Below are 72,089 nucleotides of genomic sequence, written 5' to 3'. Positions count from 1 at the left end.
TGCGGAGCGGAGCTGGTGGGCGGGGTGTAGAGGCTGAGTCGTCTGTTGAGGTATGCTGGTCCAGTGTTGTGGAGTGCCTTGTGTGCGTGGGTGAGGAGCTTGGAGGTTATCCTCTTGTTGATGGGGAGCCAGTGCAGGTCTTTCAGGTGGGGTGTGATGTGGTTGCAGCGGGAGATATCGAGGATCTGGCGTGCTGAAGCGTTCTGGATGTGTTGGAGTCGTTTCAGGAGTTTTGCCGGGGCTCCTGCGTAGAGTTTGTTGCCGTAGTCCAGTCTGCTGCTGACGAGGGCCCGGGTGACCGTCCTTCTAGTTTCAGTGGGGATCCACTTGAAGATCCTGCGAAGAATGCGGAGGGTGTTGAAGCAGGAGGAGGAGACTGCGTTGACCTGCTGTGTCATGGAGAGTGTGGAGTCGAGGATGACCCTAGGTTTTGTGAGTGGTTGGTGGTGTAGGGGGTGCTCCTAGTGCCGTCGGCCACCAGGATTCGTCCCAGGCCGAGGGGTTGGAGCCGAGGATGAGGACCTCTGTCTTGTCCGAGTTCAGCTTCAGTCTGATAACACACAGCTTATCATCACGTTAGAACAGAAGGATGTAGAGGCTGCGCCTAAATTTAAAGTTTGCTTAATTGACTTGGCTAACTGGATGAATCTCAGTTGCCTGCAATTAAATGCAGGCAGGACTGACATCATGGTATTTGGTAAACAGCCTTTCATCTGGTCTCATACCCGATGGCCGCAAGAATTAGGGCAGACCCCGTTTCCTAAATCTAAGATCAAAATTTGGGAGTATAGTGTGATAAAATCCTTTCGTTCACGGAACAGATATCAGCTCTGTCTGGCACCCGTTTTGCCCTTTTAAGGATGATATGGAAAATCTTAGACCATCTACCTTGGAAGCAAAAAAGACCATTATTCAGGCGTTGATTACATCTTGATTAGATTACTGCGACATTCTCTACTTAGAGGCCACCAAAAGCAATATGAGAATGCTGCAGAAAGTCCAAAATGCTGCAGCCCGGATATTATTGAATATCCCAGGGCGAGCCCCTGTGGGAGTGGCCCTGAGGGAACTACGCCGGTTAACGGTGCAGGACAGAGTACCTTTTAGAGCTTTGTGCTTTTGCCGTAGGATTCTGAACGAGAAAGAGCCTAGATATCTTCTGCCCCTACTCACACCCCTTAGACCTATTTGGAATATTACGTCTGCGGGTACTGCAAAGCTGACAGTGCCAAAAATTCAAAAGGCATGCTTAGGAGCCAGATCCTTTAGCATTTTTGCAGCAAAAGCTTGGAACCAAGTGCCGTTGGAGCTAAGGATGCAGCCCTCAGTAGTGCTGTTTTGTAGAAACATGAAAACATGGTTCTTTAGATCATCGACAGTAGATTGGTGCTAAGTTAACCTTTAATTTGGATAGGGGCCCACTTCACAGAGAGGAGGAATTCTTAGCGCTGGGACACTTCGTTGGAGTAATCTAACTCAAAACATTTACATCAATTCCATGAATATTCACTTAAATAGACATATGATATTAAGTTTACTTACTGATAACGAAGTGACATTGGGTTGGTCTGAAAATCATTTCATGATGTCCCTGGGTGGGATAATCCTCGCCTCCTTGTCCTTAATAGAATTGAAATTTTTCATCTCATTAGCTAGGAAATGTTTAATTCTGTGAGGACCTGAGGCGAGGATTATGCATGTTCAAAGCTTACTTACGACCAGAGTGGCGCCTCCAAGATAGCTTGAAGTAAAACTTCTTGAAGGTTGACTCGGATGGCCATGAAATGCTCAAGTTTCCCACCTACCTGTATGGCTTTAGACGTCATGACCCCTCTTGTGGATTGGGCCCCAAATGTATGCACGTCCACACCGGCCTTGGCTATGATCCAACTTACCCACCTGGCAATAGAATGAATGGCTTTTGTGTGGCAATTAGAAGTTGCCTCTCACCTGCTGGTCTGATATCCTCTGTAATTTCTTCATATACCTTATTGCATCTGACTACACATAGTTTGGGGCGTTACAAAAAGGTAGGATAAGATACCGACATGGTATTTTTCTCAGTTCTCCTACATATGGCAAACGTGACTCCTCCTGGCGTGACAACCCTAGCGGGGGTATCCAAAGTCCTCCCATCGGACACCCTTTAACATGAAATGAGGTATAGGAATAAGGGCAGTTTTGCTGAGAGTTCCTTTTGTGACAAGCACTGGCTATCCTGCCAACTAAGGATTAGTCGTAAGACATCATTAACGTCCCATATGTCTGACTATCTGAGCTCCGAGGGGTTAGAGAGTCCGATACCCTTCATTAGTTTACAGACCTAAGGGTTTTCTCCAGGAGGTTTGTTAACAATAATGTTATGTCCAGATGATATGGCTGACCTAAAGGAATTGACTGTATGGTATGCCAGCCCTGACTGTGCCAATTCTGCCAAAAAATGTGATTGTGAGTAAGTTCTGCCCACAAGGGGTCCAGATGTCTGTCCAAACATCAATTATTCTATTGTCTCCAAGACGAACAATATCTCTTGATGGTGTCTGAAGCCCACACCTGCTGGATAAAGGTTTCAGCATCTGCTGAAAGTTGGTTGTCTTTTCAGGGTCCCTGGAAATCTTCCATGTCATGAGGGGGGAAAAAACCTTTACAACGCAACTTTTACAACACACTACCATTACAACGAAACTTTTACAACGCAACATCCATTACAATGCATGCCATTACAACGCAACCATTAGAACGCATGACACTACAACGCATACCACTACAACGCATGTCATTACAAAGCAGTCATTACAACGCATACCATTACAACGCATACCACCACAACACATAGTGCCCTTACACTATCCAACACTTACCCTAATGTTGCACCCCCTAGAAATAGAATAGTAATTTTTACCCCTACACTATCCAACACTTACCCTACTGGTACAACCCCTGGAGTTAGAATAGTAATTTTTACCCCTACACTAACCAACACTTACCCTACTGTTGCACCCCCTGGAGTTAGAATAGCAATTTTTACCCCTACACTATCCAACACTTACCCTACTGTTGCACCCCCCTGGAGTTAGAATGGTAATTTTTACCCCTACACTTTCCAATACTTACCATACATGCAATGTAATGGTATGCATTGTAAAGGTAGTATGCGTTGTAATGGAATGCGTTGTAAAGGTAGTTTTTAAAAATTCATTGTAATGGCATGTGATGTAATGGAATGCATTGTAATGGATGTTGCTTTGTAAAAAATGCGTTGTAAAGGTATGCTTTGTAAAAGTATGTGTTGTTACATCATACATTCCATGAGGGAGAGGTGTCCCTGTAGGACCAGAGGGTGCAGGCAACCCTGCGGGTCTCTGAGTACCAAGAGAATGAGGGCAGTTTTTTGGGTAGGTCCCACGACAGCTCTATCAGCGCTGGGAACCATGTCTGCGATTTCCAGATCAGTGTGACCAACACCAGAGATGGTGTCTGTCATCTGACTTGAGCCGCTACCCTGGGAGTCATCATGAATGGTGGGAAAGCTTAAGGAAGATCCTTTGCCCAGTCTTGGAGGAAGGCATCCACTGCTCTGCCTCTTCTGGTCTCCAGCTCACATATTGTGGAAGTTGATGGTATAACCCTTATGCAAAAATGTCCAATTGGCAAGGACCCAATCTGCCCATCAGTGATAGGAAGATCTTGTTATGCAGATGCCAGACGCTGCTGTCCGAGTAGTTCCTGGAATTCCAGACCGCCACCATATTCTGTACTCCTGGGAAGTACTCTGTCATCACCGAAATCTATTTCTATAGGCAGTAGTTCCAGAAATCCTTCGCCAAATTTGATAGTGTCTCTGTGCGGGTTCCCCCCAGCTGATTGATGTACTGGAGCGCTGAGATGTTGTCCATCCATAACAGAATGCAACAGGACTCTGTCTCTAGTAAGGGATTTGACCGCAAAGGATCCAGCAAGGAGTTCCAAGCAGTTGATGTGTATCTGCAGCTCCTCCTCCGACCATTATCCCCCCTTTGACACATCTCCACATCTGGCTCCCCAGCCAGCTGGCATCTGACTTCATGACTATGTCTGGTGTCGCCCAAAGGTTGCTCTCCTGTTCCAAGCATCCAGTGGCCGATTCACCACTGGAGTTCTGTTCTGGCTTCTTGTGTCAGGGATATTAGTTCCAAATAAGTTCATTCTCTTCATAGGTGTACCGTCTTTAGTCTCTGTAGAGCTCAGTATTGCAGGGGGCCGGGGATAATGATTGGCTTCTATGGATGACATTAGAAGTCCTACAATCTGGGCCAATTGCCGCAAGGAGGTCCTGTCCCATCTTAGGTCTTTTCTGAGTTCCTTCTGGATTATAGATCCCTTTGTGGATGGTAGGCTCAGCGAAGCCAAAGTCAATTTAAAGAGAAACCCCAAGAAGATCATCTGTTATGCGGGTATCAGATCAGACATCCGCTTGTTGATGACGAAGCATGGATCCGGAAGTGGCGCAATAGCCATGTTCAGATGGTGTCTGTGTAGCATCGGAGACTGGTCAATGAGTATGATGTTGCCCATGTAAATAATCATTTGTACTCCTTTTGTGCAGAGGGTTGCTGCCAAAGGCCGCATTAACTAGGTGTAGCACCAAGGGTCCGATGAGGAGCTGAATGGGCGAGCCCAAAACTCATAAATGTGTCCCTTCCATTTGAATTGTCAGTATCGCCGGTGTGGTGGGTAAATGGTAATGGAAAGGTAGTCATCCTTGATATCCAGCCTGACTATCCAGTCCTCTGTAAGGAGAATATCCCTGAGCAGATGGCTACCCTCCACTTTAAAGTGGTGATATACCAGCCACTCGTTAAACTCTTTCAAGTTAATGATGGTGATGGGCCTGAAGCCCTTTTCTGTTTTCTCCACGAGGAATACGTTGATCAGAAACTGGTTTGGGTGAAGTACTGACCTGCAAATGGCACCTTTTTGCAGAAGTTCTGCTACCTCAGAGTTTATTGTCTGCATGCCCTTGGTTGAGAAAATCAGTGATCCTGGACGTAGCTCTTGAACAGGGGATTCATAAACTTCTATGTGGAATCCTCTTATTGTTTGTAGGACCCAATGGTCCTTTGCAATCTTCACCCAATTCTGTGCATACTGCAGAAGTCTCCCCCATAGATCTTGAGGGGATGAAGGCATTATGCTTACCAGAGTTTCCTTCTGAGATGTCATTGGCTGCTCTCCCGGCTCGGTTGATCTTTCATCTTTTGGTGCCTCTGCTGGGGTAGAAGGTCCCCTGTCGGCCTCCATTCCAACAATTGTTTCTCTTGAGCATTCCTCTAGAGGGACCTCAGTAGTATAGTCAACCGGAGGAGCTGACTCTGTCACTTTCTGGCCCCTGCAGAAACCTTCCCGGAAAAAATATTTTTTATGGAGGCTTGCACTTTGTCGAGGGCAGAGAAGGTTGTTACAAAATTATATAGCTCCTTGATGAAAGGGTTCCCGAATAAGTTACCTTGTGCTATGGCCCTTGCCCCAGACTCAGCCAGTTTCCCCAGCTTCAGGTCGATCTTAATGAGAAGAGATCTCCTTCTTTCCACCGCCAGTGTTCAGTTTGCGCTACCGAGCAAACAGATAGCCCTCAGTGCCCAGCCAGCCACTATCTCTGTGGGCATAAAAATCCCTAATTGCTTAGAAAACTCTGCTATTTGAATGATTTGGGTGATAGGTCCAATTACATCTAAGAGTTTGTCCGGGCGGGCCCTCCAAGATCAATCAATGCCCTTCTTAGGGTCTCTCATATATTTACAAAAAAAGGTCCATAGTTTATCGTCTATGTCAGGGGAGGCCGCTACCTTCGCTTTCAGTGATAGTCTTGGACACTCTCCTCCTGAGTCTCGCCCTGACATCCTTCTCCAAAAGATGGTGGATTTCGCTGCCGACATACTCTGCAACATTTTGGTCTGGGGTCCACTCGGCTGACCTAGGATGATACATGTCAGATGGGTCAAACATGTCTGAATGACCGCTGTCCCCTTCTGGGGACTCAGAGGAATTGTATCCAGGGCACCATGGTCTGCACCACTTGTTTTAGGTGTTTATAAAACTTCACCGAAGCAGTGTTTTCCAGAAAGGCATTATGCAAATATGGGCTACATTTTTTTTGCGTGCCCGGGCCGATTTCTAAACTAATCTAACCCTGCATTAGGTCTCGCATTACTGAAAGTTTAAGCTATTGGAGTTGCATTATTATTTGCAGTACCAGTTGGTCAAACTTTCCATGATGCAAGACCTTTTGCACTGCAAATGCTTGTCTTTACTGGCACTGCTCCAGACACATCCTTGGCCATTGAGAAGAACGCCCAAAAAGAATTATGCAGTTCGAAATTAACACTTATCACTCCCATCACTTTTGTTGTCACATGTCAAGCTCATGTTTGCAGTGCGAGGATGTCCTTGTCCGTCCTCACAGGCCATTCGTTCAGCCCTAACCCCTCCCGCCCCTCACAAAAACAAAGGGGGATATTCTCAAGAACATGTGATAATTATCGCATAATTAGCTTAACGCAACTCTTCACATCGCAGTCTATCACAGGAAAATAACACAGTTTAAACGTTGTCTTCTCAACACGGCGGTACCAAGCGATAGTCTCACGATAACGCGTCAAACGTCTGTGATATGGTCACCGGGACGTCGATAAAAAGTAAACCCCAACACCAAAATAATTGCACTGGGCCCAACCGCGATAAAAAAATCTGCGATAATCTTCCCCAGGCATGAGATTCACACACGTCAGGTGGGAAAAATTACTATAAAAGTAGGGAAAAAAACATACAAAAAAAAGCCAAACAATAGCGAAGCACAATGGAGGAAGCCAGAGCAAGTACAGAGGAGAACCAGAACCCCACAAGCCCCAGCCTGGGACATTGGGGTCCGGGAAGGGCAAGGACAAGAAGAGTAGGAAGAAGCGGTTCAGTCCGCAGAAAAACAGGATCCTGATAATAGAGGTGGTAGAACACCATCAACTACTGTTCGTCACCTCCACTGTGTCATTGGCAACAAAAAATGGAATATGGCAGTCCATCGTGGACAAGGTGAATGCAGTCGGAGTGCTGAAGAGGTCAATGGAAGAGGTCAAGAGGCGCTGGAATGATGTGAAGCGCAAAACCAAGCAGAAACTCGCCAACAACCGGAACGCAGCAATGCAGACTGGATGTGGGAGTCCAGCACCACAGGAGGAGCTGGACGAGAGGGAGGAAATGGTTTCCACAGTCATCAGTAGGGAGACGGTGGCAGAAGTAGGGAGACCAGACTCTGCTCAACATGACCGGACACAACAGCACCAGGGCGAGTAACAACCAGGGACTGGGGGGACGGGGGGAGATGGGCACAATGGCACACGTGCACAATTAAGTAGCCCATATCTGTTGACAAACCATGCCCCAGACCACCAACTCCTACCAAGAGACCAATGTACCCAAGTATGCAACATCTTACCACTGTATAAGCACAGAAGTCAAAGGCACGTGCATGAAAGGGAGAAGGGGCAGCAAAATCAGAGCTGCAGGGGCGACTCCCCCAAAATGCAGCACACACATTACATGCAGAGCACATCAACATTGAGAACAATGTGGTGCAAACCGTAATACGTCCACAACAGAACAGAGGACATAAGTGGTGCCACTTGTGTGTAGAAACTGGCAAGTCACATTTGGTATTGTCGGGAAATGTGAGTTGCCAATATACAGTGCCTATAACTTGGCGATAAATCCTTGAGAATATGCCCCAAAGAATCAAACATTTTTCAAAGGTAAATTTTATTTTCAGCTGCCCAGTGTTATTTTTCATCCTCCTCATTTTACTCACAAAAAGGTGGGAAGGCAGGGGTATATTATCAAGGGGTTTATCTCCGCTTTTTTGGCTTTAAAAGCCAAGAAAGCGGAGATAAAATTATCTCCCTATTACCAAGCTGTCGCTAACACCAGTTAGTGACAGCTAATAGGAGATAGCAACCATCTTGGGCCCCGCTTTGCATGTCAGTGATATTTTTCACTAATGACATGCAAAGTGGGCGTGCCAAGATGTTAGCGACTGGAAACAGTCGCTAACATCGCTATCTCCTATTACCAACTTTTGGAGATATTCGCGCTAAGCGCGAATATCTCCAAAAGCTAACAACTGCCCTGAGCAGTTCTTCACCATGTTATCCAATGGGAGGTGGATAACATGGCTAAGAGCATTTGCTCGATAATGCATGAATATCGCTGACTTTTCAGCGATATTCATGCATTGCGGCCGTTTTTTATAAACCTTGCTAATAGCAAGGTTTATCTGCGATAAAAATCGCCGATGTGCGGCGATAATTTTTGTCTCTAAACAAGTTAGAGACAAAAATTATCGCTAGTTGTTGGTAATATACCCCGCAGCCCCCATTTCGGTCATTAACTCCAGCTCCCTTTCCTGGCACCCTGTGCATGGATGGGGGCAGGGGATCTTAGCAGCTGGCTCCCTGGGCTGGAGGTTTGGCCTCCCCTAGAGTGGGCGGGGCTCCAGAGGAGACGTCACAGCTGTGTAATAAGGCAACGTTCGAAGTTTGCCTGGGAGCAGGGATGACAATGTAAACCCGAGTGTGGCCCTCTGTCGGCAGTCAGTGGAATTGCAGTCTTTAGTCTGAAGGAAATCTCCAATGAGGCCATGGTATAGGAGAGATGGCAAATCCGGCATTCCCATAATGCATCTGTGTCAGCATTGAACTGTCGCCGCAGCAAAAGACCGTTATCAATATTTATTGGACGTTTATTTTCATACTATTTTGTAACATAAGAGCTGATTCTTTTAGTTATACTGAGGACTATGGGGTGATGCCGCCCTAATTGTATTATGTAAAAAATTATAAGAGTTAGTGTACCTATCTTATCACAGTGTTATTCTTTTAGGCTTAGTCTTGTTTCAGTTGCACTTCGGGTGGCTCTGACGAGAGACTTAAAAACTAATTTTTATAACATCGCTTGTCATTGAGATCTGATGACGTGTAGCAAAGGAATTAAATAGAATGTGAGGGGATATTACTCGATCCTGCAAGTTGCAGCAAACTGAACAATTTTGTTGAAATATATTTACGCGCTAACGTGACGATATAATCCCTCTGACCTCTGTTGGCCGTCAGTGGCATTGCACTCTTTATTTTATTTTTATTTTTTTCATATTTATATAGCGCAAACTCGACTTGAAGGTATTGTAGCGCTTTACAAGCAACGCATTTACAGTACACATTCAGGTACGGCGAAATTAAGGGGCAGAGTTACAAGCCTCTTGCGCCTCTTTTACGCCGGCATTGTGTCACTTTTGCGACGCAGCGGTGGCGCAAAAGATGCGCCATGCTGCGTGGTATTTACAACGTGACACATCTTGGAGATGCGTCACGTTGTAAAGACCTGGGCCAGAAGGAGGTGTTCCTGCGTGGGGGGGGGGGGAGGCGCGTTCCGTCTCGTTGGTGCAGCACTCACATTCCATTCCATGAGCTTCACTTTCCTGGCCCTTGGCTATCTCGTCAGGTCCCCTCTGTGACTCGGACCCCGCGGGGAGCATCTACTGATGCGTTAATCGCATGCCGCAAAGATGCTGCTTGAAATGTTCCAACCATTGAAAAGTAAAGAGTGGTAGAATGAAGAGTCAATAGTGTGGGCCTAATATGTGCAAAATAGAAAGGCAGTCAATATATCAAATTGCAAAATTCAAAGCAAAGTAATGAGGAATAACTGATTAGCTTGAGCCTCCACCCTATTTTCTTCTTCCTGTCACCTCCCCCCAAACCATGGCCTGCGCACCCGTGCCTGCACTGCAAACTTCTCTTTTGCAAGCTCAGCTTTTTATTTTATTGATCATAATGTGTCACTTTCTCCACAGCTGCATCACTAGCACTTACTACTGAAACAACCTAGGTAAACTTAATTTTTGGCGGCCAAAACTCTTTTCACATTGTGGGCCGAGCCCAGTTCCAGGCTAAAAATCTGAGGGGCAGATTTATGAAGGCCTTGCGCCACCGATGCGTCACTTTTTCCCATGTTAAAAGTGACGCACCGGTGGCGCAAGGCCTTCATAAATAAGGCCCTGAGTGCACTTATGAGGCATAATCGCCGAGGACAGATTGGCCATTTATATCGGCAGGCAGGCGGGGTGGAGTCTGGGTCACTGAAGGCCAGTTTATGAAGGGTGACGACCGGTGCCTCTGTCCACAGGTCCCCGTGGTATATGGCAGCCCGCAAAAAGAGAAAGCGCGGAAAAGACATAGGAAGAGAGAAAAAGAGACAGGAACAGAGAGAAAGGCATGAACAGAGGGGCATATTACCATGGAATAGCGATATTTATGGCAAAATGCGCTTAGAATACAGCGATATTCACGCATTAACGACGAAATGCTCTTAGCCATGTTATCCACCTCCCTTGGATAACATGGCTAAGAACTGGTCTAGGCAGGTGTTAGTATTTGGAGATATTCGCGCTTAGCGCAAATATTTCCACCGCTACGCCTGCCTTGCTAATAGGCGATAGCGATGTTAGCGACTGCTTTCAGTCGCTAACTAGTTGGGTACGCCCACTTTGCATGCCATTAGCGATAAACATCGCTGACATGCAAAGCGGGCCCCAAAACACTCGCTATCGCCTAAAAGCCGTCGCTAACATCAGTTAGCGACAGCTTGCTAATAGGGCGATAGAATTATCGCTGCTTAGTGGCCGACAATGTCCGCTAAAGCGGCGATAATTGCATATCGCCCTGATTGATAATATGCCCCAGAGTTAGAAAGACAGGAACAAAGAGAGAGAGAGAGAAAGAAAGGAACAGAGGGGCATATTACCAACGATAAGCGATATTTGTCGCTAACGATGCTTAGTAACAAATTTTTTAACGCTAATCATTGTCAGAAATTATCGCAGATAAACCTTGCTATTATCAAGGTTTACCGCAAAAGCGATAAAAATCGGCCGCAATGCATGAATATCGCTGAAAAGTCAGCGATATTCATGCATTACCGAGCTAATGCTCTTAGCCATGTTATCCACCTACCATTGGATAACATGGGTAAGAACTGCTCACGGGCAAGTGTTAGCTTTTGGAGATATTCGTGCTTAGCGCGAATATCTCCAAAAGTTGGTAATAGGAGATAGCGATGTTAGCGACTGTTTTCAGTCGCTAACATCTTGGCACGCCCACTTTGCATGTCATTAGTGATAAATTTCACTGACATGCAAAGCGGGGCCCAAGATGGTCACTATCTCCTACTAGCTGTCGCTAACTGGTGTTAGCGACAGCTAGGTAATAGGGAGATAATTTTATCTCCGCTTTCTTGGCTTTTGAAGCCAAAAAAGCGGAGATAAACCCCCTTGATAATATGCCCCAGAGAGAGAAAGACAGAAACAGAGAGAGAGAGAAAGACAGGAACAGAGAGAAAAAGACAGGAACAGAGAGAAAAAGACAGGAACAGAGAGAAAAAGACAGGTACAGAGAGAGAAAGACAGGGCAGATAGAGAGAGACGGGAACAGAGAGAGAAAGACAGAAACAGAGAGAGAAAGACAGAAACAGAGAGAGAAAGACTGGAACAGAGAGAGAAAGACTGGAACAGAGAGAGAAAGGCAGGGACAGAGAAGAGAGAAAGGCTGGAACAGAGAGAGAAATGCAGGACAGGAACAGAGAGAGCAGGACAGGAATAGAGAGAGAAAGACAGATACAAAGAGAGAAAGACAGGAAGAGAGAGAGAGACAGGAACAGAGAGAGAAAGGCAGGAACAGAGAGAGAGAGAGAAAGACAGGAACAGAGAGAGAAAGACAGAAACAGAGAGAAAAAGATAGGAACAGAGAGAGAAAGACAGGTACAGAGAGAGAAAAGCAAGAACAGAGAGAGAGAGAGAGAGAGAGAGAGAGAGAGATGTGAAGGAAGTGACAGAAAGTGCGGTAAACAGAAAGGAGCATATGTTGAGAGAGGGGACCCGATAAAGTCAGAAGGTGAGATAGTCGCTGATTGGGGGAGGGTACAGGGGAGAGGTGCAGGGAGAAAGAAAATAGATTGAAGGAGAGACGACTGGGGCAGGCAGAGCGAACACAGTGTGTCTCTCAAGAAGAAGGTGAGAGGAGAGGGAGGCAGAATGCCAGACAGGTATGGAGGGATGAGACAGGCCGGGCAAGGGGGTGAAAGATTGAGATAAAGGAGCAATATAGAGAAAGAGTGAGGTAGGGTAAAAATGAAAGGGAGTGGGGAGGGAGTGGGCCGGTGAGAAAGAGTGAGGTGAAATGCAAAGGCTGTAGAGGAAAACAAGCTTGTTTACCTCTGTTTGAGACCAAGGCGGATGGGGGTGGGGGGGCGGCGTAGCAGGGGAGTGAGCGAATGGGAGGGAACCAGCATATGGGGTGTGACGAGTGGGAGGGAAGGAGCATGGTGGTGTGCGAGGCGAATGGGGGTTAGAGGGGCGGGGGAGCAGGGGAGCGAGCGAGTGGGAGGGAACCAGCATATGGGGATGGGGTGTCAGGCCAAGCGCGCGCCTGGCGAAGCGTCACGCTTCAGTAGACAACATGCATTGGGAGGAATCCGCTTGTTCAAGAGTGTTGTTTCCCCTACAATAGTTCAGAGCTATAAATACCTCGACCTAAAAACGAATAGGAAACTTGCAGGAAGAGCTGCATAGAAAAAAACTTGTCACCCCATTTGTAACTGCGGGCGAGCCTGAGTTGGAAAGCTGTACTCTGGCAGCCGCTGCGACATAGAGTGGTGGCCTGACAGAGTGCCTTAGAGGCCAGTGCAAAGCAAGCTGAGGGAACTTGGTGCAAAGTCCAGGCTGCTGCTTTGCTAGCTCTCTGGCTGGCACCTAAAGGGAGGTCGGAGCCTGTGTGTGATTGGAAAAGAAGCAAGTGCAAGGCTGCTGGAAGAGAGGGCTGTGCTTGGCTATCTGTAGCAAGCTTGCAAAGGGAGGGCAGTTGTTGGAGGGAAGCGTGCAAGTGAGGTGCAGCGCAGCACGGTCCAGAGTGGAGGGGGTTGTCAGCGCAAGAAGCCTGCACCGGCAGCCTCTCGTGCCTACGGCCATACCACCCTGAATGCGTCCGATCTGGGAAGCTAAGCAGGGTCGGGCCTGGTTAGTACTTGGATGGGAGACCGCCTGGGAATATCAGGTGATGTAGGCATTTTGCCACTCGCTGACACCGTGCTCGGTCCTTGCACAATCACACCTAATTTTCCTCGCTAATAGCATTTTTTTTTTAAATCTATATATATATTCTGCTCACCTCATCTCTCCTCTCTTTTTTGTATGTATTTATTTATTTATTTATTTATATATAAAGAATCCGGCATGGAGTTTACAATATGCATGGCCCTTAACTGTAAATTCGAAAACTGAAAGAAAATGAAGAAAACCTTTGCCCTAAAACAGAACCAGTGGTCGAAGTGGGGGAAAAAAGCAAGCGAACTCTGGGCGTAGAATCAGAGGGCAGGAATAACCTAAGGATTGCGTCAGTGGACGGAGTCAGAGGTGTGGCCAGAAAGATCAAATCATTCTAATTTTTAGTATTTGTTTGGCATTTCACTACCCAGTTACAGCTTATTGTGTTATTTAATTCAACCAATGCATACACTTTTGTTTAAGGTTTAATATGAGTTATTGACATTAAAATACATTCACAAAGTGGGATATGTTTCCAATCACAGAATGTCCCAAATACACTTAAATGTAGAAGCACAAGCAATTTCTCTCTGAGCCACGCAGTTTCTGTCATCAGCACTTCTCCCTTTTTCCACAAGAACAGTTCAAACATCAATGGCAAAATATCCTAGTTTGCAAATGTTTTCTATACAATTATGTCTCTGCAATATTTGCCACATAATGCATCATCAGCTGCATATTTTGAAGATTTTAACTTATAAATTGTAGCTCGAATGGATCAAAAGTTACAAAAAATGTGACTTGTGTTTCTGTGAAGAGGACATCCCTGTGCAAATGTTTGCTGATGCCTTTCTCACTGCTGCATTTGTATGTTACACTGCTACTAATAAGGCAAACTCTTTGCAGAGACTGTTAGCAGGTGTAAAAATGTCAAAATAATAAAGTATCAGTAAATATAATGCATTATGCAGAAGCCTTTTTTTGCTGTATAATTTAGGCAACACTGCAGCATAATTCTGTCCTCTATTGCGACATAATTCCAATGGCCCCAAAGCAGACCGCACATGTTAAAAGTGCTTGTGCATGAAGCAGAGACCTTAAAGTTTGGTATGTGTGCAGATCCTGCATTGCCAATTCCTGGTGAGTTGCAACCACTACTGCTGAAACAAGGCCAATGGAGGTTCTGATGGGTGTGGCGGACTGGCCTCAAGGGCAGGACCGGCTTTAGTGCTGGTCACCCGCAGCCCATGCAGGTAAGAGCAGTCGGGCTGTGGGGCCGGTTGGGGGGGTGGAGATTTCAACAGACGATAACGAGGGACAAATAATTATTTATTTAATTTTCTCTCGTGGTCGTATGTCAAAAACTCCCCAACCCGGCCCCACCACTTTTACCTGCACAGGCCGCGGCTAGTGCTGGTGAAGCCCTGTGCAGCAATGTTTGTTGGTACCCCCAAATGACTCCCTCTGCCATGATTCCCTCAATACCAACCTTTAACAGTATCCCTCAAACCTCCATAACCACACTCTCGCTCAGATTCACTTAATTTGATTTACAGCACCAGCAGTGATACCAATGTAGGGTGTCAGAACACTTTACATCACACACATTACACATAAACAATCATACATGTGTAAATCACTGTATAAGAAATATTACATAAGACTAAGGACTACAAGGTGGAGGAGTCACAAGACAACCATACTAGTAGGCAGTATAATTTAATAGTGATTGGTCTGGAGAAACACAAACTTTGAATTTAGAACGTAATACCATGGTTGGGGGTTCTCTTTAATAAAAAGAATTGATTTCTATACAGATGAACCCTTTGTGCAACATTTGAATAATCAAAGACTAAAACAGGTGCACCTGAACAACCCGAGGTTGGGTGGAGGGAGGGGTGAGGCAGGGACCAGGCAAGGGACAGCCCCCGAACCCTTTAATGGGTACAACGTCTCCCACCAGCACGCCCAGGTCATGCGGTGGGAGGTGCTCGACAAGACAGGGCCAAGACTGGCGCGAGACCGGATTCTCAGCAAGGTGCTCAAACCAGAAGGGGTCCCAATGGCTGATGTGCTGAGCTGGCAGGCATCCGCCTCAGGCATGATATTCCTCCTTAGTTTTGTCACCCAGGCCCTCTTCAGGAAGTACTGGGACCTCTTCCAAGGGAAGAAGAAGGAGGCACCATACAGCAAATTAAGCCTGACGACAGGATTGGCACCGGAGACCACGGAGAAGAGGGTAACGGTTGAGACGACCAACCCCCACATCCCAGACAGAGACATCGCGTCGCTTCTCCAGAGGTACGGCACCATCCAGAATGGACCCACAAAGGTCAGAGATGACAACAGAGTTTGGAACACAACCTGGCAAGCTACCATCAACCTCCACAAGGACCCTAAAGGGTGAGACAGCCTGAACCACCCAACAGCAAGCTTCTACCTGGGAGCCGACGAAGGGAGGATCAGATACCCGGGACAACTCTTCACCTGCAGGAAGTGTGAGACTCTGGGACACGCCGGCAAGGACTGCCCAAAGAAGTTCTGCAGAATCTGCAAGCAGTCCGGACACAAAGCAAGCACATGCAGCGGGATCAGAAAGTGCAACCTCTGAGGAGGTGAGGGCCACACCTACTACCGATGCCCCATGTCTCACCTGCCGAAGAGCTAGGCAGTGGCCGTTGCATGGACCCCAGCCTGGAGACTGAGACAGCCCAGACCGATGGTCTCCCCAGCATCCAACGCACAACTGAACACCCTCCTGAAGGAAGCCAGAAGCGAGGCGGCAAAGACACCAGCAGCCCCCCGGAACGGAGACGAAGAAAGCCAAATTCCAGGGAAACTAACACCCACAGGAACAGGCACGAACCACCAAGAGGACCCCAAGGCAGTGCCACCCGCAGCAGAGGAACCAGCACCACCGACTAGGATGTCAACAGCCGAGGAAGTCCACCAACCCAAGGACAGCCCGAGGATGGAGCACCACCACGAGCCCCACCAGAGGAGTCCCCAGACGGAACAGCCCCAACACCAGAAGCAGAGGCAAGGGAGTGGAGACGGAGACAGACGACTTTGCAAAGGCAAAGGGGGAGAAGGAAAAGAAGAAAAAAGGGAAGAAGAAGGGGAAACCCGAGGAAAGCAACGAAGACAAGGACGATGGCACCCAGGAGCCATGGAGCCAAGTCCGGGCACAGACGCTGCACCAAAAGGCCACGAAAGATAAAGAAGAAGAAAAAGAGAGACGCACCAGCGCCAGACTGAAGGTAAATCGGCACTGCTCATCACAGCCCAGCCCCAAGCCAGAGACATTGGAGGAAGGGACAATACCAGGACGAGCCCCCCAGCGAGGGAAAACCAATAAGAGGAAGTTGCCATGCAAAGAAGACTTCCTGGCCAGTAAGAAAGTGAACATAGCAGGCACCGAAGTCGAGGAGGAAGACAACGAAGTCATCTTGGTAAGCGACACAGAAATCAACGAAGCCAATGCTGAGATGGAGGACAAAGATGACGACAAGGGCCTGGCGGAGATCAGGACGGTCCTCCAAGAAATCTATCTTCAGCTCAGCATGGTGGGCCCCCCACCAGACGCAGCAGAGTGGACCCCAGAAGTCGATACGGAAGTGTACATCGAGAGCACAGAGGAAACCCCAGAAGGGGGAGAGCAGAACCAACAGGTGGTTCAGGACTCCAAGTAGAGCACCCCTGGGCCTTCAACCCCAGTAGGTTCAGAACAGAGTACTGACCGATAGCACGGAGACAATGGCGATATCATTGTTCACACTAAACGTTAGAAGCGTGAAGGATCAGGTTCGGCGGGTTGGCATGTTGGCTTCCTGGCCACACAGAATCGAGATATCTACTTTCTGCAGGAATGCGGGATTCCGTACGCTCTGGCGTACAGCCAGCTCGAACGGCAGTGGACGCACTGGCTATCTTTCTGGTCTGGAGGGAACAATTGCAAATCATCTGGAGTGGCCATTCTAATCAGGGGACGGCAGTTCACCGTGGACAAGGTCACCAAGCAGGTCAACGGCAGAGTGCTGGTCGTGGACGGCTCGTGGGCAGGTAAGCACGTTAGGCTCATCCATGTCTAAGCCCCCCCTGAGAAGAATGAGCGACTCGAGATGTTCAGGGTGCTCCGGATGCAACTCGTGACCTCCAGAACCATTCTAACGGGTGGTGATTTCAATTGCATAGTAGAGCTTGATGGACGCGGTGGGTCTGGCTCTGCAGGGATGGATGTGACGTCCAGGCTGTTGGTGGAGATGATAGGTGAGGCGTCCCTCCAAGACATCATCGGGAGCATGGGGCCAAACGCCGTTCACGGATCGACTTCCTATTCACCTCCCCAACAGTAAAGCCTGGGCGAAGCTCCATGGTCGCCATCCACTTCTCTGACCACAGAGCAGTCAGTTTCGAGGGGGAACTTACTGGGAAGTTCCCCATTGGCCCAGGATCGTGGAAGCTGAACTGCTCCTTGCTGGAAAATGAGGAGTTAGTGGCGAACCTCAAAACCGTGTATGTAGAGTGGGGGGATATGAAGGGCCTCTTTCACTCCGCCAGCGAGTGGTGGGAATGGGTGAAGGACAGGTTCCGGAGCTTCTTCTAGGATGCAAGCAGAGCTGCTGCATGGGAAAAGAAGAGGACGTTCAGGAAACTGCAAAGCAAACTGCAGCAACTGTACGAACTCGAGCTCAGAGGTTGGGACGTGGATGACGACCTAAAGGAAACCCGGAAAGGGCTCGCAGAGCATTTCGGGGAAGAATCCAGGAAAATCATCTTCCGGACCAGAACTGAGAACCTCGAGAAGGACGAGAAATGCAACTCGTTCTTCTTCAAGAAACTTCACTCGACCCACACACCGCTGGTGGAGCTTCGGGACTCGGAGGGCATCCTCCAAAGTGAGAAGGAGGAAGTCATGAAGGTCATAACCGACTTTTACGGCGAACTCTACTCACGAAAGGCGTCAGAGAGAGCCCAGGCGGATAGTTTCCTCGAGGGCATCTCAAAGACACTGAGCCCGGAAGAGAGCGAGGGCCTGAACACACCCTTCACCCTGGAAGAACTGCACTTGGCCGCCACAACCTCTAAGAGGGGCAAGACACCCGGGAATGATGGTCTCCCAGTGGAACTTTATGTCGAACTGTGGGATCTGATTGCTTATATCCTTACAAAACATATAAAGTATGGCTTAAAAAGACCACATCCCTGAACACAGAGCCACAGTGCACTATTTGTTTACCCATCAAGCAGATATTGCACAGTACCTCCAGGAAGGATGTATGACGTTACAACGCATACTTTTACCACGCCTACCATTACCACGCATTTTTTACAACGCAGGATCCATTACAACGCATACCATTACCACGCATGTATTTACAACGCATATACCTTTACAACGCATACAATTACAACGTAAGTATTGGTAAGTATATAATATTTTTAAATATTTATTTTAATTAAAATTAATATAATGTAATTTAATTTAATTTAATTAATTTAATTTAATTTAATTTAATTTAATTTAATTTAATTAATTTATTTAATTTAATCAATTTAATCAATTTAATTTAATGTAATTTAAATTTAATTATATTTAATTTTTACCCTGTACCCTTTTACCCAAAAACCCCAAACTGACCCTGAACCCAAAAAATACCCCTTTTACCCAAAAACCCAAAACTGACCCTGAACCCTAAAAATACCCCTTTACCCAAAAACTGAAAACTGACCCTGAACCCTAAAAATACCCCTTTACCCAAAAACTGAAAACTGACCCTGAACCCTAAAAATACCCCTTTACCCAAAAACTGAAAACTGACCCTGAACCCTAAAAATACTCCTTTACCCAAAAACTGAAAACTGACCCTAAACCCTAAAAATACCCCTTTACCCAAAAACTGAAAACTGACCCTAAACCCTAAAAATACCCCTTTACCCAAAAACTGAAAACTGACCCTGAACCCTAAAAATACCCCTTTACCCAAAAAACCAAAACTGACCCTGAACCCTAAAAATACCCCTTTACCCAAAAACCCAAAACTGACCCTGAACCCTAAAAATACCCCTTTACCCAAAAACCCCAAACTGACCCTGAACCCTAAAAATACCCCTTTACCCAAAAACCCAAAACTGACCCTGAACCCTAAAAATACCCCTTTACCAAAAAACCCAAATAATATTTTTAATAAAATAATATACTTACCAATACTTACGTTGTAATGGTATGCGTTGTAAAAGTACCTGCGTTGTAAATACATGCGTGGTAATGGTATGCGTTGTAATGGATCCTGCGTTGTAAAAAATGCGTGGTAATGGTAGGTCGTGGTAAAAGTTGCGTTGTAAAGGTTGTATACCCTCCAGGAATGGTGCACTTCCCCACCCAGGGAAAGACGATAAAACAAAAGTAGCGCTTTAATGACAAACTCTGTAAAATGGGTCTGAATAAAAATCAATCTTGCCACTTTGCGACCTCTCTATTTATCTTTCTTTCGTTTTTCACATTTAGGACCTTTTATGGCCCTGGATCCCAAGGCTGAACTTTGGAATATAAAAATGTACGAAAAAGATGACTTTTCCAGGTAAAGGTTTTTTCGTTTTTGGATACATTTCACAGAGGAACAAATAAACGAAAGGAGAGGAAAGAGGGAGTAATGATAATTTCTTGAAGTCACCGTTTTCAGTACCTGAGGAGGAGCGAGAAAGATAGGGAGGAAGAGTAAGAAAGAGGGTGGGGGAGTCAGCTGCAAGTGGCAGAGCAGAAGTTGATTCTGTCCTTGTCTTCTCTGGGCAAGAAGGAAAAGACAGATTCCTTTTCCTTCTCTGCCCACCCCGCCCGTCTCGGAAGGGCCCGAACGTTGAGCCTTATCCCTAGGCCTTGCATATTTCTGTCATCCTGGGACACTTTAAAACATTTTTAAAGTAGGGGAACAGAATCAAATAAATTCAAGAAGTAGGGGCACGCCGTGCCCTGCTGATCCTGCCCACTTCTACCACTGGACAGAACAGAGAACCCCCAGCTAAGGCTGGGGAGCTTCTGCAAGCTGCTGCTGCTGATGGGCTGCGCCGGCCCCGGTTTCCGGGTCCCCCCTCTCTAGGCTGTCCGAGCCAGCCCGGGAGCAGGGGGCCGCTGAGACAGAGAGCCAGGCATGGGGACATGGGGAGTTTGGGGGGCAGCTGAGCATCGCGAGGTCTACCCCCTGGGCTGATTTGGGAGGGGGAGGGGGCGAGCAGGGAGCAGCCATTTTGCTGTTTTGGGCTGCCATGGGAGTAGCCCAAAGGCAGCCCAATTTGAAAATGTAGCCCAAGGCTATTTCTAGGGGGTCAGCGTTGCCCCAACCATCATTTTAGGTTCTGATGACCTGGTGGCTGGGAGCGCTGTAGTCAGGTTTTTCTGGCGAAGCTGGTGGCGTTTTGTGGCTTGTTTTTGGTTCTGCGTTGGCGAGTGGTTTTAGTGATGGCCTGCAATGATGTGAGAGTGCTTGAAGCCATCCGCCTGCTCAGTGAAGCTGGGCGGATGGATTTGCTGGTGGGCCCTCAGGGCCCGGAGCACCCAGTGAGGCGCACGTCTGCGGACGTGGCGGCGGCCGTTTTGGCCTGTTCGCCGCCACGCAAGATGGCGCGTGTGAAGGTGAGGGACCAGGGCCACGCGGATGGCGGGGGCACGGCCCTGGTTATGGATCTGATCGGGGAAGGGGGCCGGGTAGTGGGCGGGAAGGAGGTGCAGCCGAAGAGCGCTGTGGATGGCTCACCGCCACCGCGGCAGGCGGAGGAGTCACTGCGGGAAAGAGGCCGGGTAGCGTGCGGGAGCAGGCCGCGGGAGGGGGGCGTCGGCGGCGGCTCCTCGCAGCAGAGCCAAATAGAAGGTGACCACCCCAGTCCTTCAGGGACGGTCGTAATGCGGGGGGCGGGGAGCGGGGTGATGCGGCGGACTGCGCGGGCCTTGAAGCAAGAGGCCGAGGGCCCCAGCAAGGCCACGAGGCGTGCAGCGAGGGGGAGGGGAGTCTCGTACTGGAAGAGTCTGTGGTGTCTGGCCAACCCGGTGATAAGGGGCGGCCGTGAGGGGGCGGGCGGGCCCAGCAGGGGGGATAGTGAGCGGAGGACTCCTGTGGGGAGAGGGGGGAAGGGGCCAGTTGTGAGAGGGGGCGAAGGGCCTGCTGGGAGGAAGGAGAGCCCATCCCCCGGAGCGGTTTAACCCAGGACAGGGCGAGAGGGAGGCAGGGGGCCCGGGGGGGAAGAGTAGGGGACTGCAGGGTGTGGCCTCAGTTGGCCACAGATGGATGGGGGGCAGAGGTGGATGCAGGAGAACGGGGTGGGTTGCAGGGGGGGCGGCAGGGGGAGGTATTAAGAGAGGTGTCTGGGGGAAGGGGAGGTGAGCGTGCGGAGGTTGGGGGGATGTCCCCTTTGCTGTTAGAGTCCGAGGACAGTGAGAGGGAGTGGGAGGGGTTGGATGTTTTGGACGCCTGGGAGAAGGGGGTACGTGAGGCGCGGGGATTGGCGGGGGCGAGGTGCAGCGAGGCGGTGAGGTGGCGGGCCCCTCGTGTTGGGGAGGGAATTCCGGGGTTGGGGTAGAAGGGGTGGGAGGGGCGCAGGGAGGGTGGGATTGGGGGGTTTCTTCAGATGAGGGTGGGGCAAGGGTTGGGGGTTGGTTGGGAGTGACGAGGAGGAGGGAGGGGATGAGGCGGAGGTCAGGTGGATTTTGAGGGAGCGTGGGCGGTAGGCAGGCGGTTGGTGGGTGGGGCATGGTGGAGGCGGTGGGGAGGCTCAGTTTGAGAGACCCAGCACACCAGACCTACTGTTTCTTTTTCAGAAGGATATACGCCGTGGGGTTCCGGACTTGGCAGGGCTTGGGACGGCTTCTCGGCGCCAAGGTGAAGGGAGGGCTGAGCCTCCCGCGGCTTGCCCGGCACCGGCAGGGGATCCAGTCGCGGCCGGCAGAAGTAGGCCCATGGCAGGCTCACCGACCCCTCCACGCACAGGGCCACTACGGCTTGGGGGGCAACGCCGGAAGAGGAGCACCGCATAAGATGTTTTTACGAGTTTAGGAGAGGTGTAGGATGTGTTTGCTGTTTCGGGCAGGGTGCAGTCGGCGCCTCCGGCCGGGAGGAGTTATGTGCACGGCGGGGTACAGTTTTTTTTTATAACACTTTATTAATGCTGATGAGGCAATCCACAGTAGTAAAAAGACAACTGAGACAAGTCCTGTACTCATGGACATCAAGAGTCACAATCAGCATAGTAATGAGTACAGTTGGGCGTACAATAGGGTTGCACCATAGAACATTGTGAATGATACAATAGGAGCTTTTTCTGATAAGGCAACTTAAGTACAAATTAAACAGAACCAATAACACGAAAAGCAAAGAAAGGATAAAAGGAACATAAATCATTAGAACCAGATTGCAAGACCAGCACAGTAAGTCAGTTTGTACGACGTCAAGTGGCACCATTGACAATAACCACATCACAGTAAAATCAAACAATGAACCATTCCACCCCACAATGAGCTGAACGAAGAGCAGGAGTCCGCACAAACCGGAGTTGATGTAGAGGTCCAAGAAATTAACCGCCCCATGTGTGAAAACTTTCCACCACGGGCGTGAGGTCCCCAGAGCCGGGGATGGCGGCGGGACCCCAACCCACCAAGGCCCCGCCCCAACACCTAAGGGGCGGCAGCATGTTGCGCTAGAATCATCGCCAGCATGGGTGTAATGAAGGGGTGTCCCACGGTCTAACCCACCCCGGTCGGTGTATTGGGATGTAGGGACTGAGAGGGCGCTTCTAGTGCCTTCCCTGCAATGTATTGGCGGCATGGACCCCAGATGTCTGTAGGGCGGGAAGAGGCCGGGAGTTGGTCAGAATACTCCACACTGTTTACATTGCAGTACGCCACACTCCTAAGCCACGCAGTGACCGTGGGAGCACGTCTCGAGCACCAGTAGTAAGCAAATTGATGTTAACTTGCGAATTTTGCGGAGAAAGTTGGACACATAACCCATCAGGGCAATTTCCGGCAGGACAGACAGCGACAGGCCCAATATAGCACCCAGAGTGTCGTGTACCTCAACCCAGTAGGTGTGCAGCTTCGGGCAAGTCCAGGAAAGATGAGCAAAGTCGGCCTGAGGGGCATTACATTTGTGGCAGGTGTGGGGTCGTGCTGGGTCAATTCTGTGGGCCAACGCTGGTGTGTGGTATAGACTTCGAAGGAATTTAAAGTGTATGAGTTTGTGCCTGCTATTCATTGAAACCTCCCTGGTCATTGCACAACATGCCTCCCATTGGTCGTCAGAGATCTGTGTGCCTAGATCCTGTTCCCATGCGGCGCGAACCGCCTCATCGGACGATGGGAGTGAGGACAAGCACAGCTTGTAGAGTTTGGGCACAACGTGAGCCCCCGAAGAATTCCGAATAATGGATGTAAGTGCCGGAGTGTCGTCGGGTGGTAACGGGAAGGTGGGAAATGTAGCCCGCATCAGCGCCCTTAGTCTTGCGAATACAAAGGTGTCCATAAAAGTGCGCTCGGTGAAGCGGGGGTCTTCAGTTATAGTGCTAGCGTGACCATCGGGGAATAAATCGCCGATCGTGGTCAAGTGGAATTTTGAGAGCGTTCGACCAATCACCGTTTCGCCAGTTATAGGGAGCCAGTGCGGGTTGGGCAGCGGGAGGGCAGGAGAGTACAGAGTGTCAACGCGCAGTAAGCGTCTAAGTTTGTCCCAAGCCCAAGTTGTCGTGGTGAGGGGGAGTATGTCATGGGGGTCGCGGGGGAGGCCTTTGGGGAGAATGGCGTCCAGAGACACCGGGAGCGCAGCGTCGGCTTCGGGTTTCAAATGTTGGATCCTGGCATCAGGATGGTACCAAGGGTGGGCATACGAGCATTGAGCGACCAGGTAGTAAAGGTAGAAGTCTGGGACCCCAAAGCCTCCCCTCTCGTAAGGTAGTGTCAGCGTGCGCCAGGCCAGGCGAGGGCGCTTCCCCCCCCACACTAATCTCAACAGGGCAGAGCGTAATTGGGTGAAAAAAACTTTGGTGAGAGGGATTGGAATGTTGTTGAAGAGGTATAAAAACCGGGGCAGAACCACCATCTTAACTATGGCAATGCGCCTGGCCATTGACAAAGGGAGGCGGAGCCATCGTTCAGTGTTGTCCTCCAAAAAGTCAAGGGCGTGTCCATAATTCAAGCGAATAATGGATACGGTGTCGAGATGGACATGTATCCCAAGGTACTTAACGGAGTCCTCGCACCACTCTAACGGGAGGGAGCAAGGCCACCGCACAGTGGCGAGGGTGAGGGGAAACAATTGTGATTTATGCCAATTGACCCTAAGGCCCGAGTACTCGCCAAAGTGCGTGATTTCAGACAGCAGGGGTTGTAGATTGGTCTCAGGAGTGCGGACGTACAAAACCATGTCGTCCGCGTAGAGTGATACCAAGAGAGGCCCGGTGCGGAACTGGAGCCCCCGGTGGAGATGTGTCTCCTGGAAGTGTCGGACCAGAGGGTCCATTGCCAAAATAAAAAGCAAGGGAGATAACGGCGGGGTACAGTTAATTGAGGATGAGGATAGCTTGGAAGAAGGGGAATTGAGGGATGGTGAGGGCGGTGGGGTGTCCTCTAACAGTGTTGGTATTGTGTTGCAGGTGTCACGGGGCCTGCGGGAAAGAACAGCCCGAGCATCTCACTGGGAGGCGAGGACGGCGTCCCTGGATCAGAGGGTTGAGGAGCGGCGTGTGGCATCATTGGCACCAGGTAATCGAGCAGCGCGCATGGTGTCGGTGGGGGTGGGAGGGGAGGTGGGGGATGGGGGTCTGAGGAAGAGGAAGTATGTGGTGGATAAAGGAGTGGGCCCGGATGATGGGGAGGTGTTGAAGGACAAACACAAGAAGGCGGGCGCGGGGCCCTCAGGGTCAGGCCATGAAGGCGCTGGCGATGGTGGTGTAGGTGGGGTTGCGAGCGGGGCTGGCACGGCGGGTGTGGGGGCGGCTGGAGAAGGTGCAGCGAAGCCAGAGAGTAAAGAACTAAAGATTAAGCGGCTGCCATACATGGGGGTTACAAAGCCGTTAGGTGAGCATTTGATGATGTCTACTAAGGAAAGCATCTGGAAGGGGGAGTATGTGGAGTTGCTGAAGCTGTTGCACCGGGAGGTGAGGGCGAAGGGGGGTTCAAAGGAGGAGGAGTATGAACTCCAGAAGAGGCCGAAGGTGCATCTCACAATCGAAAATTGGACGGCTGCCTTTTTAATTTCCGCCAGCGTTTATTGCGAAAAAGTTCCAGAGCGGTCGGTGTCCTTGTTTAATTACATGGACGTCATTAGGAAGGCCCAGATCACGGGGGTGGGTATGCGTGGGCCCAGTATAATGAGGAGTTCAGGTCTCAGATGGCGTGGGATCCCGAGGCGAAATGGGGTGAGCTTGATTCCAATTTATGGCAGCACACTATGGGGCTGGCTGGGTCAGGTAAGACCATCTTTACAGCAAGCGGGTTGCCCATTATTTACCAGCCCTTTCAGGGGTGCCCCACCCGCGGATGGATGGGGTCAGGGGCCAAAACTCAGCCGGGGTCCGTGGGGTCCTGTTGGGACTACAATAAAGGGGCTTGCGCTAGGTAACTCTGCTGGTTTCGGCATGAATGTTCAGGTTGCGGTAAGTACGGCCACCCCTTGGTTAGATGTTGCGGGGCCTCTGGGCAGCATCAAGGGGGTCAACAAAATCAGGCTGGGGGAGTTCGGACGGGGAACACCCAGCAATCTGGAGGTGGTAGAGGGGGTAAGGGGTCTGGGCAGGGGCTCGTACTCCAGTTAAGGTGGATCGCAGGGTTACCCGAACAAAGGGGCCGCGGATCGGTTACTGACCGGGGTTTTGGAAGAATTTCATTTGGGCTATAAGGGGCCATGGCTTCGGAGATGGGCCGACAATTGGAAGTCTGCCAAGGAGCACCGGAGGTGGTGCAATGCAAACGGGTTAAAGAAGTCAGTCAGGGCCGCATGGCGGGGACCTTTGAGGACTGGCCGTTGGAGGATTTGATTATGTCTCCCATTGGGGTGGTACCAAAGAAGGAGGCGGGGCAGTATCACCCCATTCAACATTTGTCGTGGCCTGAAGGTGGCTCGGGAAATTATTACATTGATGAGTGGGAGACCTCGGTGTCTTACTCGTCGGTTGACGCTGCCATGGCCTTGGTGGTGGCCGCGGGTGCAACGCCAAAAATGGCAAAGTGCAACATCAAGTTGGCTCTCCGGCTGCTTCCGGTCCACCCAGACGATTGGGGCCTACTGGGAATCCAGTTTAACGGCCGATGGTATGTGGATAAGGCATTGCTGATGGGCTGCTTGATGTCTTGCGCACTTTTTGAGTGTTTCAGTACGTTCCTGCAATGGTTTTTCATGGAACCGACGGGTCACCAAGGAGTAACTCACTACCTGGAGGACTTTTTCTTGGTCGGGTCCCCAGACACCACGGACTGCCTAGTTGCGCTGGAAAGGTTTCAGGAGATCATGGAGGACTTGGGCGTGCCATTGGCACCAGAGAAGACAGTGGAGCCGGGCACGACGCTGTCATTGTTGGGCATAGAGCTGGACTCAGGGACCATGGAGGCCTGTTTACCAGTGGAAAAGAAGCAGCAGATGTTGGGGCTGCTGGAGGTCATGTTGGCAAGGCACAAAGTCACGGTTTTGGAGATACAGGTGCTGTTGGGGCACCTCAATTTTGCTTGCAGAGTGTTGAGAGTGGGTCGGACGTTTTGTAGGAGGTTGGGGCAGGGCCTTGGCGGGGCGGAGGCCTCCGCATCACCACGTGAGGCTGTCTGCGGGCATTCGCGAGGACCTGTGGATGTGGCAGTTTTTTTCTGCGGAATTGTAACGGGGTCCCCATGCAGAGGGGGGATGACCTGGTCTGGAATGTCCAGATTTTTTCGTACGGGGCAGGGAGCGACGGTTTTGGGCTCTACTGGCAGGGGAGATGGTGTGTGGAGAAGTGGCCCCTGGACTGGGCAGGGGGAGGGCAGAGCATCGCGTTCTTGGAGCTCTTCCCTCTGGTGGTGGCGGTGTCGCTGTGGGGAGAGGTGTTGGCCCACAGACCTTTCATGTGGATAACATGGTGGTGTTGCAGGTGGTAAATCACCAGTCTGCCAGAGATGAACAGGTACTGAAACTGCTGAGGGTGTTTGTGCTGGGTTGCCTGCGCCATGACATTGCTTTTCGCGTGGTGCACGTGCCTGGGATCAATAATGACATAGCGGATGCTTTGTCTCGTTCACAGTGGGGGAGATTCCGTGGGTTAGCCAAGGACACGGATCAAGACCCGACATGCATGCCTCCTCAGCTGTGGTACGTAGGCAGCACAGGATGTTGCAGCTGGTTCTAGGGTCCTTGGCGAGTCGACGAGGACAACGTATGCATCTGCAAGGGGGAGTTTGTGGCATCCGGGGCGCTATGGCGGGCTCCAGGGCAGGAGAGACAGGAGGATGTTGTACAGTATATCCATTCGCTCATCTGCAAAGGTCTCACGCAGATCACGATAGCGGGAAAGCTGGCGGGTATTGCCTTCATGGGCAAACTCTTGTGGGGCTATGCACCTGCTGCGGGCGAGCTCGGGTCGCGGATGCTGGAAGGTTGGGCCCGGGAGTGTGGGAAGTTGGGTCAGGTTTGGCTACCCTTGTCGTGGGCCTCGTTGGGGAGGGTGGTAGGAGCCTTGCCTTTGGTTTGCAGGGATGTGGGGGAGGCTTGCTTGTTCACTACCTTAATGGAGTGAATGTTCGCGGGGCCTTTCGGGTGTCTGAGTTGCTGGAGTCGAGAAAGGGTACAGGGATAAGGTGGTCGGAAGTGGCTTTTGGGGAGGAGGAGGTAAGCCTTTGGTTGCGGAAGTCTAAGACAGACCAGAGTAGTGTTGGCAGGTGGGTATCGTTGGGGAAGGTGGCCTTGGGGGAGGTGTGCCCGGTACGGTGGGGACTGAAATGGCGGGCGAGGGAACCAGCGGAAGGGTTGGTCTTTTGGCACGCCGATGGGCGGGGGTGACAGGATCGCAGCTGTTGGCAGTGTTGCGGAAAACGTTGGCTTTGCTGGGGGTGGATGGGAGGAATTACGGCCCGCACTCGATTCGCATTGGTGCAGTGTCAGGGGCGCACAGGAGAGGTGGGGGCGAGAACATCATGCGCTTGGGGAGGTGGTCGTCCGATTGTTACAGGCGATATGTGCGCGGCGAGGCTGACCAATGATAGTGCAGTTGTTTTTGTGGCCTGTGTACTTACTCTTGTTTCTCGTTTCAGGTTCCGTGGCTGGTCCCTCGCCCGTGATATGGAAGTGTGTATAGTGTGCCACTCTTTTGTTAAGCGGGCTCAGGTGCAAACCTGGGACAGTTATTTTGGGGAAAATTTGGGGTTTAATCCTGCTGTTTTAAGGTTTGTTGGTTTGGCAGAGGGGGTATGCGTTGGAAGGAGTTGGTGGGCACGCTTAACGGTTTGTTGGTAGCGGGTAGATGTCCTGATGTGTTGGTTCTCCATTTGGGTGAGAATGATATGGTTCAGGAGACGGGGTTGATCTTGATGAGGGCCATGAAAAAGGACTTGGAGGAAATTAAGAGGCGGTGGTCTGGGTGTACGGTGGTCTGGACTGAGTTTGTTCCGCGGAGGGTCTGGAGAGGGGCGATGAGGCCTCAGGCGGTGGATAAAGCCAGGAGGAAGATCAATGTGGAGATGGTTCGTTTTTGTAGGCACTTGGGGCCTCATTTATGAGGCCGTGAGTCACTTTCACAATGCCGGTGCGCCACTTTTTGTGACGCACCAGCAGCGTAAAAAATGTGCCTTGTTGCACCATATTTACAAAGTGACGCATCTAGGTAGATGCGTCACTTTGTAAACCCCTGCGCTACATTATCCCTGCGCCCGGTATAATGTATGCATGGGGGCGTTCTGACACAGGAAAAGGTCATAAAAGTGACGCAGTGAAATCTATAAGATTTCACTGCGCCACTTCTAGGACGTAAATGCGTCAATTTCATTTGCCTGCCTCACAGCAGGCGTAAGACTGACGCAGGTCCTTTCACATGGGGCTTGCCCCATGTGAAAGAACACATTGCTGGAGTTGCGTGACACACTCCAGCAATGCGTCACTTTTGTGCCATACAGATACGTCAGAAATACTGACGTATCTGTAACTCCTTGCGCAATGATGCGTCATACTGTAAATATGACGCATCATTGGTGTTGCAAGGAGGGCGCAATGTATAGTGACGCATCGCTGTTTTCATGCAGCGATGCCTCACTTTTCATAAATGAGGCCCTTGGGGTTTTCACAGGTTTGGCATCGGGACATTAGGTACGATGCGCCGGAGTTGTTTCGGGGTGACGGGGTTCACCTTTCCCGCTTGGGCATGGACCTTTATCTTTTAGAGTTACAGGAGGTTTTGTCCAGGTTGTTGGGTGTGCATCGGGGGAAACACCCATTACAACGAAGGTGTTTTCACGCGCTGCCATCACAACGCGACTTTCACATCGCAGGAGGCTTTACAACGCATGCTACTAATGCGCATTGACATTAACATCGCTAGCAATGCCAACGCGTGCTGCGATGACGGAGATGGAAGATGACGGATTATGACATTCGGTATGAAAGCACATATAGACATGGCAGATGGAAAATAACTTTTGGGGGGGGGGACAGGAACACGGGAGATGACAGATACGTGCACCGATCACTTGTATTGAATATGAATTATTTTACACGCATAGGGTTCTACTATGTTTTTACATTATGTAAATAACTTTCAAAATAAAAAAGTTGCTGCGATGACGGAGATGGAAGATGACGGATTATGACATTCGGTATGAAAGCACATATAGCACATGGCTAGCATTATGCCTGATGCGTGCAGATGACAGATGCGATATAGAAGATTACGGATTATGACATTATGTGGAAGATGACGGATTATGCAATGACATGGGAGATGGAAGATGGATGACATATGACATGGCAGATGGAAAATAAAATGTTTTTCAATTATGTCAATAACTTTTAAACTATAGATAATTATCACTTGCTCAAAGTAAAAACGTTTTTATTGTCGAGGCTGAGAGACCCATTCTGTATGAAAGCACATGGCTACCTGGATGACATATTAGCAGAGGCTGGCACTATAGCACATGATGCAACATGATGTGCTGAGATGAAAAACAGATTGGCAAAGGCTGGCACGAGACGCGGAAGATGACATATAACATGCCACATGCATGCAGATGGCAGATGCGCATTAGGACTGATGCAAGATGACATGGCAGATGGAAAAGAAGTTTGTTTGGGGGGGTCCAGAACACAGAAGATGACAGATGCGCGCACCGATTGTGACAGATGCAACATGACGTCATAGCATATACGGCAGATGAATGACATTAGCAAAGCCTGGCACTATAGCACATGATGTGACATGATGTGCTGCGATGAAAAACATATTGGCAAAGGCAGGCACTAGATGCGGAAGATAACATATAACATGCCACATGCGTGAAGATGCGACATGAGCACTATAGCAGATGATGCAACATGAGTGCTACGTGCTGCGATGACGCAGATGGAAGATGACAGATTATGACATTCGGTATGAAAGCACATATAGACATGGCAGATGGAAAATAACTTTTTTTGGGGGGGGCAGGAACACGGGAGATGACAGATGCGTGCACCGATCACTTGTATTGAATAAGAATTATTTTACGCGCATATGGTTCTACTATGTTTTTACATTATGTAAATAACTTTCAAAACAAAAAAGTTGCTGCGATGACGAAGATGGAAGATGACGGAATATGACATTCGGTATGAAAGCACATATAGCACATGGCAGATGGAAAATAACTTTTTGAGGGGAGGCAGGAACACGGGAGATGACAGAAGCGTGCACCGATCACTTGTATCAAACTTAACACTACAGGATTAGAATACAACACACCCCAGATACCTAACAAACACAGTGGAAAAAACGATGTAATAGCATGCGATTTCGTGAACTGCGTTGTATTTGCCTAAAACAGCAGAGACACTGCAATAGCGTGGGGACAGCATGCGCAGTGAATGCTTGTGATATAATGTCTTTTACGGTGTAAAAATTGCGTGGGCATTGCTGGCGGTGTTGCGGTTGGCGATGTATCATCATACATCGGTGCATCGGGAGTGAGGAACCGAGGGTGAGAGGCATCAGGGCGACTGTTAATGGGTGCAGGAGGGGGGGGCAGGAAAAGGTGGAGGCAGTGTAATCGCCTACCCTTCCGCCTTTTCCTGGTTGGCAGAGTTGTTTTTGAAGTTGGCCATGTTTGGCTGGAGTTTGGTAGTTTATTGTTAAGTTTGGGGAGTTGGTGAACAGGAGCGGGGAAAGGTTAAGCAGTTTGGAAGTTTACATTAGAGGGTCGTTAGTTACAGTTGCAGGAAGGCAGATAGGATTGTAGGTCTTGGGAGGGTAGGAGTTATAATGTTATGTGATAAGATTGTGTATTATTTAATGATTGGAAGTTATGTATTGTATGTTGCAGGGTGTTTTTTTTTATCATGTGGGGATCGTAGGGGTGGGGGGGAGGAAATGTCAAGGGGTCAGGTAATTCGATGTTTAGAGAGGTTTTAGTTTTTTTTTTTTTTTTAATATTTTTATTATTGTAAAACAAAGGATTTTTCTGGCACACACATAACACAGAATACAAATAAACTTAATACAAATAATAAACCAAGGTTACTATCAAGAAAAACAATTTAGTACTAAACATAACATTCGACACAAAAAAGGAAAAAAATGAAGAAAAAAGAAAACTATTGATCCAATTAATAAAACATCAGACTACATTTGCATTTGACCTTTCCTTCCATCGATGTACCGGTTCCCAAATTTTCCTTCCCCACCTTTTTATCCTTTTACCTTTTTTCCCAAATATACCCTTTTCAAGGTTAAACGTCCCCAATAATAAGGCAATCCACTGCTGTAATCCCGGGGGTAGGGGGTCCAACCAAACTCTAGCAATCAACAGCCTGAGAACCGCCATCGCTACAAATATAAATTCGCTATGGACGCCTTCGCAGCCCCTAACTCCTAGCATAATTACTGTTGGTGTTAGAGTCACATTTAAAGCAAGTGTATGGGCCATAAAATCCTCAATACCCTTTAATAAAGGCCTTAATTTGGGACAGAGCGCAAAAATGTGGATACTATCTGCAGCCAAAGCATTACAACGCCAGCAGGTAATCCCTGTAGTTGCACCCCACTGTGCTATGCGATCTGGCGTATGGTAAAGTTGAAACAGCGTTTTGAAATGTTGCGATTGTAGAGGGGCAGAATAAAAGGCTGAGCAACCCAACTCCAAGGACTTCTGAAAAGCCTCACACGATATCCCTAATTTTCCAGCCCATTTATTACCAAATCTGTCAGTGTCGTCCTTCTTCGATTCAGCCAGCTGGGCATAGAAATATCGAATGGAGCACACCCCACTTTGCTCTATTGCTTCCATAATGTTACTTGTCTTAAATCCGCCTGCCCCTCCTTTTTTCTTAGAAAAAAAACTCCTAATCTGCAGATACTTAAAAAAACTATATCTTGCTAAATTAAATTTAGCCAACAGATCTGAAAATAAAAGTATATTTCCGTCTGGATCTAGCATATCTCCTATTTTCCTAATGCCTTTTCTGTCCCAGTCTGCCATAATGGCATCAGAAAAAATTACAGGATGTAGGGACTTATTCCTATACAATCTGGTATACCTATTAAATCTCCCTAACCCACAATTTTTTGCAACAGCAGACCATACATTATAAGCTGCGGCAACTGTCTTGAAACGTGTACGTTTGTAGTATGATGAATCTGTACATTTTAAAAAAGCATTTACTGTATCTTCGCCCAAAACAATTGAATAAATCATAGTTGAGACAGCTTTGACTTTCAAATCCCCTTCATTTGCACCAATTAAGCCTTGAATATATTGCAATACCGATGCCCAATAGTAGAACCTAAAATCAGGAACCCCCAACCTCCCCTATCCCTTGGCAAAGTCATAAACTTGTATGCCCGTCTTGTCTTCCCATACGACCAAATAAATTTATTAAGAATCGACTCCAGCTTATTAAACCAAATTGACTCAAACAAAAGAGGGATTGTACGAAAAAAGTAAAGAAATTTGGGAAGTATAAGCATTTTAATAATGTTAGCGCGTCCCACTAACGTAAGCCTAAGATTGTTTATCCTCATTAAGTCCGAGCTAACTTTCCTCAATAAGGGCGAGATGTTACGTTCAACTACTGTCCCTAAATTAGAAGAAATTTCAACCCCAAGGTATACCGCTGACGAAGTCACCCGTGGATCATTACATTGAGCTGCTATGTTTTTAATAATCTGTGTTTTAGCTCTATTAAGCTTATAGCCAGGAATATTGCCAAAATTTAGGGCCTCTTGTTCTATCACTCCTATTGCCATTACAGGATCAGGAGTAATTATCGCGACATCGTCTGCGTATGCCAGCACTTTGACTACCGTCTCATTTATACATATGGGGGGAATACTGGGATTGAGATCAAGATTGCGTAAATACGGATCCATATACAGTGCGAATAAAAGAGGAGAACTAGGACAGCCTTGCCTTGTTCCTCTTTTAATCTGCACCGCCGCTGTTAACTCCTGATTGATTTTAATTCTAGCCGTTGGATCCCTATAAAGAACCTGGATTGCTTTGATAAAATTATCGCCAAACCCAAAAGTTCTCATTAGCTCCCACAGATATTCCCAAGCGACCCTGTCGAAAGCCTTCTCGGCGTCTAGAAATAAAGCCGCGACAGGGCCGCCAGAAACCTCCATGGCATCAAAACAGGTGAACACTGTCCTGACATGTTCTGTAGTCCCTTTCCCCGGGATGAATCCATGTTGAACTGGGGTGACTAATTTTTCTATGACGGTGGACAACCTTGTGGCCAAAATTTTCGAATAGAGCTTCACGTCGGCATTCATTAAAGCAATAGGTCTATATGACCCAGGAATTGTGGCGGGTTTACCTTTTTTCAAGATAACTATGATTTCAGTCTCGCCCCATGATTTTGGGATTGAAGTTTCTCTCTGGGCTTGTATGAGCGTATCCAGAAGCTCTACTCTAAGAACCGATATAAAAGTCTTGTAGAATTCGATTGGTAACAGATCTGGACCTGCAGCCTTTAAGGATGGGAGGCCTGATAGAGCTAATGACAATTCTTCTGGTGTTATAGAGGCATCGAGTATAGTTTTCTCCTCCAAATCTAGTTTTTTGAGTTGAATGTTTCCTAAATAGTCCCTAATTTTGTCAGTATCTACCTCAGACTCCCTATCATATAGTCCAGAGTAAAACTTCCGGAATTCATTCCTTATTCCCGCAGAGTCAGAAATCAAGTTGCCCAAGTCATCAGCTATGTTTTTAATATCCCCTGCATTAACTTTTTGCCTGGTCCTAACAGCTAGAATATGGCCGACCCGCTCACTAAACTCACAAGCCTGCTCCTTCTTTGTTAAATAACTAACTGCTGTCTTATTAGTGATTCTTTCCGCTATTTCCGCCTTTAAAACCATAATCTCCAACAATTGTTGATCCAATGGGAGTCCCCTCATGATTAACCTACTTAACTCAACCTCAACGTTCAGAAGGGAATTAACTTGTTGATCAATCTATTCTCTTTCTTTTTTCCGGCTGTATGTTGAGAAGCTTATTGACTCTCCTCTGACGCCTGCTTTGAAGGCATCCCAGATGTAACCACTACTAGTGCTCCCCACGTTATTAAGCCAAAACTCGCTAATCCATTTTTCCATGTGCTTACAATAACCCTCATCTTGTAACAAAGCTCGCTCAAATGTCCATCTATATATTTTTCTACCTAACCCATTTAAACTAAGTGACAATAACAAAGGATTGTGGTCGGAAACCAGTCGAGGTAACTTCTTAATCTGCGTATTAGAAATCAAAACATTAGATATTAAAAAATAATCCAACCTTACTGTTATATTGTGTGGGGCGGAAAAAAACGTATCACCGTCTATCTGCGGGTGCAGGTTGGCCCAAACATCTGAAAGAGCATTATGCGAGGCCATATCAACTATCGCCCTGTGCACTCTTTTCTTTCTCCCTGTATAGGAATGGCTTAGTTGTAACTGAGTGTTTGCCGGTCGACTGATATTAAAATCCCCACAACAAACAATTGGCTCCACCCAGGTTGAGAGTTCGTGATCCAGAAATTGGAATATATCAGGGTCATCGCACGTTGAGCCATAGACTGAAGCCAGAGTGAACCTAGCACCTCTGAAGTCTATTTCTATAATCGCCCACCTACCCCAGGTATCTTCTTTGCTCCTAAGTACTGTACAATCTGCTCCTCTCCCCAGAATCGCTACCCCACAAGTTTTGGAGGCTTGTTTAGTGTATGCTAAGACTTTAAAGCCAGCCTGTTCTAGCAAAAAACCCTTTCCTCCCTCCACATGAGTTTCCTGTAGACAAATCAGGTCAGGAAACATTGATTTACAAAATGCTGAGACTCGCAGCCTTTTTTGGAGTTCATTAAGGCCACAAACATTAAATGACAAAATTCGACAAGTCATCAGAAAACATCAAAGATCAGCACCAGCTTCCAAATCCAACTCTTAACCAAACCCAACACTTCCTTTTTTCTCCATTTGAACAAAACTTGCCTCTGACTCAGCCTACGTTTCACTGTGCATGATGTGTGCCATTTTCTCCCCCCCCTCCTCCCTCCCACCTCCCTGAGCCCCCCCACAGTACCTCTCCCCCCTCCCCCCCTACAGGCAAATAGGTCACGGATGACCTATATGTGAACGCCAGGGAAGCAGCAGCCGCCACTCCTCCCCACTGCCAACCAGCATAACAAACATATCAAACTTAAATCCATTATTTGTTCTCCTTATATCCCAAAACTTCCAACATGTAAGCCTTCGCCTTAATCTCTGAAAGGAAAAATGTAAACTGGCCCTTGGTCACAATTTTCAATTTTGCAGAGTATAGCAAGTAAGCTTCAGAGCCCAGAGCCTGAATATGTGGTATCAGTTGTCTCAGCCTCCATCTACGTTCAACAGTGGCATGGCAAAAGTCCGGTCTTGCAAAGAACGTGACATTGTTATGGGTACGTCTTGCCTCGGGCTTCGCTTTGTCCAATATCAGCTGCCTAAGGAGGAAATTGCCTACAAAAATTAGTAGGGCCCTTGGGCGCCCACTCTGTGCTCCAGCCTGAGGCTGACCCCTTTTAATGAACAATGGGAAGCGATGGGCTCTTTGAATTTCAGTTTCCCACTGCCAGCTAGATAACTCCGGAAAAGCCCCCTTTAACAAATTCACCACAAACAGCCTGGGGTCCTCCCCTTCAATACCTTCCTCCACGCCTAACAGTCTGATGTTATTACGACGCTGCCTATTCTCAAAATCTTCCAGCTTCCAGTTGACGTCCTCTGCCACCTTTTGATGCTCTTCCTTGTATGATTTCAGGTCTCTCAAGTCATCTTCCACTTTACTGGTCCTTTCCTCCACTTGTACAACTCTCTCAACCATCTCGTCTTGCTTTTTGCTTATATTTCTAAGCTTATTCTGTATCTTCCTTGATTCCTGTCTCGCCCTCCTACTCTCCCCTCTAGCCTCAGATTGCATTAATTTCAGGGTGTTAAAGAGAAGATCAAGCGTAACCGGAGGCTGAGAGGATTGAGCAGAGCCATATTCCCCAGTCAATGTTGCTGGACTGTCTTGCTCCAGAAACGAAAAAGTAGTGGTAGAGTAATCCCAAGCTAGCTTTTTTGTAGGATCAGTAGTACTACTTGCAGTGGAAGGTTTTCTTTTAGACAGGCGTTTTTTCTGTGAAGTTTTCCTAGCCGGGGAGCTACTGACCGAGTCAATACCCGTGGATTCATCAGATCTTAAACCCTCTGATGACTGAGACTGTGACTGCGTATCTTCGTCGACAGAGTAAAATCTCTCTACAGAAGCTGAACCACTAGTGATGCCGATTTCAGCTGAGGTAGAGGATTCGCCTCCTGATTTGATTCCCCCACTCTCTGTACCTAAATCCATGGTTTCTGCCCAAGTTAGGGGTTTAATCAGCAGTGTACCCGCGTTAACTTCAACAGTAGCAGCGACCTCCATTCCTACATTTATCTTCTGCCCAAGTAGCTCAGCCCCCAACTCCACATGCCCTGGCGCCAGCACAGAGAAACTTTGAGTTTCAGCCGGTAGTTCATCTGGAAGCTGAGTATTCATAGCCCGATTGTCAATTATGACTGTAAGTTCTTTATCCGCTCCTTTGCTTATGCTTGTTTTTACAGTTTGCCTCAATGCCTGCGCCTCTGTCCCCCGCATCATCCCGACCCCGGCGTGACCACTCGACTCACCCACGACAGCCATCATTCCCGCATCTCTGCTCTCTCCCAGGGTGACTGCAGGCACTGCAGCGGCCGGCTTTCCTGCTGCCGCTGCCGGTCTTACTGGTTGCCTAGCAACCCCAGCGCCGGCCCCGAGCCCTGGATCTGCACCGAGGACGCCAGCTCCTCCAACGCCAGTTACAGCCTCTGACCCCGCTCCTGCTCCCCCACCTGCGCTAAGATCCGCAGAGATACCAGGTTTGGTTGCGGGGGGTCTGCTACTTGCTGGGATATTGGCTGGGGTATTTGCAAAACTTTCCGATACCGTGGGCTGCCGTAGCGCATTTTCCTTAGTTTTCGGCTTGGTAACGTGTCCTGCATCTCTTGCGGATGGAGTACTGTCCGCTCCGTTTCTTTTCACTACCGTTTTTTTTAAGCTCGAGACGTTTTTCTGTGCCATGGATATGACTGGGCCAGGACCAGTAGCTTTCGACTCCGCTTTATTTTTCTCTTTTTCTTTTGCTGTAGCTGTCTGACCTTTGGTGATATCCACGTCTGCCGGTTTCTTGCCGTCTTTGGTCTCGGGACCGCGCTGCGGGCGAGGAGGCATCCTGAGCCAGAATTTTAGTACCAGACTGACAGCCTCTGAAATTCTCCTCTTGAAACGCAGGACTGTGCGTATTACAGTGTTTCCTTGTTGTTCCCAGGGAGGGAATATCGCAGTACTACACGACAAAGGCATAAAGCGACCTCAGGCCATGCAGATAGTTATTCTATTTCACCATTGAGAGAAAGCCTGGCAGTGGAGAAGAGGAGAGTGCGACTCACTCACTGCATCCCTCGGCGGCCATCTTGCCTTGAAATTCCGATGGGTAGCCTGACCTTCCTAATTCGAGAGGTTTTAGTTTTGTAAGGCAAAGTGCCAGTTTTTAATAAAGTGTAATGTGCACCTGTTTCAATAAAGCGCCCGTTTACACACACAAATGGTTGTCGGTGCTGCTTGCCCCCCTTTCCTCCCAACCAAGGGGGGTTTGGGGTGCAGCCGAGCATCGCAAGGTCTACCCCCGGGCAGATTTGGGATGGGGAGGGGGGCGAGCAGGGAGCAGCCATTTTGCTGTTTTGGGCTGCCTTGGGAGTAGCCCAAAGGCAGCCCAATTTGACAATGTAGCCCAAGGCTTTTTCTAGGGGGTCAGCGTTGTCCCAGCCACCATTTTAGGTTCTGGTGACCTGGTGGCTGGGAGCGCTATAGTCAGGTTTTTCTGGCCCCGCCCACCCTCTCTGGGCTTAAGGTTTTTGTGGGAGGCATTTTTAGCAGGTTATTGGATAGGGGCATCTGTTGCAACAAGTGCATAGGGGTTATCTTATTGTAATGTTGTCACTTGGAACAGGTGCTGGCAGAGTTATTTTTGAACTTGGCCAAGTTTGGCTGGAGTTTGGTAGTTTATCGATAAGTTTGGGGAGATGGTGAACAGGAGCGGGGAAAGGTTAAGCAGTTTGGAAGTTTACATTAGAGGGTCGTTAGTTACAGTTGCAGGAAGGCAGATAGGATTGTAGGTCTTGGGAGGGTAGGAGTTATAATGTTATGTGATAAGATTGTGTATTATTTAATGTATTGGAAGTTATGTATTGTTGTATGTTGCAGGGTGTTTTTTTTTTTATCATGTGGGCATCGTAGGGGTGGGGGGACGAAATGTCAAGGGGTCAGGTAATTCGATGTTTAGAGAGGTTTTAGTTTTGTAAGGCAAAGTGCCAGTTTTTAATAAAGTGTAATGGGCACCTGTTTCAATAAAGCGGCAGGTTACACACAGAAATGGTTGTTGGTGCTGCTTGTCCCCCTTTCCTCCCTCCTGGACCCAGGCACTTCTTGGACCCTCGCCTTACTCTCTCTTCTACACGCAGGCACCGAAGGGCGGGCCATAGACATTATTTGCATAGTCTGGTGGCTCAGTGGACTAATGTGTCCCTTGCAGGGGCCTGTGTTCGACCTAATGGTCACAGGTTCAAATCCCGGCGGGTCCACTCAGCCTTTCATCCATTTGAGGTTGATAAAATGAGTACCATTGAGTTGGGTAACAATAAACATCTGTTTTTCAGCGCCAAGACACCTACGGGTAATCGTGCGCTTTACAAATACACCTGTTATGTTATCAGGGGCCTGTCCTTGATTTAAAAAAAAAAACACAACAGGAGACTTGAAGCAGCCAGTGCTTGAGGGTGAAGAAGTTTCCTCCCCAGAGTTGGGGTGAGCATCAGCTGCAGAGCGGGAGTCCCTGCAGCCCCCCCACCCCCCAGGAGGGCACGTATAGAAGTGGCCCAAGTAGAGTGCCTTAGAAGCAAGGCTAGGCGCTTGCTGCTGTTAGTGCCGGCCCCTTAAGAAGGGAGGTCCTAGCCTCTGCCAAAGTTTCAAATAAGCAAGTGCGAGAGAGGGCTGTGCTTGGCTCTGTGCAGGAAGTTTGAAACGGAGGGCAGGTGTGAAAGGGAAATGTGCAAATGTACTTGAAAGTAGCCTGGTGACGACATCATGCGGGCTGGGCTGCGTCTGCATAAGAGGCCTGAACCGGCAGCCTCTCGTGCCTACGGCCATACCACCCTGAATGTGCCCGATCTCGGAAGCTATGCAGGGTCGGGCCTGGTTAGTACTTGGATGGGAGACCGCCTGCGAATACCAGGTGCTGTAGGCTTTTTGCTTCTCGCTAGTGGCACTTCTGTTTTTTTCTTTTAGGGGGGGTATTTATTCTATTATTTTATTGTATCTGTCTTCAAAAAGAAAACACCATCAAGTTGACAACACGCAGGGCCCATAACTTTCCATTCGGAAACTGAAAATTCGGCTGCACTTTACCCTGGTTCCAAAAAAACAGAAAACCTTTGCCCTAAGGCAGGACAGGGGACCCGCACCCCCTCCCCCCCCAGCAGAGGGTTTTCTTCTGCCGGATGGCCTCGAGCTGCTGCAAGCTGCTGCTGGGCTGCTCCGAGGGCAGCAGTACCGGTTCCTGGTCCCCCTCTTTTGGCCTTCCCCAGCAGCCCGGGAGCAGGGGGAGGGCTGAGGCAGAGAGGCAGGCAACGAGAGCCGTTCAGTACAACAGAGAGGGGAGCGGGGCACACACGCATGCACACTCACTTACACCCATGCATTCGCAAGCAGACACTCACACACCCACCCACCCTTTCACGAGACTCGCTCACAAATACACATACACTCCTGCTGCAGGGCTCGGGGAGCTGCCAGGAGGGTTGGGACTGCTACCTTGGTCAGCCAAAGAGGGGAAGCAGCAGTCCCTCACTCGTCACAGAGCAGGGTGGGGAACAGAGTCAGCGACAGACACTCGGCCGTTGGCACTTCAGGGCTTAAAAAATGAGGCGCCCAGCTGCGAGGCTATCCCTGACGCTCTCCCTTGTCACGAGGGGGAGGGCCTCCAGGACATTTGCTGAGCTGAGGAGGTCAGGCCCACCGGAGCTGTGACATCCTCAGCCCAGCAATCTTCAGCTCAGGAAGCCGGGAGCCTGCGCATTCAGTGCATGTCCAGCTCCTGGCCGCCTGACCTGAACATAAAGAGTGTTTGTCTAGCTGACCTTTGTTAAGCCTGACATACAATCTTTTTGTCCAAAAGGGGCGGGTCGTGGCCTCACTGCCCTTAAGGAGGGGCGGCTGCTGAAGTCAGGCCACTTGCAAGAAGGAACCTTCACCCAGGCAGCACTCAGTCCCTCATCTCAGTCTCTCTTCTCTATGTACACAGGGGCGGGCCCTGGGCATGGATGGGATTTGCATATCAGGGCTCTGTCCCTGATTAAAAAAGAAAAGGAAACTTGCAGCCAGAGCTGCGCAGAAAAAAGTTGTCACCCCAATGTCTCTGCGGGCGATCCAGAGTTGAAGAGCGGTAGCCTGCCAGCCACTGCCACATAGAGCGGTGGCCTGATAGAGTGCCTTAGAGGCCAGCGCAAAGCAAGGCCAGGCACTTGGTGAAAATCCCAGGCTGCTGGAGCTCTCCGGCTGGCACCTAAAGGGAGGCCGGAGCCTGTGTGTAATTGGGAAAGAAGCAAGCACAAGGCTGCTGGAAGAGAGGGCTGTGCTTGGCTATCTGTAGCAAGCTTGCAAAGGGAGGGCAGTTGTTGAAGGGAAGTGTGCAAGTGCAGTGCAGTGCAGCACGTTCCAGAGTGCAAGGAGGTTGTCAGCACAAGAGGCCTGAACCTGCAGCCTCCGATGCCTACAGCCAGACCACCCAGAATGCGCCCGATCTCGTCTGATCTCGGAAGCTAAGCAGGGTCGGGCCTGGTTAGTACTTGGATGGGAGACAACCTGGGAATACCAGGTGCTGTAGACATTTTGCCACTCGCTGACACCAGGCTCGGCCCTTGCACAATCATACCTAAGCTTCCTCGCTAATAGCACTTTTTACAACAAAAAAATAATAATAAATAAATATTCTGATCTCCTCTCCTCTCCTTTTACATTTTTTTGTATTATTTATTTATTATTGAATTACTTTGCTTTTCTGGTTGCTCCAGGCTTGCTCCAACTTCTCTCCAAAAGAGAAATCCCTCAGACCTTGCTGGTCTGCACCGAAGCCAATCTCGACATCCTGCATGGATTGCGTTTGCCAAGCCTTGTTGGGTCCAAACCGCATACCAACCCCTCAGTCAACTAGATCCTTTGTGGGACAGCTCGAATCCAGCTCTTGGTCATCCTCGACACCACCTGGACCACTTGGCTGAAAAAGCAAGCTTCACCTTTTCACCTGAAATCACATTGGCTGGCAGCTTCCCATCACCATCCTGGTCACTGGCAAGTCACCCAGACTCTGTCCCTTCTGCTTTCAGGTTCTTCAGATCTTCGATCCACCCGGACACTTTTCCTCTGGTCGCCTGCAGCACTTCTTCGCAGCTCTCCATTGGAATCGACGACGACGACGCCCGACACCAAAAGGCACCTCTGCACCCGGCTTCCCTGGGTGAGGTAACACGAGTACTCCGGTGCTCCCGTGGGTCTTGACTCTCAAAGTGTTCTAGTCTAAAAAGGTTCCATCGTAGTTCACTCAGAAGTTTCCTTAAATTGTTAAGTTTGTAACTTGTTTGTTTCCCATAGAATGTCAATGGTAACCCGCCGCTATGTTTAGACACTGCACGCGTCTCCCGTGGGCCTCCTACATGCTAACCTTTGGTTGTTCCTAGAAGCCCCAGCGATTCCACAGGCCCTACGCCTGCTTTCTACCCCAGACGTGGTTCTTATACCACTATATTAAAATATGGTTTGTGAGGCCCCTGGGGCATAACGTATACTGTGCAACTTATCGTATACTAATTAAGTTCCTTGTATTGTACTTTTACCTCTGACCTCATAAAGAGTGCAGAGGGGTTGGTTTAGAATAAATACATATATATTTGTTATATATACCTTGTGTGATGTGCTTTCATTTGGTACTCAAGGGATTATAATTGGTTAAACAACTTGCTTAACTGACCTCTAAAGTCTTAGCCTGAAGGTTGCTCTCCACAGCTACCACTAGGATAGCTTTCTATAAAGTTGACTTTACAACCACCATCAAATTAGGGTCGTTTGGATTGGTGCCAGGTGTCTCGTTAGAATAGTGAACATCATATATCAGGCCAACTTCTCACACTAAGGATTATGCATTACTTTCTTCACTTTATTAAATCAGCAGCCTTTAAAGAACATATTAAATAAAAAACAACACAGACTATATATCCCATGAACCATAGGAGGATGAGTCGCCAGAGTAACCATAGTCCAATCAGTAGATAAGGAATGCCTTCATTCCACACAATCCGGTGCAATTGAATGACGTCCCTTCCTGTTCTTCTTCACTGGAGGAAGATAACCCCTCCCATGCTCATGACGAGCTTAGCTCATCATGAGCCACGGTTCCCGTGTGCTCATGACGAGCTGAGCTCGTAATGACCATTGGAACGCTCACACGCAGGGCTACGTCCCCTGCTGTGCTGAGCGTTCCATTATACGGGCGTGGTCATGACGAGCTCAGCTCGTCATGAGCACACGAGAACCATGGATCATGACGAGCTGAGCTTGTCATGAGCACCGGGGCGCTGTGCACGCCCCCCTACCTCCAGCACAGCAGGGGAATGTGCCCCGCAGCCAAGGGGTAAAACCTTGAACGCTTGTCCCGTTCAAATTCCTGATCTATCTCTACCACAGAGAGGTGACTCACGTTATTCAATTCTTTATAATATTATATGATTCTTTATTCACAACTATGGTTTTAACACCTACATTTCTTTACATTTTTAGTCACAGTTTAGCCACGCCCCTTGAGGTGGGCTACAAATCATGACAGCTATGTGGCCGCGCCAAAGGGAAGCTCATCTGCACCCATCCGTGCCTGGATGGCGCCAGGGACCAGGAACCCTGCCCGTTACTCTAGGGGAGGAGTTTGTTACTCCTTCGCTGAGATTGTAACTTTCAGAGTGGCAGTAGATAAGGAATGCCTTCATTCCATAGAAGTAGGCACTGGAGCTAATGGCTGAGGGAGATCTATTTCTCTTTTAATACTGCAGGAAAGGGAGGAAAGATCACAAGGGTCCTAAAGCCCTTAAATGATTCTTTATTTTTGCCTGCTTTTAAACTATAGGCCTCTAAGTAAACATAGGGGCATATGTAGGTAGCCGTTTGCAATTCGCAAACGCTGAAATTCGGCGAATTTTGGCGTTTGCGAATCGCAAACGGCGTTTTGATATGTAGGTGCCACTTAGCAAAATAAGGAATCGCAAAAATTGCGATTCCTTATTTTGCTTATAGCATTTAAGGAATCGCAATTTTGCGATTCCTTAAATGCTATGTAGGGGTGCTTTAAAAATTGCAATTTTTGCAAAAGGAATCTCAAAATACCACCGACTTCAAGTAAATGGTATTTTGCGAATTCCTTCAAAAATGCAATTTAAAAAAAAATTCAAAGTGCCATGTGGCGCACAGACATGCCCTTAGGGCATGTCTGTGCGCCAAATTGTACTTACAGGCACATTCCAGGGGTGCAACAGGTGTCCTTTGGACACCCTGGCACCCTTGGAATTGCGATTCTCAAATTGCGATTTTATCATAGAAAATGGAAATTACCTACATATGCCCCATAGTCAGGAAATCTGTGAGCTAGTAGCGGATGAGGAGCCAGTACGGATGTTTTTAGTTGAAACCTGACTGCATGGACAGTCAGTGCTGGACATTCTGGAGGCATTATCGGAGGGCTATGCCATTTTGAGAATAGCTAGACCTCAGCAGAAGGGCGAGGGCTAGCAGTGATTTTTTTTAAAAAGACTACCGGGTGAAAATTACTAAAATGCTGATTTTGAAGAGTGAAATGGCATTTTTTACTATGTCACTAAACAGCGAATGGACAGTGGCTGGACTCCTAATCTATAGGCGCTCGAGTCCGGCGAGAGCGTTTATTAATGATTTGGCAGAAATATTGCTTCCTTATGCTATCCGTTATTCAACCTTTGTAGCTTTTGGGGACCTGAATTTACATTTTGATAACAAGGGTAGTCAAGGAATTTGTGAGCTTACAACTGGTTTACAGGCCTTAGGTCTAGAGGAGTTAGTTCATGCCCCTACGCACAATAGGGGTCATACACTAGATCATATCTTCTCTAATAGTGCTCAGGTGGAAGCTTTGCCACATGTGCCTGCGGTATGGCCTGACCATTCGATTCTTTCATTTAAGATCAAAAATCCTAGGAAAGTCTCTTGCCAATTGATACAGCCTTTGGAGTCAAAATGGATCCCGAAATGGTCTCTACTAACCCCTGACTCTTTCACGGTGAAACTGTCTTTTAGCACTCAGGAACTGGTGTCCTCCACCCAGATAGCTGGCAAAAAATCTCTTTTTGGATTAAGGAGGCAGATGACTCCTTAACCCCCCTGAAACTATGTAATAGTTTCCTCTTGAATCCTTCAGCCGAATGGTTTTCAGAGGAGTTAGCAATGCTTAAAAAGGAATGTAAACGTCTTGAACATTGCTGTAGGAGAAATTATCTGCCAGAAGTTGAAATATCTTGCAGCGCTAAAACACTACCATACAAATCAGGAAAACATGTCAGGAGTCTTATACTCATAAAATTGAATCAGTTAAGAACGCCCCCAAAGACATCTTTTGTATTGTCAAATAACTTACCTCCTTGGAGCGAGTTACAGCAGTGATGTCGGCATCAGTGGAGTATTGTAATAATGTAGCTAATTTCTTTTAGGAAAAAATAGAGAAGATCTACACCACCTTTCCAACAACTAGTAGGAATTTTACTTTTAGTTCCCCAAAGAGTGAAACATCTCATGAGGGAATGTTCACTTTCCAACCACCAGCCGAAAGAGATATACTACAGCTTATGTCAGTAGTAAAATCGGGCGATCCCATGGATATTATCCCTCCAAACATTCTGCTACGAGGGAAGGAAGCTATTGCACTGGTGCTTACAAGCCTGCTGAATTTATCTTTCAGCTCGGGCCAAGTCCCTACTAATTGGAAACATTCAATGCTGGTTCCTCTATTGGAGACACTGTCCTTGGACCCTGCGCTCCCAGAACATTTGAGACCAGTATCACTGATACCTTTTTTGCTAAAATAGCAGAGAAATTTCTTAACTACAACAAACCAAATTTATGGAAGAAACCCAGGTACTTTACGAAACTCAGTCTGGTTTCAGGGCCTTATACAGCAAAGAATCGGATCTACTTCTAGTCTCCAAAGCATTAAAAAGAGCAGCGGATGAAAGTAGGACAGCAGCATTGACCCTACTGGATTTGAGTGCAGTTTTTGATACGGTATCCCAAGGCCCTCTTTTGGAACGGTTGGGGGATGCTGGGATCAGAGGCCGCAAATGGGAATGGATTAAGCATTTCCTACAAGACAGATCCGTTCACGTCCAGTAACGGTCCTTTAAATCTGAAATCTGTCCCCTGTTGCAAGGGGTGCCACAGAACTCTGCCCTGAGTCCAACGTTATTTAACGTTTATATGCGTCCATTAGCAGACATAGTCGTAAACATGGGATGAGATTGGTGTCTTATGCTGATGACACACAGCTGATCATCACGTCAGAACATAAGGATGTAGGGGCTGCGCCTAAATTTAAAGTTTGCTTAATTGACTTGGCTAACTGGATGAATCTCAGTTGCCTGCAATTAAATGCAGGCAAGACTGACATCATGGTAGTTAGTAAACAGCCTTCTATCTGGTCTCATATCCGATGGCCGAAAGAATGAGGGCTGACCCCGTTTCCTAAATCTAAGATCAAAATATTGGGAGTATGGTGTGATAACACCCTTTTGTTCACGGAACAGATATCAGCTCTGTCCGGCATCTGTTTTGCCCTTTTAAGGATGATACGGAAAATCTTAGACCATCTACCTTGGGAGCAAAAAAGACCATTATTCAGGCGTTGATTTGATCTTGATTAGATTACTGCAACATTCTCTACTTAGAGGTCACCAAAAGCAATATGAGAATGCTGCAGAAACTTCAAAATGCTACAGCCCAGATATTATTGAATATCCTAGGATTAGCCCCTGTGGGAGTGGCCCTAAGGGAACTACGCTGGTTACCGGTGCAGGACAGAGTAACTTTTAAAGCTTTGTGCTTATGCCATAGGATTCTGAACGAGAAGGGGCCTAGATATCTTCGGCCCCTACTCACCCCCTACAGACCTATTTGGAATATTAGGTCTGCGGGTACTGCAAAGCTGACAGTGCCGGAAATTCAAAAGGCACGCTTAGGCGGCAGATCCTTTAGCATTTTAGCAGCAAAAGCTTGGAACCAAGGGCCCGATTCACAGAACTAACTTAAGACAAAATCCTAAACTTACTACCATTTTGGTATTCAAAGAAGGCACTTACTCATTTTGGTATTCACAGAAGGCACTTACTCATTTTGGTATTCACAGAAGTTAGTAGTCCTAACTTTATGACTCCTAAATGCCTTCTGTGAATACCAAAAGTCTTAAAATTAGGATTTTTCTCAATTTAGTAGTAGTAAAGTTAGGACTCCTAACTTTAAAAAATGTAATCCTGTATTTGTAAAGCACACAGCTACCCGTAGGTTTCCCGGCGCGGGGGACGTCGGGAAGATGAAGCAAGCTATTGCCCAGAGTCACATGGTGCTGGGCAGACCCCTGCCGCCGGTGCCGGGGATCGAACCGTGATCCCCAGCGTCCGTCGCCCTGGCCACTGCGCCACACCTCTTCCACTCCTAAAACTGAGAAAAATCCTAATTTTAAGACTTTCGGTATTCACCGACGACATTTAGGAGTCCTAAAGTTAGGAGTCCTAACTTTACTACTCCTAAACTGAGAAAAATCCTAACTTTAAGACTTTCGGTATTCACAGAAGGCATTTAGGAGTCCTAAAGTTAGGACTCCTAACTTCTGTGAGTACCAAAATGAGTAAGTGTCTTCTGTGAATCCCAAAATGAGTAAGTGCCTTCTGTGAATACGAAAATGGTAGTAAGTTTAGGATTTTGTCTTAAGTTAGTTCAGTGAATCGGGCCCCAAGTGCCGTTGGAGCTAAGGATGCAGCCCTCAGTAGCGCTGTTTTATAGAAACACTAGCAGCCCGTCCTGACGTTCTCCGGGTATGAATTGCTGCCGACCAGTAGTATATTGTTTTGTAGGATTTCGTTTTGATAGCATTTCTTATCTGTGACAGGCCTGTGAAACCCTCCGATTCACAGTGCACTGCTGATGCACTTAAGAGTGCGCGTTCAGTAGTGTGTGAACTCGACTTTCCCTACTTTACTTTTCCTTGTAATATTATATAGCGCAAACTCGACAACAGGCATGAGCACAATTTACATTACAGAAGAACACATTCATTTGTGGTAGGCACGGGGAGACAAAGCGATTTCACAGGATGTTGAGCTGATGCCGAGATTCGAACGTAGCTCCCCAGCTCTAAAGTTCGCAATTCTAGAACTTGTGGTGGGAGGTGTGTCTAAAAGTGTATGTCGGTGCTGGCCATCAATGAGAGAGACCTGTGCATTTTTCAAATCGGTGGTGAAAAAATATGAGTATGTTGCTGGAGATGTGGGCCGCCGTGCCACCAATTTACTTACCGGGGAGGGTAAACAATCATTATTCCGCAACTTTCTTTCCGCATACCATCACTCCGCATACTTTCATTATGAAAGTAACATGACTCTGCAATGCCATTATAAAGCATGGCATTACATTTTATATGCTTTTACCATGCATACATTTACAACGAAATTCGTTGTAAATGCATGAATGGTAAAAGCATGTTTTTTTTAATGTGTGGATAGGTAAGTATGGGTATAGGGGTATCTGTTTTGGGGTACTGAGGTATTTTTAGGGTTATGGGGTAGGTTTGGGTGTTGGGGTACAGGGGTATTTTCAGGGTTCAGGGCTAGGTTTGGGTTTTGGGGTACAGGGGTATTTTTAGGGTTCAGGGCTAGGTTTGGGTTTTGGGGTACCGGGGTATTTTAGGGTGCAGGGGTAGGTTTGGGTTTTGTGGTACAGGGTTATTTTTATGGTTCAGGGCTATGTTTGATTTTGGGGTACAGGGGTATTTTAAGGGTTCAGGGCTAGGTTTGGGTTTGGGGGTAAAGGGGTATTTTAGGGTTCAGGAGTAGGTTTGGGATTTGGGGTACAGGGGTATTTTTAGGGTTCAGGGGTAGGTTTGGGTTTTGAGGTACAGGGGTATTTATAGGGTTCAGGGCTATGTTTAGGTTTTGGGGTACAGTGGTATTTTTTGGGTTTAGGGATAGGTTTGGGTTTTGGGGTACAGGGTATATTTATAGGGTTAAGATGGGTTAGTGTTTAAGGGTGTTGGGGTATTTTAAGGAGTAAGGGTGGGTTATGATTATGGGGTGCAGGGGTATTTAAAGGGAGGAAGGTGGACACCCGGAGCTGGAATGTACAGATCCTGGGAAGAAAAAACAATGAAATATTGGACACAACGCTTGCTTTTTTTCCGTAATCCCACGCCCACACACGCCCACGCCCCCAGCACAGTCCCACAGCACACGATATGAGACATGGCATGAAGGGCGGAATGTACCACACGCCCCCCACGTTTGTCACGCCCCCAGCACACGCCCACAGCACAACGCAGACACGCCCACAAGGGACTACTTTGCTGGCACGGTTCTTTTACCTTTTAAATGTATATGGTGGGCGTCTGCATAGCCTATGTCCTTCTGCTGCAACTGCCCTTTCCAACGCTGTATTGGGTGTTGTGATTGGTGCTGTGGTTCCTTAGATTACCCGCCTCAAATGTGTGGGCTCTCTCTTTATTATATTAGTATAGATATAGATGAAAACATGGGGGCATATTATCAAGCAGGGCGTTAAAAATTATCGCCGTTTTAGCGGCAGAAAACTGCCGCTAAAGCGGCGATAATGGGCTTGATAATATGGCATTGTGAATTCCAATAGAAACCCATGTTCTGGTGTGAACATGGGCTTCTATTGGAATTCTCCAGGACATATTATCAAGCCCATTATCTCCGCTTTAGCTGCAGTTTTCTGCCGCTAAAAAGGCAATAATTTTAACGCCCTGCTTGATAATATGCCCCATGGTTCTTTAGATCATCTACAGTAGATTGGTGCTAAATTAACCTTTAATTTGGATAGGCGCTCACTTCACAGAGAGGAGGAATTCTTAGCACGGAAACACTTTGTTGGAGTAATCTGACCCAAAACATTTGCAACAATTCCACGAACCTTCACTTAAATAGACATGTGATATTAAGGGTGCTTACTGATAACGAAGTAACATCGGGTGGGTCTGAAAATCATTTCATGATGTCCCTGGGTGGGATTATCCTCGCCTCCTTGTCCTTAACAGAATTGACATTTTTCTTCTCATTAGCTAGGAAATGTTTAATTCTGAGAGGACCTGAGGACGAGGATTATGCATGTTCAAAGCTTACTTACGACCAGAGTGGCGGCCTCCGAAATGGTTTGAAGTAAAACTTCTTGAAGGTTGATCGGATGGCCATGAAATACTCAGGTTTGCCACCTACCTGTATGGCTTTGGATGCCATGACCCCTCTTGTGGATTGGGCCCCAAATCTATGCACATCCACACCGGCCTTGGCTCCGATCCACCTTACCCACCTGGCAATAGAATGAATGGCTTTGGCGTGGCAATTAGAAGTTGCCTCTCACCTGTTGGTCTGATATCCTCTGTAGTTTCTTCATATACCTTAAAGCATCTGACTACACATAGTTTGGGGCATTACAAAAAGGTAGGATAAGATACCGACATGGTATTTTTCTTAGTTCTCCTACATATGGTAAATGTGACTCCTCCTACCGTGACAACCCTAGCAGAGGTATCCAAAGTACTCACATCTGACACCCTTTTCATGAAATGAGGTATAGGAATATGGGCAGTTTTGCTGAGTGTTCCTTTCGTGACAAGCACTGGTTATCCTGCCAACGAAGGATTAGTTGTAAGACATCATTAACGTCCCATATGTCTGACTATCTGAGCTCCGAGGGGTTAGAGAGTCTGATACCCTTCATTAGTTTACAGACCTAAGGCTTTTCTCCAGGAGGTTTGTTATCAATAATGTTATGTCCGGATGATATGGCTGACCTAAAGGAATTGACTGTATGGTATGTCAGCCCTGACTGTGCCAATTCTGCCCAAAAATGTGATTGTGAGTAACTTCTGCCCACAAGGGATCCAGATGTCTGTCCAAACATCAACTATTCCATCGGCAACCAAGATGGCCGCGTGAGCACAGGGCTCCCGAGACCCTCGTAACCTCCCGCATCTATCCTGTTGTCTATCCTGTCCCTCATTTATGTCTTCGTGAAGACGAACCACGGGTGAGGCGAAACCTGCATTCAGATTCCGAATCGGACCCCGGGAGCCGGTGTTGTGGTGCTCAGAAGGTGGCGGCCTACGTCTCCGTGATGCCCGGCTGTGGAGTTGGCTTGGTGCCTGAGCTGTAGTTAAATAACATCGGCCTGAGGAGGCAGGGATGACCGGTCCGGTTGACTTTCACTTTCAATTTGTCTTCCTGAGAGATCTTCGACTGGGAACATCCCCCCCATGCCGAGGGCTGTTATCCTGCGTTGCACTCTAGTGTATTTTTTCACTGCTTTGCCGGTTTTGGGAGGACACTTGGCCTGTGCCCTCTGGCTGAAGCTGGCCTCCGCTCGGGGGTCCCGGGGGCCGCCATCTTCCTACTTAGTCTAACCGTTCCAAGTCGGCCTACATCCCGCAATGGCGGGGAAACCGGAGGGGGAAAAGCAGAAATTTAAGACCACTCGGCGGGGTGGCTATACCCATACTAACATCATGGATCGCTATGCCCAGGCTAAGGGATCTCCCAGCGGACCAGGTAGGTTGCTGGAAGACACGAGAGATCCACCGACTTCGGTGACAGAGCTGACCCTGCAGGACGTTATGTCCGCTATCGATGGGATCAAATCCTCCTTTGGGCAACAAATGGAGACTCTCGCCCACAAGCTCGATACTGTGGCGATAGATGTCAACTTGATCCGTGCGGACTTGACGAAAACGAACGAGAAAGTCAAGTCGTTGGACATTAAGACTTCCAGTCTGACGGGTGACGTCGCTGACCTGCAGACGGAGGTCCGTAACTTGAGGGCCTCCAATGACCTCTTTACGTGTCATCTGGAAGATTTTGAAGGAGGGGCTAGGCGAAACAATGTCCATATCATCGGGGTCCCGGAGAAGGCAGAAGATCCAGCAGCTGACCTCTTCATCGAAGATCTCATTGTTAGTTACCTTGCACCCAAGGGACTGAGTAAGTTTTTTACGGTCGAGCGGGCCCATAGAGTTCCGGGCGGTAAACCAAAGTTCAGTGCCACACCGCGGCCTATAATTGCAAGGATTTTTAATTTCCGTGATAGAGACGCTATCCTGCAGGCCTCACGGATGGGTGGACCTATGAAGTTTGAGAACACTACCACCAGCTTCTACCCGGACTTTACCCAATCGGTCCAGAAGCAGAGACATTGGGCCCAATTCACAGAATGAACTTAAGACTCAATCCTAAACTTACTACTATTTTAGTATTCACAGAATGCACTTACTACTTTTGGAATTCACAGAATGAACTTACTACTTTTGGTATTCACAGAAGTTAGGATGTTGTCTTAAGTCTGTCTTAAGTCTGTCTTAAGTTTGTCTTAAGACAAACTTAAGACAAAATCCTAACTTCTGTGAATACCAAAAGTAGTAAGTTCATTCTGTGAATGCCAAAAGTAGTAAGTGCATTCTGTGAATATCAAAATAGTAGTAAGTTTAGGATTGAGTCTTAAGTTCATTCTGTGAATCGGGCCCTTGGTTTCCAAGGGGTAAAGAGAAGACTGCGTGACATGGGCCTTAAGTACGCTATGCTTTTTCTGGCCAAGTTGAGGATCGAACATGCGGAGCGGACCTAGTTTTTTTGATTGACCGGAGGTGGTGGCCGACTGGCTTGACACTCTGCCGAACCAGCGTGCACAGGAGGAACAGTCTGGCGGGGCGGAAGGCGGATCGATGGAACAGGAATAGGCACCTGTTGTCTGGTTTCTGGGGTCTCTAGTGTGCCTCGAACTGTGGTTCGCTAATTCTGTTATGTGATTTGATGTGATATTAGGGGGGGTTGCGGGGCTATTGGTGGGTCTCTTTCCTCCTCTGATTGACTTTTTGTAGCTTAGTTAGATGTGGGGGCGACAGGCACACTGCAAGTTGGGGTGGCTTTCTAGTCTCCCGCAGGGGTACAGGGTGGGGGGGTTTATAACGGGATGTTGGTGGGGTGTGTTTGTTTTTTTGCAAGGCAATGTATTGTTAGACCTTCTGATCGAAGTGCTGGACTCTTACTGGGGTTGGATCTTCTTTCTCTGTCGGGATGGGGGTAGGGGGTTGAAACTGATGAGCTGGAATGTGAATGGGTTGGGGGATAGAATAAAACGTGGGGTAGTATTGCAATTGTTGAAACGACTCTCCCCTGATGTGGTCCTTCTTCAGGAGCCGTACTTGATAGGTAACACTTGTCATGCTATGAATAGGAAGGGGTATCGTTTGGTCGCCCATGCTGGGTTCTCCTCCGGTTCCAGGGGGGTTGGTATCCTTATTAAGAATTCTCTCCCGCTGGAGATCGACGCGGCGGTCCTCGATGATAGGGGGCGCTACGTCGCTCTTACGGGTAGGTGGGATGGCCGGACCCTTTCCCTGGTTTCTGTGTATGTCCTCCCTGGCCTGCAGTCAACTACTTTTGCGGACTTGGGGCGGGTTATCCTCGCTCTCCTCGAGGGGTCATTGCTATTGGGTGGTGATTTTAACGCTGTGGTTTCTGGTATGGTTGATCGACATCCACCTAGGGATCTTAAGGGGGCGCAGAACTGGCTTCACAATTTCACTGATACTCTGGGCCTGGTAGATTGCTGGAGATTGTTACACCCCACTCTGCGGCAGTACACGTTTCATTCGGGCGCTCACAGTAGCCTTTCGAGGATCGATTATGTTTTGGTGCCTGCTGCACAGGCACTTTCTATCACTGAGGTCAAGCATTTGGCTCGGGGAATTTCTGATCACTCTCCGCTATGGCTTCGAATGGAGTTGAATTCCGGAACCAAGTTACCGGTAGCCGCGATTAATCCCTGGTATCTCCGGAACCCTAAAGCTCGCGCTGACCTGGTAAAATCTCTTGACCAATATTTTCTGGAAAACGAGGGTTCTGTTTCATCTGCGGTGTCGCTTTGAGAGGCTTTCAAAACCGTCCTTAGGGGCCAGGCCCTGTCGATAATCGCAGGCGTTAAGAAACGGAGGGATGGGGAGGTGGTTAAGATCGAGGCGGAGATAGCAAACCTAGAGCTTGGCCTGGAGCAGGAGGTTACCCATGCTAAGACGCATGTTCTGCGACTAAAACAGTTGGAATACAGGGCGCTGGTTACTGACGCGGCTAAGGCCATGAGACGAGAACAACAGAGACGTCTATATGATGTGGGAGATAAAGCAGGCAAACTAATAGCGTGGCTGGATAAGAAGGATAGGGCTAGTCGTGTGGTGCCTGTGATTGAGATGGCGAGTGGTGCTCGGGTTACCGACCCCGGAGAGATTGTTCAGTGTTTTGCGGATCACTTCCAGACAGTGTACTCCTCCGTGTTGGATAGGCCGGAGGAGGACTCACATCTATTGTTGCGTGATATTGCTTTACCGCGCCTTTCTGATGTTGATAGGGAACAAATGGATGCTGCAATAACCGCGGATGAGTTGGCTCTTGCGATTCGCTCCCTGCGTTCGGGGAAAGCTATGGGTCCCAACGGTCTGCCTATTGAACTTTACAAGTTGCGGCCTGACAAGATGGCTCCCTATTTAAGGGATATGTTTTTAGAGTCTTGTGAGTGTGGTTCTCTCCCCCGTGATCAGCGTCTTGCGACCATTGTGGTGATTCATAAGGAGGGGAAACCAAGGGATAGATGTGCATCGTACCGGCCGATATCTCTTTTGAATGCCGAACCTAAGATCCTCACAAAATTATTGGCTAACCAACTGATCACTGTTATTAGAGAGTTGATACATCCGGATCAATCCGGTTTTATCCCACATAGAAACACTGCCCTGAATCTTAGGCGTCTGCATGGCGTTCTCGCAAGGGCTGCGACGTTGCGTGAGCCGGCCATCTTGGCATCGTTGGATGCCACGATGGCTTTTGATACCGTGGAATGGCCATATTTATGGGCCGCGTTGGCTAAGTTTGGGTTTGGACCCGGTTTTATTGGCTGGGTGTGCGGCTTCTCTATGAGGTCCCCCTTGCGCAAATTGTTGTGAATGGTTGTGTCTCTATTCCGTTTGGTCTTGGGAGAGGTACTCGTCATGGTTGTCCCTTGTCGCCGCTCCTGTTTGCCATAGCCCTCGAACCCCTCACTGCATGGATCCGGTGGGAACCCTCGATGAGGGGTATTCAGTGGTCCTCTGAGTTTGAAGATCGCATCTCGCTTTATGCAGATGACATATTACTGTATCTGACCTCGCCCCGGAAGTCATTGGCAGTTTTGTGCGATGTTTTGACCTCTTTTGGTAGGAACTCGGGCCTGATTATTAATTGGACGAAATCCTACCTATACGTTCTCTCTGGTGACATCCCTCTTCTTCCACGTAACTGTCCCATTCAGGTGACACAGACGGGGTTTAAATACCTCGGTATCTATGTTTCATTGGACCCTGCAACTCGGTATGAACAGAATCTTCTCCCACCCTTGACTAGATTGAAGCAGGACGTCGCGGGTTGGCGTAAGCTTCCGCTTTCGCTGCTTGGTCGTGCGGCCCTCTTTAAAATGATGTCTCTGCCTCATTTTCTTTATGCTCTCCAGAACACTCTTGATATAGTTCCTGCTAGCTATTTCCGTGCAGTTTAGGGTCTTCAAAGGAAATTGATATGGGACGGTACACCTCGTATTGCACTTGCCAAACTGACGCTCCCGTGGTACGACGGGGGTATTGCTCTCCCTGACATCAAACGTTATTATTGGGCGTCTCAATTGGGGGCCATTAATCATGGTATTTAGGGTCCTGAATTGAACCCCGCTTTTGCTATGGATAGATGGCTGTTGCCTGGGGGTAATTACTATAGGGCGCTGTACTCAAAGTCGGTGGTTAAGGCTTTGTCAGGGCCTACAAAGACGGCAGTACGTATGTGGCATGACGCAACTATTTCGATGGAATGGAAAGACCGCTTAACTCTAGTGACCCCGCTTTTCGGCTCCGATAAGCTTGGTAAACTGTGGAAGACCAAGGGGTTCGATAAGTGGGACCTCATTGGTATTAGTAAGGTGGGAGACCTCTGGGTTAAGGGCCAGGTGAAATCGTTTGAGATGTTAAAGACGGAGTTTGAATTGGGTGACTCAGAGTACTTCCGCTATGTTCAAGTTCGCCATGCCTTGATGTCAGTTTTCCCAGTGGGGGAGGTAATTCCGGAGTCGTCCCCGCTTGAAGATAGATTGTTGGACGGTCATGTGCCTGACAGTACTATCTCCCTTGTCTACAAAAAATTAATTAACGATAGGTCGGACCTCCTGCTGTGTCTTCGGGACTTTTGGACCCGTGACGGCCTCGAGTTAGATGACGAGGACTGACAGTCTGCGATCTCCTCTCCCAAGGAGGTCGCGATTCCAGCTCTACTCCGACTGGTACAACTTAAGATCCTCCGCAGTATATACGTCACGGGCCCCCGTTTGGTTCGAATGGGCTTTTCTGAAGAGGGTCTCTGCAAGCGGGGGTGTGGGCAGGTAGGGACATTTCTCCATATTATTTGGGAATGTCATGAAGTTGCTGCTTTCTGGTGCGGGGTGCATGAGGTAATGAAGGAAGTGACGGGTGTTGCTCTCTTGCCAGAGGCCAGGCGCTGCTTGTTAAATGTCTGGGAACCCATGGATTATAATGTAGCCCAGACTCAGTGGGCGACCCTGGGGGCCATGATTGCCAAGCGAGATATTGCTCAGTTGTGGGGGTCCCAGAGGCCTCCTACAGTCGAAGTATGGAAGGAAAACATGGACTGGTGTATGTTCAGGGAAAAAACGGTGTATTTGGCCCAGGCCCGTCCCCGGAAATGGCGTAGCGTGTGGAGACCTTGGAATAGCTATTGTGGGGACATATGTACACCACCTGCAGTAGATAACACTGAGGTCTCACTCTCCCCCTGACCCCACATTCGGACTACTCCATTATATGTCCATTGAGTCGGCCCCTCTCCCCCCTCCCTTTCCTTATATCGATTGCTGATTTTGTTGTACTGTCTTTTCCCTCCTCGTTTGAACTGGTACTTTGTATAACATGTTTTTTGCCTTGCCTGTTTATATTTTAAATAAAAAGAAACATAAAAAATAACTATTCCATCGGCTCCAAGACGAGCAATATCTCTTGATGGTGCCTGATGCCCATGCCTGCTGGATAAAGGTTTCGGCATCTGCTGAAAGTTGGTTGTCTTTTCAGGGTCCCTGGAAACCTTCCATGCCATGATGGAGAGGTGTCCCTGTAGGACCAGAGGGTGCAGGCAACCCTGCGGGTCTCTGCGTACCAAGGCAGTTTTTTCAGTAGGTCCCACAAGAGCTCCATCAGCATTGAGAACCATGTCTGCCACTTCCATATCAGTGTGACCAACACCAGAGATGGTGTCTGCCGTCTGACTTGAGCCGCTACCCTGGGAGTCATCATGAATGGTGGGAAGCAAAAAACTTAAAACACACCTTTTTCCTAAAGACTGACCCACGACAATTGGCTAATCCAGCTTTCATCTGTTACTAGAGTCCTTAGCGCCGTGACATCCTTTGGGATAAATGATGCGCTTTATAAATAAATAAATAAATAAAATCTTACGGAAGATCCTTTGCCCAGTCTTGGAGGAAGGCATCCACTGCTATGATTTCCAGATCCGGTCTCCAGCTCACATATTGTGGAAGCTGATGGTATAACCCTGATGCAAAAATTTCCAAATGGCAAGGACCCAATTTGTCCATCAGTGCTAGGAAGATCTTGTGATCCAGATGCCAGATGCTGCTGTCCGGGTAGTTCCTGAAATTCCAGTCCGCCACCATATTCTGTACTCCTGGGAAGCACTCTGTCATCACCAAAATCTGATTCTATTGGCAGTAGTTCCAGAAATCCTTTGTCAAATTTGATAGTGTCTTTGTGGGGGTGCCCCCCCCCCCCCCAGCTGATTGATGTACTGGATTGCTGAGATGTTGTCCATCCATAACTGAATGCAACAGAGCTCTGTCTCTGGTAAGGGATTTGACTGGAAAGGATCCAGCAAGGAGTTCCAAGCTGCTGATGTGTATCTGCAGCTCCGCCTCCGACCATTATCCCCCCTTTGACACATCTCCACATCTGGCTCCCCAGCCGGCTGGCGTCTGACTTCATGACTATGTCTGGTGTCGTCCCAAAGGTTGCTCTCCTGTTCCAAGCATCCAGTGGCCGATTCACCACTGGAGTTCTGTTCTGGCTTCTTGTGTCAGGGATATTAGTTCCAAATAAGTTAACTCTCTTCATAGGTGTATCGTCTTCAGTCTCTGTAGAGCTCAGTATAGCATGGGGCCGGCGATATTGATTGGCTGCCATGGATGACAAGAGAAGTCCTACAATCTGGGCCCATTGCCGCAGGGAGGTCCTGTCCCATCCTAGGACTTTTCTGAGGTCCTTCTGGATTATGGATACCTTTGAGGATGGTAGGTTCAGCAAAGTCAAAGTCAATTTAAAGAGAAACCCCAAGAAGGTCATCTGTTATGCGGGTATCAGTTTGGACTTCCGCTTGTTGATGACGAAGCCTGGATCCTGAAGTGGCGCAATAGTCATGTTCAGATTGCATCTGAGTTGCATCGGAAACTGGTCAATGAGTATGATGTTGCTCAGGTAAATAATCATTTGTTCTCCTTTTGTGCAGAGGGTTGCTGCCACTGGCCGCAGTAACTAGGTGAACCACCAAGGGTCAGATGAGGGGCTGAATGGGAGAGCTCAAAACTCAAAAATGTGTTCCCTCCATGAGAATTGGCAGAATCTCCGGTGTGGTGGGTAAATGGTAACAGAAAGGTAGTCATCCTTGATATCCAGCCTGACTATCCAGTCCCCTGTAAGGAGAATATCCCTGAGCAGGTGGCTACCCTCCACTTTTAAGTGGTGATATATCAGCCACTCATTAAACTCTTTCAAGTTTATGATGGTGATGGGCCTGAAGCCCTTTTCTTTTTTCTCCACAAGGAATATGTTGATCAGAAACTGGTTTGGGTGAAGTACTGACCTGCAAATGGCAGCTTTTTGCAGAAGTTCTGCTACCTCAGAGTCTATTGGCTGCATGCTCTCCGTTGAGAGAACCAGTGGCCTCGGACGTACCTCCTGAACAGGGGATTCATAAAATTCTATAAGGAATCCTCTCACTGTTTGTAGGACCCAAGGGTCCTTTGTAATCTTTACCCATTTCTGTGCATACTGCAGAAGTCTCCCCCTAGATCTTGAGGGGATGAAAGCATTATGCTTACCAGAGTTTCCTTCTGACATGTCATTGGCTGCTCGGCCGGCTAAGTTGCTCTTTCGCCTTTTGGTGACTCTGCTGGGGTAGAAGGTCCCCTGTCGGCCTTCATTCCAGCCATTGTTCCTCTTGGACAGACCCCTAGAGGGACCTCAGTAGTATGGGCAGCCGGAGGAGCGGCCTCTGCCTCTTTCTGGCACCTGCAGAAACCTTCCTGGAAAAAATATTTTTTATGGAGGCTTGCACCTTGTCGAGGGCAGAGAAGGTTGTTACAAAATTATATAGCTCCTTGATGAAAGGGTTCCCGAATAGGTTACCTTGTGCTATGGCCCTTGCCCCAGACTTAGCCAGTTTCCCCAGATTAGGGTTGATCTTAATGAGAAGTGATCTCCTTCTTTCCACCGCCAGTGCGCAGTTTGCGTTACCGAGCAAGCAGATAGCCCTCAGTGCCCAGCCAGCCACTATCTCTGTGGGCATAAGAACCCCTAATTGCTTAGAAAACTCTATTTGAATGATTTGGGTGATAGGTCCAATTACATCTAAGAGTTTGTCCAGGCGGGCCCTCCAAGATCGATCAATGTCCTTCTTAGGGTCTCTCATACATTTACAAAAAAAGGTGCATAGTTTATCGTCTATGTCAGGGGTGGCCGCTACCATCGCTTTCAGTGATAGTCTTGGGCATCCTCCTCCTGAGTCTCGCCCTGACATCCTTCTCCAAAAGATGGTGGATTTCGGTGGCGACATACTCTGCAATTTTTGGGTTTTGGGTCCACTCGGCTGACCTAGGATGATACATGTCAGATGGGTCAAACATGTCTGAATGCCGGCTGTCCCCTTCTGGGGACTCAGTGGAATTGTATCCCGGGCGCCATGGTCTGCACCACTTGTTTTCAGGTGTTTATAAAACTTCACCAAAGAAGTGTTTTGCAGAAAGGCATTATGCAAATATGGGCTACATTTTTTTTGCATGCCTAACCTAATCTAACCTTGCATTAGGTCTCGCATTACTGAGAGTTTAAGCTATTGGCGTTGCATTATTATTTGCAATACCATTAGGTCAAACTTTCCATAATGCAAGACCTATTGCACTGCAAATGCTTGTCTTTACTGGCACTGCTCCAGACACATCCTTGGCCATTGAGAAGAATGCCCAAAAAGAATTATGCAGTTCGAAATGAACACTCATCACTCCCACCACTTTTGCTGTCACATGTCAAGCTCATGCTTGCAGGGCGAGGATGCCCTTCTCCGTCCTCACAGGCCATTCGATCAGCCCTAACCCCTCCCGCCCCTCAGAAAAACAAAGGGGGATATTCTCAAGAACATGTGATAATTATCGCATAATCAGCTTAACGCAACTCTTCACATCGCAGTCTATCACAGGAAAATAACACTGTGTTAACGTTGTATTCTCAACACGGCGGTACCATGCGATAGTCTCACGATAACGCGTCAAAAGTCTGTGATATGGTCACCGGGACATCGATAAAAAAGTAAACCCCAACACGCAAAAAGTAGCGCTGGGCCCAACCGCGATAAAAAAATCTGCAATAATCTTCCCCAGGCATGCGATTCACACATGTCAGGTGGGAAAAATTACTATAAAAGTAGAACAAAAACATACAAACAAAAGCCAAACAACAGCGAAGCACAATGGAGGAAGCCAGAGCAAGTACAGAGGAGAACCAGAACCCCACAAGCCCCCCCCGGAGGACCAGCCTGGGACATCGGGGTCAGGGAAGGGCAAGGACAAGAAGAGTAGGAAGAAGCGGTTCAGTCCGCAGAAAAACAGGATCCTGATAATAGAGGTGGTGGAACACCATCAACTACTGTTCTTCACCTCCACTGTGTCATTGACAACAAAAAATTGAATATGGCAGTCCATCGTGGACAAGGTGAATGCAGTTGGAGTGCTGAAGAGGTCAATGGAAGAGGTCAAGAGGAGCTGGAATGATGTGAAGCGCAAAACCAAGCAGAAACTCGCCAACAACCCGAACACAGCAATGCATACTGGAGGTGGGAGTCCAGCGCCACAAGAGGAGCTGGACGAGAATGAGGAAATGGTGTCCACAGTCATCAGTAGGGAGACGGTGGTAGGAGTTAGGGGGCCGGACACTGCTCAACATGACCGGACACAACAGCACCAGGGCGAGTAACGACCAGGGACTGGGGGGACGGGGGGACGGGGGGATGGGCACAATGGCACACAAGCACAATTAAGTAGCGCACATCTGCTGACAAGCCATGCCCCAGACCCCCAACTCCTACAAAGAGACCAATGTACCCAAGTATGCAACATCTCAGCACTATAGAAGCACAGAAGTCAAAGGCACACCGCATGAAATGGAGAAGGGGCAGCAACATCAGAGCTGCAGGGGCAAGTCCCTCAAAATGCAGCACACACACATTACATGCAGAGCACCTCAACATTGCGAACAATGTGGTACAAACCGTAACATGTCCACAACAGAACAGAGGACACAACTGGTGCCACTTGTGTGTAGAAACTGGCAAGTCACATTTGGCATTGTCGGGAAATGTGAGTTGCCAATGTACACTTGGGCTCCGATAAAGTGCCTATAACTCGAAGATAAATCCTTGAGAATACGCCCCAAAGAATCAAACATTTTTCAAAGGTAAATTTTATTTTAAGCTGCCCAGTGTGATTTTTCATCATCCTCATTTTACTCACAAAAAGGTGGGAGGGCAACGCCCATTTCGGTCATTAATGGAGCCTGCCCCCTTTCCTGGCACCCTGTGCATGGATGGGGGAGGGGATCTTAGCAGCTGGCTCGCTGGAGGTTCGGCCTCCCCTAGAGTGGGCGGGGCTCCATAGGAGACGTCACAGCTCTCTAATAAGGCAAAGTTCGAGGATTGTACCCACATTAAACGTATATAAAATGACTCATGTCTTTTTCAGTCTCGATTTAGTCGCACTTCGTGTGGCGCTGATGGATTCAAAAGTAACATTTTTGAAAGATCTCAAAGTCAATGAGATCTGATAATATGGTGTTAAAGCAGTAAAATGTATTTATAGTTGAGTTGAGATTTAAATTGATTGTGTAACCTTCAGCAAATTCAAACGTTTCGAACAAATGTTCTTATGTTTGCTGTGATCCTTCTTTCTAGCGCCACTAAAAGTGCTTGCATTTCCCATGATCCCACGGGCTCTATTCGCTGTCGTTTCTGGTACTAACAGTTCAACAAAGTCTTATTCTGATTGGTGCAGGCGGAGCCGCAGCGCTAAAGTGACGATGTAACCCCTCTGAGGACCTCGTTGGCCGTCAGTGGCATTGCAATCTTTATTTTAATTTTAATTTTTTGCGAACTCGACCTGAAGGTATTGGAGCGCTTTACAAGCACCGTATTTACATTACACATTCAGGCACGGGGTGATTAAGGGGCAGATTTACAAACCCCATGCGCCTCTTTTACGCTGTCTTTGCGTCGGTGGTGCAAAAGATGCGCCATGCTGTGGGGTATTTACAACGTGACGCATCTTGGAGATGCATCATGTTGTAAAGACCTGCGCCAGAACGAGGCGTTCCTGCTCAAGGGGCGGGAGTTCCGGCGCAGGAACGCCTCCTAAAAGTGGATGTCACTTTTGAGCCCATGCTGCGTCAAAACCCTGCGCCTGCTTGAAGCAGGAGTAAGGATTGACGCAGAATTGTTAAAATAGGGCCCCCCAGAGCATTGCTGCAGCTGCGTCGCGCTTGCGACGCAACTCCAGCAATGCGCTGCCTTTACGGCACAGATGCGTCTCCCATCTGTGCCGTTTTTGCCCCATGGTGCGCCGCCTTGTAAATGCGGCGCATCCATGGTGGCGGAGGCATGCCGCACAATAACTGGTGCATCCCTGCTGATATGCAGGGATGCTCCTGTTATTGTAAATCTGCCCCTAAGTGATTTGCCCAGAATCACAGGATGTGGAGGTGACCCCGAGCAAGAAGCAAGAAGTGCCTCGAAATGCAATAGGTCTCACTCTTGTGAGAGTTTGAGCTATTGGCGTTGTAAATGAAAATGCCTTTTATTTATGTTTTAAAAACCAAAACATAAATAAAAGGTATTGTTTTTTAGAATATCAGTAGCTTAATGCCTTACCCGCGGCGGCAATTCAGCCGCGGTGCGAGCGTTCTGATGAGTGGGTGGGGCTGCGAACGGCCAACGGGGAGGGAGTGCTCCCGTCGGCCAACGGCCGATGGAAGCATGGAACGGGTTAAAGTCACGTAAATGCGAGACCAATTGCATTGCAAATGCTTGCTATTGTTGCAGCATTTTCTGCCCCTTGAACCTTATTTTCGAGGTGCTGCAGACCCCCTTCTTCCTTTGCCCATACCTAGTGTATGTAGCTTAAGCCGGCTCTGGAGGTGCCCCCTTCTTCACAGTAACACGCAGCAGGCACCTCTCTTTGCTGTCACGTTAGTGTTACAAGTGTCCTCCGCTCTCTCTTCCTTGAGGCATCTTCACGCTGTCGTCCCGCTACGATACATACTGACTTTGCTTTCCAAAGACTCAAAGAGTGGAACATTGCACACTATCCATAATATCTCCCTGGTGGTATATGGGAATATTCATCGTTAAAGATCAAACCTTGTCAGGGCCAAACCAATCTCCCATCCTTCAGAGGTTGGTAAATTGGAGAAAGTTTAAACCTGTATTTACTAGAACCTAGACATGCAGAATTGCACTGTGAAATTCTATATAAAAAAAATTATTTCCTATAATACAGAAAAGGCTGTACTGTCATGCTATAATGCTATATTCCATAGAAGAAAGCCTGTCTTTACTTGATCTTTTATATGCCTGGAACGCTGCACCTGGAGAAGCCTAATGGCATGTCACAGCAAAGACGTAGGGCCCGATTCACAGAATGAACTTAAGACTCAATCCTAAACTTACTACTCTTTTGGTATTCACAGAATGCACTTACTACTTTTGGCATTCACAGAATGAACTTACTACTTTTGGTATTCACAGAAGTTAGGATTTTGTCTTAAGTCTGTCTTAAGTTTGTCTTAAGTTTGTCTTAACAAAATCCTAACTTCTGTGAATACCAAAAGTAGTAAGTTCATTCTGTGAATGCCGAAAGTAGTAAGTGCATTCTGTGAATACCAAAATAGTAGTAGGGAGGAGGCAGGTCGGTCGGCTAGTCGTTCCGCCCCTGACTGCATAAATACTGAGGCTAATGTGCTAGTCAGAGTCCTCCTGAGGCTTGAGCCGGGAGTAGACACTTTTTCAAAAGGTACTAATGTGATTGCCTGTGTTATTAATTGTTTTTAATTGCTTTTATTGTTGAAACTTTTGAAACAGTAAACGGCGATTTAGCTGCATTTTTACCTGACATTTGCGATTTTGCACACGCTCTTTCAATCACTCCCAGGCCCCGCTATCTAAACGCGGAGGCGCCATCTTGGGGGTTGGCAGGTCAGTCAGCTAGGGCCCGATTCACAGAATGAATTTAAGACTCAATCCTAAACTTACTACTATTTTGGTATTCACAGAATGCACTTACTACTTTTGGTATTCACAGAAGTTAAGATTTTGTCTTAAGTTTGTTTTAAGACAAACTTAAGACAGACTTAAGACAGACTTAAGTTAGGATTTTGTTTTAAGTCTGTCTTAAGTTTGTCTTAAGTCTGTCTTAAGTCTGTCTTAAGTCTGCCTTAAGTTTGCCTTAAGACAAACTTAAGACAAAATCCTAACTTCTGTGAATACCAAAAGTAGTAAGTTCATTCTGTGAATGCCAAAAGTAATAAGTGCATTCTGTGAATACCAAATTAGTAGTAAGTTTAGGATTGAGTCTTAAGTTCATTCTGTGAATCGAGCCCCTAGTCATTCCGCCCCTGACTGAATAAAAAACAACACAGACTATATATCCCATGAACCATAGGAGGATGAGTCTCCATAGTAACCATAGTCCAATCATACTCCAATCCGGTGTAACTGTATGACGTCCCTTCATCTTCTTCTTCACTGGAGGAAGTTAACCTTGAACACTTGTCCCATTCACATTTCTGTCCATTCTCTACCACAGAGAGGTAACTTACATTATCCAATTCTTTTTTTTTTTTAACACAAAATTTTATTGAAAAGAAAACAGAGTCAGTAAATCAGTCACATATAGAATGTCACAATAGAAGCAAGATACAAAACGAATATACTGGTACATCAGCGCACAATTCGAGATAAGGGTCCATCTCTGTCCATGGCTAATTCCAACGTCGGAGAGACACATAATTCTCCACGGTATTTATTCCAGTGTCCCCACTTCTTATCCCACTTTGCAGGGCAGCCTCTAAGTTTATATACTGTTTTTTCGGCGAGCATACAGCGGTCCATCTCCGCCATCCAACCAACCACCAGTGGCCTTTCAACAGAGCCCCATTTCATAGCTATTGAGCGTTTGGTAAGCAGGAAACCCAGCGCCGCCCACTGTAATTCAAGTTCGTTCAGGTCCGTGGCCCCCCATATATTAAGGACACATTCCTTCGGTGACAGCGGAACTGGCTTCCCCAGGGAGTTTCTCATCTTTCGAACAGTCCCCCCCAAGAATTGTTGTATTACCGGACAGTCCCACAAGACATGATAGAATGTGCCAGACAAGCCGCAGCCCCTTAAACACAGGTCGTCAGGACTCCTGCCGATTACAGCCAATAATGTAGCAGACATGTAGGCCCTATGTAATACCTTCAATTGAATCAATCAGAACCTATGGTTGATTGCTGTCTCTCTAGGGGACATTAGGGCCGTCCGCCAGTCCTCTTCTTCCAGGGGACCTAAGTCTGCCTGCCATTTGTCTCACAGGGACTGAAAAGTATCAGGGAGATTGTTACACAGTTTTCGGTAGGACATTATCCAATTCTTTATCAAATTATACGATTCTTTATTCACAACTATGGTTTTAACACCTACATTTCTTTACATTTTTAGCCACAGTTTAGCCACGCCCCTAGAGGTGGGCTACAAATCATGGCAGCTACATGGCCGCGCTAAAGGTAAGCCCGTCTGCGCCCGTCCGTGCCTGGATGGCGCCAGGGACCAGGAACCCTGCCCGCTACTCTAGGGGAGCAGTTTGTTACTCCTCCTCTGAGATTTTAACTTTCAGAGCAGCAGTAGATAAGGAATGCATTTGGGGAAGCTGGGATTCTCATCTAGATTTTCCTACAAATCTCTAGAAACCCAGGTCTCGTCGACTGAACCTTTTGTCCCTGTCATAGAAGCGTAAAGGGAAGATTATCTAAATCATAGCTCAAACAACTTTATGATCCAAATCCAATTGAGACTCAAAGGACCACTGACTACGAACAAAGGTTTTGAAGGTTTATTACAAAGCCAAAAATAATAGAAGTAGGTACTGGAGCTAATGGCTGAGGGAGATGCATTTCTCTTTTAATACTGCAGCAAAGGGAGGGACGATCACGAGGTTCCTAGAGCCCGTAAATGATTTTTTATTTGCCTGCTTTTAAACTGTAGGTCTCTAAGCAAACATAGTCAGGATATCTGTGAGCTATTAGTGGATCAGAGCCAGTACGGCTGTTTTTAGCTAAAACCTGGCTGCGTCAAAACCCTGCGCCAGGCGTAAGGATTGACGCAGCATTGTACAGATAGGGCACCCCGGAGCCTTGCTGGAGCTGCGTCGTGCTAGCGACGCAACTCCAGCAATGTGCCGACTTTACGGCACAGATGCGTCACGCATCTATCCGTTTTTGCCCCATGGTGCGCCGCATTATAAATGCGGCGCATTCATGGTGGCGGAGCCCTGACGCACAATAAATGGCGCATCCTTGCTGATATGCAGGGTTGCGCCAGTTATTGTAAATCTGCCCCTTCATCACGGCAAGAGCGTTTATTAATGATTGGGGAGAAATATTGCCTCCTTATGCTATCCGTTATTCAACCTTTGTAGTTTTTGGGAACCTGAATTTACATTTTGATAACAAGGGTAGTCAAGGAATTTGTGAGCTTACAGCGGGTTTACAGGCCTTAGGTCTAGAGCAGTTAGTTCATGCCCCTACGCACATTAGGGGTCATACACTGGGTAATATCTTCTCTAATAGTGCTCAGGTGGAAGCTTTGCCACCTGTGCCTGTGGTATGGTCTGACCATTCGATTCTTTCATTTAAGATCAAAAATCCTAGCAAAGTCTCTTGCCAATTGAGACAGCTTTTGGAGTCAAAATTGACCCGGAAATGGTCCCTACTAACCCCTGACTCTTTCACGGTCAAACTGTCTTTTACCACTCAGGGACTGGTGTCCTCCACCCAGATAGCTGGCAAAAAATCTCTTCTTGGATTAAGGAGGCAGTTGACTCCTTCATCCCCCTGAAACTATGTAATGGTTTCCGCTTGAATCCTTCAGCAAAATGGTTTTCGGAGGAGTTAGTAATGCTTAAAATGGAATGTAAACGTCTAGAACATTGCTGTAGGAGAAATTATCTGCCAGAAGCTGATATATCTTGCAGCGCTAAAACACTACCATAAACAGATCAGGAAAACATGTCAGGAGTTTTATACTCATTCAATGTAATCAGTTAAGAAAGCCCCCAAAGACATCTTTCGTATTGTCAAATACCTTACCTCCTTGGAGCGAGTTACAGCAGTGATGTCGGCATCAGTGGAGTATTGTAATAACGTAGCTAATTTCTTTTTGGAAAAAATAGAGAAGATCTACACCACCTTTCCAACAACTAGTAGGAATTTTACTTTTAATCCCCCAAAGAGTGAAACATCTCATGAGGGAATGTTCACTTTCCAACCACCATCCGAAAGAGATATACTACAGCTTATGTCAGTAGTAAAATCGGGCTCTCCCATGGATATTATCCCTCCAAACATTCTGCTACGAGGGAAGGAAGGTATTGCACTGGTGCTTACAAGCCTGCTAAATTTATCTTTCAGCTTGGGCCAAGTCCCTACTAATTGGAAACATGCAATGGTGGTTCCTCTATTGGAGAAACTGTCCTCAAACCCTGCGCTCCCAGAAAATCTGAGACCAGTATCATTGCTACCTTTTTTGCTAAAATAGCAGAGAAATTTCTTAACTACAACTAACCAAGTTTATGGAAGAAAACCGGGTACTTTACGAAACTCAGTCGGGTTTCAGGGCCTTATACAGCAAAGAATTGGATCTACTTCTAGTCTCCAAAGCATTCAAAATAGCAGCGGATGAAAGTAGGACAGCAGCATTGATCCTGCTGGATTTGAGTGCAGTTTTTGATACGGTATCCCAAGGACCTCTTTTGGAACGGTTGGGGGATGCTGGGATCAGAGGCCACAAATGGGAATGGAATAAGCATTTCCTAAAAGGCAGATCCGTTCACGTCCTGTAACGGTACTTTAAATCGGAAATCTGTCCCCTGTTGCAAGGGGTGCCACAGAGCTCTGCCCGAGTCCAACGTTATTTAACGTTTATATGCGTCCATTAGCAGACATAGTCGTGAAACATGGGATGAGACTGGTGTCTTATGCTGATGACTCACAGCCGATCATCACGTCAGAACATAAGGATGTAGGGGCTGCGCCTATATTTAAAGTTTGCTTAATTGACTTGGCTAACTGGATGAATCTCAGTTGCCTGCAATTAAATGCAGGCAAGACTGACATCATGGTAGTTAGTAAACAACCTTCCATCTGGTCTCATATCCGATGGCCTGAAGAATAAAGGCCCACCCCGTTTCCTAAATCTAAGATCAAAAACTTGGGAGTATGGTGTGATAACACCCTTTTGGTCATGGAACAGATATCAGCTCTGTCCAGCATCTGTTTTGCCCTTTTAAGGATGATACGGAAAATATTAGACCATCTACCTTGGAAGCAAAAAAGACCATTATTCAGGCGTTGATTAGATCTTGATTAGATTACTGCAATATGAGAATACTGCAGAAAGTCCAAAATGCTGCAGCCCGGATATTATTGAGTATCCCAGGACGAGCCCCTGTGGGAGTGGCCCTAAGGGAACTACGCTGGTTACCGGTTCAGGACAGAGTAACTTTTAAAGCTTTGTACTTTTGCCATAGGATTCTGAACGAGAAAGGGCCTAGATATCTTCGGCCCCTACCCACCCCCTACAGACCTATTTGGAATATTACATCTGCGGGTACTGCAAAGCTAACAGTGCCAAAAATTCAAAAGGCAAGCTTAGGCCGCAGATCCTTTATCATTTTAGCAGCAAAAGCTTGGAACCAATTGGGGCCCGATTCACAGAACTAACTTAAGACTGTAGTGTAGTTCCTATTATCCCAATAGGCTCTGCGCATTGGAATAATACCTTCAATAGTATAGGCCTAGACCAGACGTTAACTAGGTCTTCTATTGTCGATATTAGACTTAAAGTTTTGGGTTTGCCAGCTAGCTCAGAGTTCACTAGAAACTTTCTCGAATAGGCAAGGAGGAGTTGAACCTCCCTGGATAGACAAGAAGGGATTTAGTTTCTGACAACCATAGAACATGACAACTTTGCTCTCCCCTAATCAAGAGTGTATCTCTAGAGTCGTGTGAAAACAAAAGACAACTTATTTTACTCAGTCAGTACGTGCATTCTTAGTCTCACCAGATTGTAGAGAAAAGGAAGAGACGGGCGTGATCAATAAAAGATGGTATTTATTGATCAGTCTCTTTTCTCATACAAGAGAAATGGATCGATATTATCGCAATACTTATGGTTAAGTAAAGTGCATACAATAAAAGCAGAAGTATAAAATAATACTGTAAAAACATTTATATGGTTTCTAAGCCATAAGGTGGTTTAAAATGGATAAAATAGATACATACACATATACATTTGACTAATCGTACTCAACTGGTGTTTCTAACTACGCCTACCCCAGTGTACCTGACCTAAGCCTAATACGTCGGCGGGAATAGAAAGTAGCAGTTTAAGTTTAGTTTGTTTTGCCAAGTGATTGACTCAAGAATTCTCTGCAAGGGGTTATTCAGTTCTGTACCTGGAATTTAGGATGAATGAGGGATGGTATCTCTCGTCTCTGGTCTTGATATTCCAAGCTGCCTGCGAGGGCTGCTCGGAAGCGCCGGAGCTGTATTTCTCGGCAGGAGAAAGCAGCGTCTCGTTCTCAGCGCGTCAGGAAGGCGGGGCTGCGCCAGCGGGGTCTGCTCTGCTCTGGGCTTCGGCAAGTCTGGCTGCTCCGATCTCGTCACCACCGCGTGTGTTTTTTCTTAAGGCAATACCGGTAATATTTATACCTGTAAGGTGCCGAGATTGACGTAAGGATGGACATGGATACGTCAATAAGGATGTCATACGAGCTGGTTGTTAGCACATTCTTTTGCTGAAGTTCTCGGTGAAATCAAAACAATGGCCGCAGGGTTTTTCCCAGGTTGTCATAGGTTTGATTTGTTTTGAGAACTCCGTATGCCTTATCAGGGGCTGGAGGAATATTGCTTGTCTAATTAGATGGCAAGCGTTATGACCTAATCAGATAACACGTTCCTGTGCCGTGGTGTGGCTTAATCAGATAACGGTTTCTGCATCATGGGATGGCTGCTAGTTAACTTGTTAACCAGAACAGGGTCAGGAATAGGGGGATCGATACAGAACCTATAGGAATACATCACACCCACTCCACGCTAACTATGGCCACATTTACGAATCTAGGCATAGTAAAACATACTGTAGAGCATCGTGTATACCTTACCACCCCAAAATACATATAATGCATTTCGAAATTATCTAATATACGGAAAAAGCAGTCACATGTATTATATGCACTCACGCTGTAGAATAATGCTAAAGTAATCACGCATATGTATACACTATTGCTAAGTTGTATATGAGAATTTACACATGAAATGGCTCTTAATACAGAAAAAAAAGTTCGAGACCATTTCATCACAGAATAAACATAATTATGAACATACCAGCGGGCAGCTAATGTCTATAAAGTTTCTAAAAATAGAAATTTTAGTTCTCTAAGAATAGTTCTTACTTTAAGCAGATGATTAGTGTCCCGAAAAAATCGTAAAAATATTTTGGGGCTGCTGAAAAAATTGCTGTCCGTGAACTGGAGGGGAAATTGTCCATGTAATTTTATCATTAAAGTTGAAGGCCAAATTCAGGGTGTTGGGAACGCCGTGTGCTAGCTTGCTCAAAAGTCTCTATTTCTGCTCTGGTGAGAACATCATATCATTTAGACTGTCGAGAAAGCTGTCAACAGCTTCCTGGGAGAGTTCCACTAACTCGGAAAAAGGTGTAACCATGCATTCGTGCGCATGATTGTCTCCATTGACGTTTTGATTAGTATTGCTGACAGAAGGTCGTACCTGATCGATGCTGCTTTCATCTTGAACTTCACTACCCCTCAATCGTAGTGGTGAAGTTTCCACGAATGCCGTCATCAGGATTGGTAGCCGTTGAGGGCAGCACAAAGCATGAGCCGTTATTGGACTCAACAATGTTTCTGCATCCATTGGCGCATCTGATTGTAGCGTCAGACAGGTGTCCAACACGCATTCTTCTCCGCACAGCAAGCACCTTAATACAGGTAAAACACATCAATGCCACATTGGTCGAAATGAAAGAAACCAAGTCATGTTCAGGTCTCTAAGCCGGGAAAGTCCAAGGATTTTTTATATCCGGTCCCGGTATCCAATGGCTCGGATTGTTTCTTCCTTTGTCGCAGGTGTTTTGTCTGTGACATGGTTTGCCATAACGAAATATAAGGACT

At 47.6% G+C, this 72,089-nt stretch overlaps 1 non-coding gene and 2 pseudogenes across 1 annotated transcript; all 3 read left to right on the top strand.

Annotated features, from left to right (window-relative positions):
- The first annotated feature begins 13,033 nt into the window (after positions 1-13,033).
- On the top strand, positions 13,034-13,142 carry LOC144774445 (5S ribosomal RNA; annotated as a pseudogene).
- Positions 13,143-40,022: 26,880 nt separating this feature from the next.
- Positions 40,023-40,131, top strand: LOC144774435 (5S ribosomal RNA; annotated as a pseudogene).
- A 1,522-nt stretch (positions 40,132-41,653) lies between these two features.
- On the top strand, positions 41,654-41,772 carry LOC144774427 (5S ribosomal RNA). The gene has a single exon (XR_013600249.1). It is a non-coding gene; the product is annotated as a 5S ribosomal RNA (ribosomal RNA).
- The last annotated feature ends 30,317 nt before the right edge of the window (positions 41,773-72,089 follow it).

The sequence above is a fragment of the Lissotriton helveticus genome, chromosome 8 (genome assembly GCF_964261635.1).
Source record: "Lissotriton helveticus chromosome 8, aLisHel1.1, whole genome shotgun sequence".
Taxonomy (NCBI): Eukaryota; Metazoa; Chordata; class Amphibia; order Caudata; family Salamandridae; genus Lissotriton; species Lissotriton helveticus.
The sequence above is the reverse complement of the archived record's forward strand: the minus strand, read 5'-3'. Positions and strand labels throughout refer to the sequence as shown.